Below are 55,111 nucleotides of genomic sequence, written 5' to 3'. Positions count from 1 at the left end.
GTTCAAGATCAGCAATCTTAGTGTTGGCCAAGGAGAGTGTGTTTCTTGAGGTGTTCAAGGTCATTCTCTTGGTTGTTGTGTAAGTGATCAAGTGGTGATTGCTTAGTGGATATCCTCAGGGTTTCTGAGAAGACTGGATGTAGCTCTGGTTTGGAGTGAACCAGTATAAACAACTGTGTACAATCTCTCTATCTCTAACTCTTTAAAATTCAGTTTATTTGTTGTTTGCTGGTATAAACAACCGATTGTTTCTACGAAACAACCGATTGCTTTTCTGGTACTACAACTTTTGCTTGCTGTTTTGGCTAACTAAGTTGCTGAATCATTTGGTTTCTAAGATAAATTCATTCTAGCTTTGAAAAGTTTGCGAAAACTCTTTTAAACAATTCACCCCCCCTTTAGTTTAAAGCCATCTTTTCTAACAAAAACAACATGTTGTTTTTCACTTAGTTGGAAAAACACTTAATTTCAAAAAGGTTTTAATTCAGATTAGTTTTAGATTCAACAAGGGAGTAGATCACATTTTATTTTACCCAGATCTCACCCAAACACAGCAGTAACACCAACCTTTCATCAAACATCTTGGATTTGGATTCTTCAAAGCACTTGATCACTCTTGATCAACATAAAGGCACGGTGTAGAAGTGGGAAGATGGAGTTTAGCCATTAGAGACTTGATCCAAACAATATCTGCAAGAGCAGCTGCAACACTTTTGTATTCGACCTCAGTGCTACTGCGGGAGACAACCTTCTGTTTCTTCGAGGACTAGGAAATAAGGTTGCGGCCAACATAGATGCAATACCCTGAGACAGATTTGCGGTCATCAAGATCAGTGGCCCAATCCGAGTCACTAAATGCTTCAACCGAGTAGCTTGGAGAAGGACACAGACGTAGACCTTGAGTTGTAGTGCTTGCAAGATACCGAAGAATACGTTTAACCGCAGTCCAGTGTGGGAGTTGTGGATTGTGCATGAATTGGCAAACTCTGTTGACAAAGAAGGAGAATCCAGGGCGAGTGAGTGTAATATATTGAAGAGCGCCAACAACCGAGCGGTAGAGAGTAGGATTTGCAACCACGACAGAAGCATCAGCAACGAGACAAAGGGAGGAGACCATGGGTGCGGGTTGAGGTTTGGAGTCGAGCATGTGGACACATCGAAGAAGATCGTGAATATATTACTGCTGCAAAAGATGAAGAGTGTTATCAGGGAGCCATGTAACTTCAATTCCGAGAAAGTAATGGAGTGGACCAAGGTCCTTTAACCCAAAAGTAGTGTTGAGGTTGTGGATGAAATCCTGCACTAGAGGTTTGGAACTACCAGTGATGAGAATATCATCAACATAGACCAATAAAAAAATTGTGTCAGTAGGTGTGAAGCGGGTAAATAGAGAGATATCACTTTTGGAGGATGAAAAACCCATGCGGACAAGTGTGGTGGAGAGTTTTTGAAACCAAGATCGAGGAGCTTGCTTGAGACCATAGATGGATTTATTGAGACGATAGACAAGAGATGAATCAGTGCTGGAAAATCCTGGAGGTTGGTGCATGTAGACAGGAAAATCAAGGTCACCATGAAGAAAAGCGTTGTTGATATCAATCTGGTGGATTGGCCAAGAGGAAGATAACGCAATGGTGACAACTAAGCGAATAGTAGTGGGTTTAATAACAAGACTAAACGTATCTGTAAAATCATGGCCTTCGCATTGATGAAAACCTTTTGCTACCAAGCGTGCCTTGTATCATTGTAGAGAGCCATCAACATTATACTTCTTTTTGAACACCCATTTGCACCCAATAACATTAGAAGTTGGAGGAAGAGTAGTCAGGGTCCAGGTATTGTTTTGGATAAGAACATCATATTCAGCTTTCATCGCGTGAAGCCAATGAGGTTGAGTCAATGCTTGTTTGTACGTTGAGGGTTAAGGCAAATCAACAGAAAGAAAGAGGATTAGAGAGCTTTGGGCTTGAAAATACCATTTTTAGCACGAGTAATCATCGGGTGAACATTAAGATAGACAAAGAAGTAGTGGAGATCGGAGGTGAAGGTGCAGAAGACAACGAAGATGGAACTCAGGAGAGAGAGAGAGAGAGAGAGAGAGAGAGAGAGAGAGAGAGAGAGAGAGAGAGAGAGAGAGAGAGAGAGAGAGAGAGAGAGAGAGAGAGAGAGAGAGAGAGAGAGAGAGAGAGAGAGAGAGAGAGAGAGAGAGAGGTGATGTTGTAGGAGGAGCAGAAATAACCGTAAGAACAGGTGAAAAAGTAGGAGAATCAGTGTTGATATTGGTAGAACCCGTGGACTAACTACTAGGCATAGAATAAGGAAAAATGAATTCATTAAAGAGCACATTGTGTGAATAAATAAATTTACTAAATGGTGTTAAGCATATATATCCTTTACGGTTAGAAGAAACAAGCATAAAGACGAACGGAAATCAAATTTGTGTTGATTATATGGATGAAGCAAAGGATAACAGGCACATCCAAAAACTTTCAGAATGGTATCAACAAGAGGTAGAGGTAGAGAGAGGCAACAACAAGAAGAGCTAAGCCGGTATCAACTGTGTGACAATGTTTACGTTCAACCGAACCGTTCGGCTGATGGGTGTGAGGACATGTGAGTCTATGAGTGATGCCATATGTGTTTAAGAGTTTGATTAGCGATATAAATTCCTTAGCATTGTCGGTTTGAAGAGTTTTTAAAGAAAAACCAATTTGGTTTTTAGCAAGAGCTTTAAATTTTAGAAAAATAGAAGTAGCTTGAGATTTGTGTGAAATAAGATAAAGCCATGTGTATTTAGAAAAAAGCATCAACAAATGCAACATAGTATAGAGAACCATTAGTGGAAGCAACATGAGGGGCACCAAATATCAGCAAACACAAGTTGTAAATGAGCAGTATAAGTAGTATGAGACGAAATAAAAGGAAGTTGATGAGCTTTGGCTCGTGCACAAGAGTCACAAAAAGAAGCATCAATATTACATGAAATATTGTTGGAACACATAACAAGTTTTACTGTTTTAGATGAAGCATGAGCAAGGCGTTTATGCCAAAGATCATAACTATGCACAGTAAAATTATAGGAAGTAGCATTAACAGAGGAACATAAAGGTTTGTGTAAAGTGGGAAACATGTAAAGACCCTCATGAATTCTTCCTTGAAGAATAATCTGCTTGGTAACCTGATTTTTAACACAACAATGATTAGGAAAAAAAATTCAAAAAAGACTTCATTATCACGTGCAAATTAAGAAACACTGAGAAGGTTTTTGTTAATATATGGTACATGTAGAAGATTATGAAGAGTAAAGAGATGATTAGAAGAAGAATTACGTAGAGAAGCAGAGCTAACACTATGAATAGATCTGTTTCTTACCAAGTTGAACATTCTCATAACCATTATAGATCTGTTTCTTGTTGAAAACAGCAGGATCATTGGTGATATGATGAGTAGCTCCTGTATCTTGGTACTAGAGAGGATCACTCACTATGGAAGGAGTACCCATAATAGATGGTTCAGGATCATGAAGAGGTTGCTGAAAAGAAGATGTATTAGCAATTATGGGTGAAGAAGAAACAACGTCAGATCGGGTCTAGCATGTTAAAGCTGTGTGGCCAAACTTGAAACATAGCTGACACTGAACCCGTGGTTGAGAAGATGAAGAAGGAGCAACAGATCTCCAAGAATTAGGGTGAGGGAGACGAGAGTAATTCTGACGTTTTTGGTGAAACGACGCACGAGAGGAAGAATGACCTCCTCGCGAAGAAGATTTAGAGACGACGAGGGTACCCAACCAGTGGAAGAGAAATGCACTTGAGCAAGAGATGAATCAAGAAATTTGTGTTTATCAAAGCGATCTTCTTGAGCCAAAAGCAAAGATTCAATATCTTGAACCGTGTAAGGATCAAGCCGTGAGGTGATAGACGTGACGAAGTTGTCATATTCTTCAGGGAGATCATCAAGAATTGCATCTATATGGTCTTGGCAGAGATTGGAGAGCCAATAACAACAAGAGAATCAACCACACGCTTAAGAGCAAGGAGATACGTGGAAACAGTACATTCACGTTTCTCAATTTTAAGTTGAAGTTTCAGTTGACGAACCTTGCCACGTGTATGCGAAGCATAATAGACAGTGAGTTTATCCCAAATAAGATGCGCATTGCAGAGACCAACCATCGAAGTTAACATGGAGGTGGACATAGACGCAAGCAGTCAGGCAACAAGGAGATGGTCTTGCTGTTTGTGCAAAAGATAGGTAGGATTAACAAAACCTGAATCAGGGGTGAGATGCTTGGGCGGTGTAGAAGAGGAAGTCAAGAAATGGAGAATATCAAGCCCTTCAACCTGAGCAAGAATCTGTTGGCGCCAAACAAGAAAATTTTCATCATTAAGTTTTAGTGTGAGAGGAGTGGAGAAGGTGTGAAGCAATGGGGAGGAATGGAAAGATGAAGAAGAAGAGGAAGACGTGGCTGAGACAGAGGAAGGGGACGTTGCCATGATGAAAAAAAAATTCACCAGCTCTTAATACCATGTAAAGGTAATGAGAGAAGGGAGAGAAAAAGGTAAGGTGCAGAGATAAAAGGTAGAACAATATATTTCTTATTATTGAGTGCATGGATACATTGGTGTATTTATAGAATGAAAAGTCAGAATGCTCTAGACTAAGACAAAGAGAGTTACGTAATTAGTTACGTAATTGGTTCGTTAACATGTTCTAACACGATCGATCGTTTATCGATACTGACCAATACAATACTTTAATGTGTTTATAGAGAATATGAGAGACTAATATACTATACTCCTAATATTGGAATCCAAATTTAGCATATATTACCTTATAACCCATTTGTAACGTGTGGACTAGACTTCATAGGCAATTTTGCAATCCAAAAAAGAGTGTTGGAAAGTTTCCTCTGTTTCATTACAGAATGAGCAAACTCTGAAAGAAAAACAATACCTCCTCTCCTTACTAAATTCGTCCTTATTGGAACTCTACCATCCTCCAAGCTAAAGTTAATGCATTAGAAAATGCTTTGACTGAACAAAGAGTGTCTATAATAGGACTATTATCATTACTAATGGATTCTTGTAAAACAACATCTGCAAGAAGTTGGTGGAATAATATACATGGATCACCTCATATAATTCGAGTCACCTTTATTATTTATAAATATATAAAAAATATGTATTTGGTAATTGTTACCAGTCTACACATTTTTTCTATCTTTTCTATCCTTATAAACATAACTAATGAAGATTATGCTCTGTAACAGTTCTTCTGTGCTTATATTATTCTACTGAATTTATCCTCATAATAAAATAATTAATTTTATTAGTTATTATAATGAAAAATTAATAAAATATAACTAGTTTATGTATAGGCTTTTTATTTTAATAATTAATTTCTTAAGTATAAATTATTTTTTAATAGAAAAACACGTGCGTGTTCCCTAATTTTATATAATGTTCTAACACTAAATATATTATTATTTTATATTAAATTATTATTTATATTTAGTGTTATTACGTAAATATAATTTTTTATTATTAAAAGGAGCTGTTAGATAGTTGTTTGGAAAAAAAAAAAGCTAGTTGTCAAAGTATATTTTTCTTTTTATATACCGAAGAGATAAAAGAAAAGTCAAGGCCAAAAACTTGTCAAGATGTCATTTTAATTGGTGAGAATATAGAATGTATGCCGTTACCATCATAGATTAACAAGTTTCAACTTGTTTGGTGTTTAACTAATGAAAAATCTCAAATTGAAAATATACAATTATATTAAATGTAATAAAAGAGTTTTATTATTCAAAATCATCTTATCTAATTTAAATATTATTTTTTATTATTTTAATATGCTAGTTCGTAACAAAGAAACTCATATTTACACTAAAAACTTTGATTATCATAATCATATACCTAATACATATATATTTTAGTTAAAATCACTATCTAGTTTTATGTTACAAAAATACAAGTGATAGAAGAAGATTGGTAAGACTTTGTTTGGTTTTGTTTATGGAAACCCTAGTTTTATTCAACTGATTATGTCGTAGTATGTGTGTACATTGACCACCAACCCAAGCCAATAACTTTTTACCTTCCTTGCAAGACTATATATATATATATATATATATATATATATATATATATATATATATATAAACATCCAAAAATCAACTAGGACCAAAGCACTAAAACCATGTTCAAACTCTGCTACGCCCTTGGAAAGTTCTACCACCACAATAATCAAATCCTCTTATGTAATTGAACAAACATGGTACAACTTTCAAAGAAGAGATTTGACAAAATAGAGATTTTACGTAATTTTCATTTCAAAAGTCTCTTAGTTTCGACAATCCTCTGAATAATCAAGATATCCTGCCAAACTTGGCCTTCTGCCATGAAATTAATATATACGTGACGCCAAAAATACCACCAAAAGTGCTTTGACACGAAGGGAGAAAAATTCACAGCGATCTGAGAAACGTGTTATACTGAGATATATTAAATTGATAAAGAGGAAATTGATTAATGCTACCAAAAAGAAAAGAATGAGAAGATATTTTTCTGATGTTTTGTCTTATAGTGTTTGTCTTGTCGTAAAACAAAGTGACCATGCGATGTGATCGTTATGGTTTCATATATTATCATGGTACTGTAAATTTCTTGTGCAATGGTGACGTGCTTCTGAACATAGCCAGAACCTTCATCACCACACCCGGTAGTTGAGTTGAAAGTCTCATTTGACATGAGATGCATTTTGTTGACCAACTACTCATTTATTTTTTACATAATATATATGCATATCTTAGTGCTAAATGTAGGTTTGGGACCATTTCTATTACTATATTGAAGAAAGTAACAACTTGCATCCATTTTAACGATCCATTCTAAAATTGTATGTGCTGGAACAAGATTACCATAATTTGATTGTGCACAAAATTTAGAATAATTATTTTGTATAATACAGAAACTGCTATGGACGTAAGAAGGCAAGAATCTCTGTTGCAAAGATAAGTAATTGTACCCAAGATTTTGGGTAGGCAAGATAAAGAAAGAGAAAGAAAGGAAAATAAGTTTATTGTGTAAAGAAAAGAAGAAGAAAAATTACTCTTAAAAAGAAAATAGTTGTTTTTATAAAAGAAAAATCGAAAAGCAAAAGAAAGTAAAATATAACAAGTCCAAAGAAAAATGAGTCCTCTAATAAGTACACAAATAAATATTTATAAGACAATATCATTATAAAAGTATTTATATGTTTTGATGATAACAACATACTTATAAAAATAACCATGTATGTTCTGTATTATAGCGGTTAAGTAAAGTAGTTGTAAAATCATTTACAATAGGGTTTTACAGATAGTTATTTATGTATTACAAAGTTTATAGTTATATGAAGAAACATTGATTATTGTGTCCATTACAGCCGCTAATTATATTATATTATATTATATTATGTGATAGTATTTTACAAGTAGGACAGATTGGCAGCCATTTTTGTTGGTCAAACTCGCCCTTGAAAATAAACAGGGTTGAGTTCACCACCAACTTGCTGCTTAAACAATGCTGATAAATATTGCCGTCAAAAATACAATACAGAAAATTCTTGGCCAACCTAGGGTGGCTACTTTAACATTTAAGAAGGTCACACAAAAGTCTCCAAAATAATGGTGCACTGATATTATTCCACCCACGTTTCTACATGGTTAATTTGAGCCATAATTGGCATGCTAATTAGATTGACCATATATGTTTTGAAAGTGATTCATGTCCCTCATTTCATTATTAAATTAAAATCCTAGCCAAAGGTTTGTTTTATATACATGCACAATGAGTGTGCTAATGAAAATATTATATGTTGAAATTGGTCAATAAAGTAATGTTGAATTATTATGATGCCCCGTCCTTCATTTTGTATTGTTCCACACCACTATATATACATCCAAATGTTTGAGAGAAAATGCAGCACACACAAGGTGGAGGAGAGAACACAACATAACACAAACCAAGTTCAAAACAGACACTAAGGACTAGGTTGCTTGGTCTGTAAAAATGGCTGAAGCTAAGGAAATATGGTCAGCACCAATAACCCCTAGAACAACTTCAGTTGTGGGAACACCTGTTGTGGCATCTCCACCTGTGTCATGTCCACCCTCTCAGCTTCACTCACCATCTCTAACTAGGTCACCCCTTCTTCAATCAGAGAATGGAGATGCACCACATCCTAAAAGTAAGACTCCTAAGACACCAAGAACCCCACTTAGGATCTCAAATTTAACTCCAAGGTTTATCACCCCTTTGGGAAGCCCTGTGAGAAAAGCTCTTAGATTCACCAAGCTTGATCCTCAGGATGCTTGGCTTCCAATCACTGAGTCTAGAAATGGTAACCAGTACTATGCTGCTTTTCATACCCTTTGTTCTGGGATTGGAATTCAGGCTCTTGTTCTCCCTGTTGCCTTAACTGTTCTTGGTTGGTAAGTCCCCAATATAATATTAATTCTTTGATCCCTGTGGTTTCTCCCCCTCAATCTTTTATTCACTTTCCTTGTTGGTGTTAGTAATTTTTTCTGTCTGTTGCTTCTTGATTAACGTGTGTTTGTTTTCAGAATGAAAAATACCAGTCATTTTTGTCTGCAAAAACTCAATTCTTTGACTGAAAAGTTTCTTTGTGTTGAATAGAAAAGTTACATTAAATCTTTTTCTAGGTAAAAACATCTGAACATAAATCGTTTCACTTCATCAAAAATAATTTTGTAAACGTTCATTTAAACCGATACATAGAGATATTTCAATTTCAAGTAGAAGAACTAAAAAATATCTGTAATCCCAAAATAATAAACTTTTTCCTTCTTCATTTCATATGTTAAAATATATAATATGTCAAATTACAGTTAGGATACTTGGTAGGTAAAAGTATAGCTGGAATTATTATGAAAAGATAATCATAATAACAACTTGTCAACTTGTACGATATAAAATGACAACATTCTATTATAATAGTAAACGATGCACGTTCCATGTAGTCTTCTTGGATGTTTCTCTTCTTCTTCTTGTGTCATTATTCAATGTTTCTTTATGTGCTCAATTATTTGATTTCAAATAAAATACATAACTAATTTGTTTTATGGTCACCTTCATTTTACATAACGTTTACTATAGATAAAAACATTTTATAATATATATACAAAATTTAATTAGTTTATAATCTAGTTTTGTAAACTTGAGTTAGAGTTAATAACAATTGTATTATTTTAAACTAACATTTTTTTTTTGTGTTTGAAGGACGTGGGGAATCATAAGTTTGACTCTGGCTTTCATATGGCAACTTTACACCTTATGGCTTCTAGTCAATCTTCACGAGTCAGTGGAACATGGTGTACGCTACTGTCGATACCTTCAACTTTGTGGTGCTACCTTTGGTACGAATACTATATGTTTCATCATATTATTATTCTAACTTGAATAACTTTTTAACTGATAAATTAACTAAACGAACTTCTGTGAAAGCTAAATGAGATTTTTGTTATATTAATCTCTTTTAATATTAGGCTTCAGTTAGGAAGTGTGTACATATAAAGAAAAAATTGAAGTGATAGTTTCAGCTTCTTAATGTGTGGAATGATGTGTTGTTGCAGGAGAGAAAGTTGGGAAATTGCTTGCTCTGTTCCCAATACTGTACCTATCAGCTGGAACATGCACCACACTAATCATCATAGGAGGATCCACTGCAAGGACATTTTATGAAGTGGTGTGTGGTGATTCATGCACTGCCAAACCCATGACCACTGTGGAATGGTACTTGGTGTTTACCTGTGCAGCTGTGGTGCTATCTCAGTTGCCAAACTTGAATTCCATTGCTGGGATATCACTCATTGGAGCTGTCACTGCTGTAGGGTACTGTACCTCCATTTGGATTACCTCTGTAGCAGAGGGTGCCCTAGATGGTGTGAACTATGATCCTATAAGGGGTGAAAACAGTGTTGAAAATGCCTTTGGTGTGCTTAATGCCTTAGGTATAATTGCCTTTGCTTTCCGGGGCCACAATCTCATCCTTGAAATTCAGGTAAGGGAACATCACATGTTGAATTTTGTACATTTTTATATTCCTCTCACATAGTTGAATTTTATGAAACTGGTGAATGATGAACTATAAGAACAAAGATCAAAGAACAGAATAAGGTGCACTTGTCACTAGTCATAGAGTTACATAAGCAGAAAGCATTTGAAGTTTATTTACCTTTTATCTTTTGACTGGGTAGAATGAAATATGTACATTTCTTAGTTGACATTAGAGCTGCTTTCAAAGTAAAGATCAAAATTGTTGAAAAAATTGTGTAGAACGGGTCAAGCATACATTATTGAACTTAGCTGAAGACTTTGTTTTCTATACTAATTAATAATTAGTCTACAATGATGTTCCAACGTGGAAGAAAGACATGAAATCAAGATAAGTATTGAGTATAATCAATCTCATTAAAATAGAAAAAGATAACAGTTAGTTGAGTTGGTGACTTCATTGTTTATTGATTCGAAAGTGGCTTTCGTTGCCACTACCATCCAAATCTCAATTATTATTTCATTGAATTGAGCTAAAGGTTAAGAAAGTCATCATCACTGCAGTTAGATAAGTGGATTTTTTTTTATCTGTGTTGGAAACATTAACTAATCAAATAAAAAATCATTTCTTGTTAAACCATCGATGTAGAAAGATTACCACTTTACAACTGTGGTGCTAACAGTTTAATCTTAAAATTATTTCATCTTTTTTGGAGTTTTGTATTTTAGTCAAAATTTATTTCCCCTTCTATTTGTAACATGGTGTAGGGTTATAAAAAAATTTAACATCATCTTAATTATTAAAAGTAAAAAAAAAAAATGTTACTTTCAGAACTAAATATTGAAAGACATAAATTTATTACGTTTGGACTAATGCAATTTTAAAACTATTCTATTTGTAATCTAATGTATAGTTTTCAATATATGAGCACTCTTACAATTATTTTATTTTCCTTGCAGTCCACAATGCCTTCAAGTGAGAAGCACCCATCACATGTGCCAATGTGGAAAGGGGTGAAGGTTTCTTACACACTCATTGCAGCATGCTTGTTTCCCTTAACCATTGGTGGCTATTGGGCTTATGGGCAATTGGTAAGCATTTATCATATCTTGTTACTTTATATAAACTAAAATAAATGAATGAACATTTTATGGAATACTACCAGACAGTATAATATATTCTAACATATTAAATGTGATAAAAACTTACAGATTCCATCAAATGGAGGAATGCTGACAGCCCTATACCAATTCCACTCCCATGATGTGTCAAGATTTGTGCTGGGATTGACAAGTTTCTTTGTGGTGGTGAATGCTCTGTGCTCGTTTCAAATCTATGGCATGCCAGCATTTGATGACATGGAGTCACAATACACTACAAGGATGAAGAAGCCATGCCCATGGTGGCTGCGTGCATTGATTCGTCTGTTCTTTGGGTTTATGTGCTTCTTCATAGGAGTGGCTGTTCCATTCTTGTCTCAATTGGCAGGGTTAATTGGAGGAGTGGCATTGCCAGTGACATTCGCATACCCTTGTTTTATGTGGCTAAAGACAAAGAAGCCAAAGAAGTATAGTGCGATGTGGGGTTTGAATTGGTTCTTGGGGACATTAGGTGTGTGTTTGAGTGTGGTGTTGATTGCAGCTAGTTTATATGTTATCATTGATACTGGTGTTAATGTTAGCTTTTTCAATCCTCAGTAGTGAAAACATAAAGGGGGAAAGAAAAAGTACTAGAGAAATTATGTAAGAGAATTATGTCTTTCTTTCATTTTGTTTTCTTTTTTATATATAAATTCAAATTTGTACCCCACTTTGTAGTTATGGGCTGATTTGTCCTAATAATGATATTTATCATTAACTGCATAAGGGGAGGTGAAGGTAAATCAAGGTTGTATAAATTTCTTGTTTGGAAATTGAAAAATACTTAAAGAGAGGCTGAAAGATTGCAGGTTTTTTTTTTCACTTTTAGAAATTAATGTGCTCAAAGGATTTTTTTTAGCCTAAACATTGACAGTATAAAAATTAATTATATTCTATCATCAAGGATCGAATATGCCTATGTACGAACCGAATAGTATAAGTTTGATTGTATTAATTAAAATGTATATTAACAATAATTAAATCATAAAAAATTAGGTTATGTGAATCCTAATCACCTTAATCAAGATTTAATAATAAATATGTTCATATACTATAAATAAATACATTAAGATAAATGTACTTCATTGTCACAATATTTATTACATTTAAATACTAATATTTATTTGAATATCGAACAACTTGCAAGTGTTCTGAGAATCTAAATTCAAAAGATAAAAACACAAAAATAAAACGATTGAATAAAGAAATTTAATTATTCAACCAGTTTCTCATCCCTCCCACAATAACAATATTTTTTTGAATATTATTACCATGCTTCTGTTACATTAAATGAAAAGACTATGCATTACTTATTATAAAAAGTGTATTATTATTTGTTGATGAAATATATATTGAATATAATAATTTTTTTTATAATAAAAACAGGTAATGAAAATATAATATACTCATTCGATACTGTTATGCTATACTATTTTTTTTTTTAAAAAGCCCCGTAAAGCATAAAAGAAGAAAATTTAACCACTATATGCATTATTATATTTAATAGAAAAAACAAAATTGCATACATAAGAATTTTGATATAAAAAAGTTAGGATCTAAATCAAATCCGGATGGTAACGCGCAAATGCAGATATCAGTTATCCACTATTCGTCTCGTTATCAATCTTGTTACGTCTTCAAAAAATATTTATAAACTATATTATATTTATGGGTATTTACAAAGATATTTATTTTAATTTTAAAGTAGGTTATTTAAATATTATTATTTTTAAATAAAAAATATTTTAAAATATAATTTAAATACTAACATACAAATTCAATAGTAAAAAGTGTACAAATTTAAATAAAACAATTATTTTAAATTTGATTCTGAAATAATGTAATCTATGTTTGGATGATTTTATTATAAAAATTAGTATAAATGTTTTTACTCTATATAGTTGGTAATTTTACATTAAGATGGGATTGTAGTCAATTATTTAGTCCACCAAAATTATATTATTATATTATCTTATTCTATTTTATCATATTTTTATCATATATAAATAAGATAAAATAGTTTATTACATTATACATTCTCACTACCTTAATTACATCAACTACAATTAATATATCACTTTAATTATATCAATATCATAGCTATATAAACGCTACTTTCATTATATTTATTACGAGTACAACCTTTACCTATTAATATTGAATACTTATCATTAAATACAAGCATACAATAAAAGCATATTTTATTCCTATGTTATCATAATTCTATCCACTCATAACTGGTATATCATATTGTTATCAAACTAGTCCTTACCAAATTCAATGAGAAACAAAACTTGTATGAACACGTATCTGATACCACTGGCCGCCATCATCGCTTTAGAAGTTAGAAGGTGGACCAACTGTGACGTTGGCCCTTTGAAGTAACCTCTTTTCTTTGAAATGAAGTACCCTATTTTTCTAAATTTCCTAATGAACCGTTCGTCGCCTTTGACACTGTCACTGGCTGCTTCACATGACATAAGGTTGTATACCACTTCATATTCAGCCCCTCTACTACGACTCAGAGAATCAGAACCAATACTATATGATTTATATTGTATTTTTAGCTTGAAAATTATAAGTTTATTAATTTATCAAACTTTTTTTTTTCTAAGAAAGCAATAAATGAGTTATTCAGACCTTGGAGAGTGTTTAGTATCAAGAGTTTTTTATGTGTGTCAATTAAATTAAACCCACCACCACATATCTATTTCAGCTTCTGTGTACAATCAGAAAGAAAAGTCATGAAAAGTAGATTTCACAATAGAAAAAGAGAGAGTAAAATATTGTTATCATATAACTGACAATATTTAACAAAGTCTTGTCTGTATTATGAATATAATAAAATATAAATAAAATTAAAAAAAAAATATTTTCATTAAGCGAAACTTTAGTTATCGTGTAACTATGTTTACTTAGGTAAATAGACCAAAGACAATAAACACAATAAGGCCTGGTAACTATTTTCTCTACTTGACCTTTTCAATTTTCTTTTCAAGACAATATTAACATATTATAAACTATGTTCTAGGCCAGAAAAATCTAAACTGAATTAAACTATCATTGTAGTGAGTCGTACACATTATTATCAACATTTCTCAAATAGGGTTGTTAAAAAAACTAAATCAAACATAACTTGTTTCTATATAAAAAAAAAATTAACTAAACTGTTTAACAACCAATATGAACCAAACTATAAAATATGAGGGGTAAAAAGATTCTCTTCCTTCCAATATTAATGTAAAAAATATTGATTGAATTCAGAATAGTGTAACTCAGCTCAAGACACAGTTCAGTTTGACTTTGACAAAACAATTCATGAAACTAATAAATAGTTTAATTTAAAACTTTTTAAATCAATTTGTTTTATAATTTAGTTCTCAAACAATTCAGTTCAATTTAATTTGGAAATGGAAATGGTAAGCCGATATATTTCAAGACATTCTCCTCAAGAGTGTTAAAGACTTTGTTTTGGCATAGGCCATGAGAATCTGATGAGTATTTTGTAGCTTCTAATATAATGAAAGCAATTGTGCAACATGCTGCGACTTCTAGCAACATGGGCGAGGCTAGATAAGGTCGAAACTAAGTATTTGGGGGTAAAAATAAGAGAACTCAGAAGTGTATTAAACATGTGTTGAGGTGGAGAGAAGCAAACGCCCATCATGAGATCAAGGATGCCGCACCCCTAAGCATGCAATAAGATGAATACTGTATATTCTCTGGTGTTCCACGGCAACAGCAATAGTGAGTTTGATAATAGCTAGGTATCAGGTCTACAAACTAACAAGTAAAGGCAAAACAGCACACTACCACTGCAACTGTACATCAAACTTGGAACTCTACCTCCAAAAATTAGGCAAAGAATGAATATCATAAACCAAACTGCCTAAAGATAACACATCCGTCTAAGCACCGGCGCACACCGACATACTTCTGAGTTTTCACAATTAAACTGTTGGACGAAAAGACTTTTACTTATACAAAAACCATCAGCAACATCGACATGTTAAAGCATCCGAGCATGTGTACGACCTTGCTCTTTCCTCTATCTCTTGAGGGGTAGGCAAGGGTTCGAATCTGTATACGGCGCTCCTTGCACAGCAGAAGTAGTATAAATTTCTTCGAACTCCTCTACTGAATGGATGCACTCTTTCCGGAATTCCCCTGACGATTAATTGGATGTGTTTATCATAGATATCCCCAAAACATGGTTGGCAAGTGAAAAAAATTCCCAAAATAAGAGAAACCATTTAACACCAACATATATATATGTTGCTGATAAATTGAACCCAACAAAAGAATCACATTCTTGCAAAATGTTTTATTTATTGATTTAAGGTAAAAATATGAAATCATACAAAAACATCAGAAAACTAACTTATCTAACCTTAGATAGTGAATCCGTCTTCTCCTTACAAGTTCAAAGGTAGTCTGATTTGTTAAAATAAGATAACTGCAGAAAAGACAAAACAGCTGTCATTCTGAAACAGAATACTCGACTATACATTTAACATAATGGAGAGAAAGGGCCAGAGTGTAAAAGAGGAAGAACAAGTTCCAGATTTCATTTTACATATAGTTATATTAGATTATATGCAAAATGAAAATAGTAGCAAACCACTAAGAAATTCCATTATGCATACTTTATTAAAGTAAACATAAAAAATTGGATTCTGAGATCAGGAGTATTAGATTTAAGTTTAAGTTCTCCTTGAAGCAAATGTTTTGTCATAATGACATCTCTATAGTTGGTCTTTGTCTGACAAAAGATATGGTTTCTCAACTCCTACTTTTTGTAGCATCAATGTGGAATGAAAAGATTCAAGGATATAAAACTAAAATGTATTTAATGACAAGAACAAAGAATAGTATTTGATGTTTCAGATACATAAAAATAAATTAGTAAAGCTAGTATTCTGACATTGAACAACCCCCCCTCCCCCCAATTTTCTCAACCAAAAGAACTTACAGCAAGGAACCGAAGAAAGACCTATATAAAAAGAAATCTTATGCTAGATACAAAGGTCAGCACACAACCACGAAAGTTACCTATGAAATAGCAGTAGGAGGAGAAGAAAGATGAGACAAACTGACAGAGTGATCAAGAGTAGTATCAAGATTGCATCCTGCCACCTGAAAGCATAAAAAAGTAACGATCTAATGTCAGAGTACAGAAATAAAGAAATAAAGAGCATTGGATTCTTTCCCTTTTGTTTATGGAAGACCTCAAGATAAGTTTAAAATGTAAAATTGAACAATTAGCCTTACCTTTATGTCAAGAATCACCTAATCCTAGAGAGGGTGACCTTTGGCATAAAAGTATAATTATTGGCATACACAAGGTAGTAAACCCCCCACCCCCACCCAAATATTCATGTGCATAACTTTCTCCAAGGGAGGATTTTTCAAATGAAGAAGATTTTACAAATCTGGTAGTTTCAATAATCAAGATATCATACCAAACCCTTGTAATGTGAGCCTTCAGGTATGAAATATACAAGACACCAGTCCAAAGGCACAAAGCTGTATCTTCAAAAAGGTACCACCTAAGTGTAATTAGACAGGAAGGAAGAAAAAATAACAGTGAGAGAAATATATTTAGACTAAGATATATACAAATTTTAAAAAATAAGTAACTTCCTTGTACAATGCTGACATATTGATTACAAGGTAAACATAGCAAAATCTTCACAAGGATGTATACATCTCATTTACAAATTTCACATGACAAGTCTCCAAGCATAGTAAACCACCGTGCTTACACTAACATATATATAGAGGAAGCATGTCAAGTGAGAATTGTTCTCATTTGAAAAACGAATCATGATGAGTGTGAGAAAAAAAAGAGTATAAAACTATCAATAATTTACTTAAAGCTTAGTAGGACATATAACTAAATGTGAAAATAGAAGTAGATATGCAGAAAAAAAAGTATAAAACTATCAATAATTTAATTAAAGCTTAGTAGGACATATAACTAAATGTGAAAATAGAAGTAGATATGCAGAGAAAGTAAAATATATAACGCAAGGATAACAAATTAATTAAGTTTCTAAATACGTTTCTGGCTTTATCCACTCATCTCCTGCCCTTTAAATAATATTGAAAAAAGAAGACTGAGCGCACATTGAAACTAAAAGTCTTGTACAATGTCATCATAATGAAACAAACAAAAGACATTCGACTGTTAATTAGCAGTGATTGAATTTCCAGGCCACTGATCCTTCATCTGAATATCAAGACTATTACAAATGAAATAATAATATTACGAAGCAAAAAAAAATCCAATATTGGTCAAGGTGGAATTTTATAGCTTAGATAAAGTCTCAATAGAAAATCTTGACAAATGTAAATTATGAATTTCACATCCAATATAATAACTCACCAAAATTTACAGTGATTACCCTGTCCAATGCAGTTGCCAAGCCAAACACAATGATGATCAAATTGAAGAACACACTTGTCACAATCATGACAATGCTTCGCTCGTGGAGGCTGCATAATGGTCACCAATAGAATAATCAATCATCAAAATCTAGATGTCAAACTATTAGAGCCTGAAAGTCATTGTGCATAGAAGGAACTCCTAATGTTAAAATATTTCATTATCCGTGGAAATATTGCTTTCCCATGCTTCTAATACAGGCAACCAAGCCAGAGAGAAAAATATATTCCATCATTTTTATTGAGTATGAATTACTTTTTTGTCTTGAACAAATAACAAAAAAAAAAAGCATTCACATCATGCTGACTTCTTTCTGTCAAAAGGCAGGCGAAATTCAGATCACAAATGACAAAACCAAAAACCCAAAAAACGCTTTCACAGATACAAGATTGAGAGTAGCATCTGGGAAAGGCTAACAATATTATTAAAATTGTACTTAATTATTCAATAAAGATGCTTCAAGACATGGAAGCGTCAACACTTGGTTTCTTACATCCTTACAGTGAATTATCATGATGCTGTACAAAATGAATGTGGACAACTAAAACCATCAAATGAATGCAAAACCATCACCCAAAGATGAATTGAAGAAGCAATACAATATGAAATTAGCATACACAATAACATAACGCAGAATTATAGAATATTAGAATGTCATTTGAAATACCTGCTCCACATTGCAGTAGGTGCATGTCCATGTTCTGCAATGAGAAATAAGCCATAAATAACAGTTTATGAAAATTTAACCAGTGGTGACAGTCCTATCTACCTGATTGGTGATCCCAAAGGATACAAGTCTGCCACTAACTTTGACCAAGATGTTGTACTGCTTCCTGAAAGACTTCTTCCCAATTGATTACCCTCCATGGAAACAACGAAACTCCCATTTCTGCTCGAAGCTGATTGACTTTGCTTAATCAATATAAAATTGGAAATAAATAGTTAGGCGAGACCAGAAACATAACTTTACTTCACATGTTATTACATCCCTTTTCCTAATAATAAATTTTATACAGGAAAAGCAGGGTTACCTACCTGGATGTGTCTGATGCCTTTTTGTATGCCACATTTGTATTATCGTTAACAGTCATCATGGCATCAAGAACGTAGCTGCACACAGAAAATTAGCAAAGGAAAATAAATCCATCAGGTAGACATACAAGCGAAAATACTGCAATTCCTGATCACACTCATTATTCAGTTCATCACAAGTAAGCAATTGTTTTATTACCCTGGAGAAGAAAGAGAGGTAGCAAAGTATTGAATTAAAGTAACAACGAACAGCAGCAAGTATAAAGCAGTGTACCTGACAGAAAAAGCAAGTAAAAAACAGAAAATCAGAAAAACTACAGCAATAATCAAAACTGCCAGGAAATACTAACTTGTATTATACATTAGTCGTGCATTGTGCATAATACACAACGCAGAAAATGCTACTTCAATCTATATCACAAAAGACAAAACAAGAGTAGGAAGCAGTCACCACGGTTCCTTCTTAGTGTTTTCTATCAAATCCCCGTCAAACAAGAAGAGCACGCCAGCATAAATGAGGTGAATCGTCACTAAGGCCAACTTCAAGCACAACGAAGACCTTCGACCTGAAATTCAGCAACAGACATCAACAATGAGGAAAAAAATTAAGCTACCACAAAAACATTTCCAGAAAAAGGAAAATAAATTCCGATAATAGAAACATTAAAGTTCAAAATCAACATAAAACAAAATTCAGTGTTGCTTTCTCGGGAACCAAACAGTGTTACCAGGATCGGCGAGACATGGAAAAATTCGGAAGCAACGATCCATCGGTTGATCCCACGGCGAACGCGTAGGCGAGCACATACTAGCTATCGTCATGAATTAAAGCGAAACCGCGGAAGCAATCGAGCAAACGATCCACATCGGAGATTCGCGAGTCTGTTTCCGGGAAAATCAATTTTCTCACTGACTCGAGCTTTCCCCAGAAAACGACCCGCGAAAGTGAGAGTGAGAGAAGGCGAAAGGTGTTGGAAGTGATGATGATCGGAATTTATAAGAAGCCGTATTCTAGTTTAACTAGCCAACTCTGACGAAGAAGAGACGATAGAGGGAGGGTGCGCACCGCGCATCCTTGGTGTAACTTAGCGCTCTCTAGGGCCAAAAGTTAAATCTGGTGAGACTGTTAGTTGTAATCATTATTACCTAACCAAAATATTCTTATCAAACTGTTTTGTTATTAATTGAAGGAATTTATCCAACCCAGTTTATCTGGATCACAACAATTCTTCACCGTCTGAACACTGAAGACAAATGTTAGAGAAGAAAGTAATTCTGTTGCATTTCACAATAAAACATAAAAATTAATAGCAAAACTATTTTTTCTCCCTCCAATTTATTTTATCTTACCAGCAAATAGATTCTTTTTTTACTAAAATCTATTTATACTCTTCTTCTAAATAATTAGATATTAATTTCTTCTCTTATCTAATTAGTTTGTAAAGGCATTATTGATGGTTAAGCAATAGTTTCTCCCTCACGTGTTTAGTTTATGACTAATGAAAGAATTTAAATTAGTATTTAATTAGAGTAATATTAAAAAAATTCAGAAATTTAAAAATTTATCAAAAATTTAAATCATAAATGAAAGGAGTAATATCAAACTATTTTATATACTATAATTAAATATTATTATGTATTTTAATGATTTGTTTATACTAAACTTTTGGAACGTGTTTCAGAATGACAAAATTACTTACTTAAAGAAAATGTAATTATTATTTTATTATTATTTTTGTAAGTATGGAAGTTTTGTTTTAAAATTATTATTCTTATCAAAGGTCGAAAAAATTTCGATTCTTTCTCAGATTTTTAGATTTTTTTTTCAAGTTTTCTAAATTAGTATTGATTGATTGATGATGCTATGTTATCTTTAATTTTTTATCGACGTAGGTGATGTAGTTATAAAAAAAATGTATTTGAGGTGATTAATAATATTTTAAGAGTAATGTAAGAAAAATTAGTGGTCCAAAAGCTCAATTTGTAATATCGGACAATGAATGATGTTCTTCTTATATGCACACACATTCAACTTTATTTTATCAATTTTTAAGGAGAACTCTGTGAACTTCAAAAAAGTATAAGCATGTATCTAAGGTGGAAAGATCACTTGTTTAAAGAGAATGTAATTATCATTTATGTAAATATGGAAATTGTGTTTCAAAATTTTTGTTCTTTCAAAAGTTTAAAAATTTCTAGATTCTTTCTTAAATTTCTCAATTTTTTCTCAAGTTTTCTAAATTATTGTTGATCCGATTTTGTGTTATCTTTAATTTTTTATCGATGTAGTTATAAAAATTTTGTATTTGAGGTGATTAATAATATTTGAAGAGTAATGTAAAAGAATTAGTGACCCATAAACTTTATTTATAAAATCCAAATAAATACCACTCCCTAATTTTGAGTAATGGATGATGTCCTGGTTATATGACGCATTCAACTTTCTTTTATCATTGTTTTTAAGAGGAGAACTTGGTTCTAAACATATTAGTATGAAAGAATTTGGTTCTAAACATATTAGTAAGAGGAGAACTTGGTAATAACCCTTGTTTTTCTCCTTTCTCTTATATCTTCAATATTTAATTCTTGTATATTGAGTTAGAAAAATCTAATAAACAACATGAAGTTTCTTAGCTAGCATATATATATATATATAAGGGATGAAAGAATTGACCCTTGTTTTTCTCCTTTCTCTTATATCTTCAGTCTTTAATTCTTGTATATTGAGTTAGAAAAATCTAATAAACAACATGAAGTTCCTTAGCTAGCATATATATATATAAGGGAGGAAAGAATTGACCCTTGTTTTTCTCCTTTCTCTTTCTTATATTTTCAGTGTAGGTTGTTTTCTTTAATTTGTTTGTTGGTTTTAAAATTCCAAAAAAAGTTGTATGGATAGACTAAATTATTTTTATTTGAATTCATCTTCTAAATAATATTATAACTTATATTTATAAAATCAAATTTATAAAATTAGAGTGTGCCTTATATATTATAAATTAATTTCATTTTTAATTGATATGAAATTTGTAATAATATTTTAAAATATATATTGAAACAAACCAAATAGAGTTAACGGTCAAAAGAAAATAATTTTCCGACAGAAGCGTGCTTAGTAGATTTTGTAAATATGATATTTTCTTTTTAACACAGTTTTTTTTATCGGCAATAATAAATAAATAAATATGAACCACTTTAGGGGTGATTCAACCCTTATACATAATAACAATTTTAATCACACCCAGTAGACATACACCTAAGTATGGCTTTACAAGACACTCCTAACTTAATTCAGAGAAAGACACCTGACATATTAAGTAAACATCTCATAAGATCATCCTAATACAAACCATCGGATCTAAGCACCAATCAAAAAAGGAAAAAAACACAGATTGTGACTTGGATGAAACCCAATACCAAGTCTTTAGTTGGACCAACGTGAAAGCCTCTAGTACATCTACTCCTCCTCCTTTAAAGATAACCCTATTCCTATGCCTCCAGACCTCATTAACTACTACAATCCAAATCCCTTCCCAAACCTCATCCATCAAAGTCGGTGCACTACTCATCCTAAACTGAGAAAAATTTAACAATGGGACATTATGAAACACACCCTGCACACCCAGCCATACACAACAATGGTTCCACAATAACCAAGCAAATCTGCACTCGAAGAACAAGAGGGAACTAGTCTCCTCCTCCACCCTGCACAGGTTGCAAATAGAACTTGCAACCGTAATCCCGCGCCTAACCATGTTAGTCTTAGTGGCCAACTTGTTTTCCTACACCCTCCAAGCTGTAACTAGTGCAATAGGTACAACTTTACTCACCCGGAACTTTTTATACACCGTCCCATTCTCTCCAACTTTGCCCCCCTTAGACGGGAGGTAAGCCGATTTAACCATATACCCGAGCTTCTCCCCTTCCTTCCACTCCCACCTATCCTCCTTATCCAAGTCAAAACTTGCACCTTGGACTGCCTGAGAAAATAGAACCACTATTTGCTTCTCCCATTCAAATAGATTCCTTCTCCAAACAAAATTCCAATCCCACTTTCCATAATTCCATCCCCTGAAAGTTGTCACTGCAGAATCTTTTGACAAACTCAGGGAAAACAACCTCGAGAAGACATTCTTCAAAGTTCCGCTCCCCACCCAATTATCTTCCCAAAACAAAACTTTCTTTCCATACCCCACCTTCCAATTAATGGAATCTTCAAAATTCCGACCCCAACCCTTTGAATTCCAAACCTTCCTCAAATATTTCCACCATATAGATTCCTTATTGTCTTTCCCTTCCTCTCTCAGACTTCTCCAACCCCCCGTACTTGGAAACAATAATCTCCTTCCACAAACCACCTTTGTCTGACCCCAAGTGCCATACCCATTTACCGAGAAGCGCCAAATTAAAAGTCCTTAAATTGATAATCCTGAGACCCCCGTCCTCACGAGCTTCGCACACCTTTTTTCAGGAGGCCCAAACTACTTTTATTCCCTCGGAACCCCACCCCCAAAGGAAATTCCTTTGGATTTTCACAAGCTCGTTTGTCACCGCCTCCGACATTTTGAATAAAGATAAATAAAACAATGGAATAAATGACAATACTAACTTTATCATGCAAATCATTCCTGCTAGAGACAAAAATCAACCTTTCCACCTACTTAAACTTTTCTTCATTCGACCAACCACTCCATCCCAAAACGCCTTCCTCTTATGACACCCTCCTACCGACATCCCCAAATATACTAAAGAAGTCTCCATCACTTCACAATTGAGAATCGCCGCGAAGCACTGGATCATTATCTGCTCCACCCCCAAGCCACCTAACTTACTCTTCAAGAAGTTCACCTTGAGCCGGAAAGAGAGTTCGAAGCAATACAAAGTCGCCTTTATATTGAAAACACTTTTGACATTTGCTTCGCAAAAGAATAAAGTATCATCAGCGTACTGCAACATGTTTACCTTCACTTTCTCCCTGCCAATCTCCAAACTATCAATCAGGTTCTTCTCAACTGCCATCCTAGACACTCCCACCAGACCTTTTGCCGCAATGAGAAACAATAATGGAGCTAGTGGGTCGTCTTGTCGAAGACCTCTCTTTGGTAAAAACTCCTTAGTCGGACTACCGTTCACAAGAACTGACACAGAAAAAGACTCCAAACATCTTTTAATCCAACGAATCCATTTGCCGCAAAATCCAACCCTTTCTAACATATAATAAATAAACTCCTATCTTACTGAATCATACGTCTTCTCAAAATCAACTTTGAAGAAAACACCATTTTTCTTCCTTCTTTTCATCTCATCCAAAACTTCATTAGCAACTAACACGCTATCCAGCAAACCCCTCCCCTCGAGGAAAGCAGATTTCCTGACATCAATCACTTTGCTAATCACCATTTTCATACGCAAAGATAACGCCTTCGAAATAATTTTTTACAGACATCCGACCAACAAAATAGGTCTAAACTCCCCAAGCTATTGCAGATTGTCATTTTTTGGGATCAAACATAAAAACGACACATTTGAGCCCCGATGCCATTTTCCACTTAACTCAAAATCCTTCACCGTTGCCATAATATCCACTCTAATGAACTCCCAACAGAACTTTATGAAACCTATATTAAAACCATTTGGACCAGGACTCTTCGAACTTTCACAACTCCACACTGCTTCCTTAATTTCCTCTTCTGAAAAAGCTTCGACCAACATCTGATTATCCTCCTCAGAAATAGTATTAAAGCAGACATTATCTAACTTTACCAACAACTCTTCGTTATCGACAAATCTGGCTTCAAAAAAATCTTTGACCTTATCTTTAATTTCTTCCTTATTCTCACACCACTGACCGTTCTCAAGCACCCCATGTATCTCATTCTTAGCCCTCCTCCATTTAACTGACGAATGGAAGAACTTCGTATTTAGATCTCCTTGCTTCAGTCAATTTTGCCTTGCTTTTTGCTTTACAACCGCTTCTTGCTTAAGCAAATTATTATTAAGCTCTGCTACTAATGACCTTCTTTCCTCCCTCTCCTGCTCATTCAAATCAAAATCATCATCTTTTGCATCCAACTCCCTAATCCTTCTTAATAATCCTTCGCCTACCTGATTCACATCCCCAAAAACCTCCTTATTCCATACTTTTAGGTCGACTTTGAGCTTCTTCAGCTTTTTTTTGAAAATAAATATTCCTCCACCTTGCACTTCATAATTGAGCCATTTTTCTTTCAGGAACACCTTACATTTGTTGTCGCTCTGCCAAACATCTAGACTCCTAAACGGCTTCGGGCCCCAATCGACGTACTTGTTCCTTATAACGATTGCGCAATGGTTGGAGACCGATCTACTTAAAACGAACTGTTTACAATGTGGCCACGCATCAACTCATTCTTTTGACACAAGAACCCTGTCAATCCTGCTCTTCACTAGACCATTTGGTTTATACCACGTAAACTTTCTACCAGTCAATGGGATATCTACCAGTTCTGTTTCTTCGATAAAAGCATTGAACCCATCTATTTCTCTATGATAGTCAGACACAAACATCAAACTCTTCATCTCTTCCCGACTTCTGATAGAGTTAAAGTCACCCACTACACACCAAGCCTTAGACAACTGTAACGACCTATATTTGCTAATCTCCTCCCACACCACCTTCCTGTCCCCTAACGAACCGGGACAATAAACATTCACTATGGTAACAAAGACCTCAATCCCATTCTTCCATAACCCTTCAATGATAGTAAAATTTCTACCATTAAGAAACCTGGACATCTGAAAACAATTTTTCCTCCATATTGTAATAAGCCCCCCGACATTATTGCTTGCTCCATTCTCAACCCACTCTATTTCATTAGAATCCCACAACAGAAAAACACTTTCCTTATTAAACACTGAACATTTTGTCTCTTGTATACACATCATATTCGCCTGCTCTTCTCTGATCAATGATCTTAGATAGTTCCTTTTAATGGAACCTCCTATCCCCCTTATATTCATACTAATTATCTTCATCAACGTTCACCTTGATCTCCCCCTTGTTCTTCCTTAAATTACGGCCATCTCGATCTTCCAGAGACTGTAGCCTACTGATTACTATGTCTTCCTAACTAGATCGCGAGAAACCCATTTCCTTACTAGACTTCCAAACTCTTACTACCTCGTACTCTTCGTTGTTCAACTTATAGATTCTGTTGCAGTTCTCAATGGCGCTTCCTGACAAGAACACTCAGACTGACCTTAACTCCAACTGCTGATTCAGGTAGTCTGCCTAAACCACCCTCACATCAACCAGATTTTTCTCTTCAAACGAAGTAGACACCGTGCCCACACCTACAACCTCCTCTTGTTCCTCTCCTTTGTGTTGACAACATAGATAAGAACCGTCATGTCCCAACTGAGACCACACCCCTTCATCTACTTTCATTATCGCGACGTCCGTCAACCCTCTCTCCGATACTAAGACATGTACTTCGGAAGAAGAAACTTCTAATATCGTTACACTTAGGCATTTTTGCCCATCACCAACTATTGGCCAAGCTGTCCCACCTTCTCCCACCACACCCCCTCCAGATTGCTCCACCTCTACAATTGTTGGGCCTGGCCCAATAGAAGCTCCCACCTCATTCTCTCCTGGAATCCCCACACGTCAGTCATCCACGCACCCCACGCTGACTTTACTTGCAATTTCTTCCGCACGTCGCTCTCCATTAACGTTCACGATGCTTTCATTAAAGCCTTTTAGGTGAGCTGCATGCACTTTTGTGCGCTCCGCATTAAGAGTATTAGCCTCAATCTCTCCTTCACCCACTTTAATACACTCCACACCGTGCCCATCTTTGGAATGCACTGCCCCATTATTAGCATCAATCTCTCTCCTACTTGTATTCAAGTTTGGATACTCCACATAATTAGCATTAAATTTATTCTCACCTCCAACTACTTCTTGACACGCTACCCCTTGCTCCTCGTAATCCTTTACTACACCAACCTTAATTTCAAATTGGCTAACTACTTCTTGGCATGCCACCTCGTGCTTTTTATGTGTTGAACCAAGTGGTGTTCAATGTTTTGAAGAATCCAAATCCTTTGAAGGATGATGAAGCATCTGCTTTGCTTGATGCTGCTGTGCTGGTTTTAGCCTTGTTCTGGGGTAGTTCAATGTTGTAATCAACACTTAGATTAAATCTCAAAGCAATTAGCATCTCAATTTTATCAAAGCAAAATGATTTTCAAACTAAGTTGAAACAATCGATTGTTTTGTCGAAACAACCGATTGTTTACACTTAGGTGTTTTGAGAAAGTTTGAAAACTGTTTTTGAATGGTGTTTTTGTTAAGTAACAAAACAACCGATTGATTCGAGGAAACAATCGATTGTTTGTTTTAAAACCATAACAGAAAAACTGTTTTCTTTGACTGAGCTTTAAATGCTTTAACTGAATACGCTCCAATCATTAAATGCTTTGACCAATCTATTTTAAATGCAAATAAGAGTTTGTTAAGATTTGATAACAAACTATATTCTTAGATATATTCTGAAAAACAGTTTTGATATATTAAGAATCTTGAAACATAGTTTTGATAAAAAAAAAAAGAGAAGAAGAGTTTTTCAAAGTATTCTGAGATTGCTAAAGAGTTGAGAGATTGATCAAGGTGCTGAATAGGGATTTTACTTGTATTGATTTCAGATTTCCATCTGTAACAAGTGTAATCTTTGTAAACTACTGAACAATTCGTTTGTGTGTGTTGCTGAGATTGGCTGTGTGTTCTTGAGGTGTTCAAGATCAGCAATCTTAGTGTTGGCCAAGGAGAGTGTGTTTCTTGAGGTGTTTAAGGTCATTCTCTTGGTTGTGGTGTAAGTGATCAAGGTGTGGTTGCTTAGTGGATATCCTCAGGGTTTCTGAGAAGACTGGATGTAGCTCTAGTTTTGAGTGAACCAGTATAAACAACTGTGTACAATCTCTCTATCCTTAACTCTTTAATTTCAGTTTGTTTGTTGTTTGCTGGTATAAACAACCGATTGTTTTGAAGAAACAACCGATTGTTTTTCCTGGTATTACAGTTTTGCTTGCTGTTTTGGCTAACTGAATTGCTGAATCAATTGGTTTCTGAAATAAGTTCATTCTAGCTTTGAAAAGTTTGCGAAAACCCCTTTAAACAATTCAGCGCCCCTCTAGTTTAAAGCCATCTTTTCTAACATTATGGACCTTCACTATGCCATCCTTAAGTGTGTGTTTGGATTGAGGAGTGGATGTGTGAGGATTTGAGGGAGTGGATGTGTGATGATGTGAAAAGAAAGTGTAAATAAAGTGATGTTGTTTGGATTGGGGTATGTTAGAGAGATGTGTGAGGAAAGTTTATGAGAGTTTGTGAGTGATAATGATGGAGATCAAGCCCAAGAGAACATAGAGGCCACTCATCAAGCTCAAGAAGAGGTGGAGGCACAAATGGAGGACGCCCTTGGAGGTCAAAGTCCACCTCAAAGGATTACAAGAAGCATGTTCAAAGCCTTGGGAGCAAGAGGACATTTATTTTCTCTTTTTGTAGTGTCTTTAGTTGAAGGTGCTTAGAGGGAAACCTTAGAAACCTCTTTTGTTATAGCATCTTTTAGGCTTTAGTTAGGAGCTTTAGGGGGGTGTATTAGTAGATAGGTGTAGGAGTAGAATAGGGGGTGCCAAAGTGAAGGAAAGGATCACACCTTCCTTGCTTTGCAAATAGGCGCCGGTTCTAGTTTGAATTGGAGGGAATTTTGAATTGTTTTAGCTTTCATTTTTCAGCACCTTAGGCTATAAATAGAGGTGCCTTCCTTGTAAAATTCAGATTTGAATTCATCTAAAGAAACTATACTCAAAATTGGAGTGAGCATTTGGAGAGCTTTTGAGCTTCTACTCTAGTCTTATCTTGAAGGACCATGGTTTCCTCAAGTGGCGGCTTGCACACTCATCTAGGAGCATCCATACTTCTAGTGGCGTGATCATCCAACCTTTCTTCCATCTTCATGAGCATTCTCTTCTCCTTCCTTTCTTCTTCTTCATTTGTTCATGTTGCCTTGTGTTTTGAGTTGTTTTTAGTTTCGGTTCTTACAATTTCCAGCACCTATATTCTGTTTTGTTTCTTAAATTCTGTTCGGTACAATTGATTGAGGTTTAATTCTGTTCGGTCTTCTCTTTTTAAATTCCTTTGTTGATTCAATTTGACAATATTTGGTTCATCCAAATGAGTTTGGGATTTGGTACTTGTTATTGGTGAGTTCTTGACTTAGAACCATGATCCAACTTCTAAGAAAGTGCCTCTATATTTTCCAGCTCAAGGTGATTCCTCAAAGTGTCAAGAATCTTGTTCTATGTGGCTATTGGAATCACATCATGTGGTATCATGAGTCTTAGGTTCATTCTTGTTTAATTGTTGAGTTGTGTGCACTTTATTTCAAGAGCTCTTTTTAATTTCTTGCAATTTAAGTTTCTGTTTTAGAATTTTAATTGAGTATTCTTGCTGTTTTTTCTTTTGCTCCAAGTGTTTGTGGAAAGGTTTATGGCACTCATAATTCTTATGAGTATGGTTGCTCTTTTGGAATGGCATTATCCTTCCTAGAGTTTACCTTAAGCTTCCTTTCACTTGTTACAATTTGTGTTGTGTCTTTTAATTTTTGAATCATGTCAAGTTTTGTCTTAGTCATGTTATTCCATATATGTCATTACTTCTAGTAGTACTTTTATTGTTTTGATTGTTTCTTGCTTTGGTGTCATATAATTTTCTGATTTGATGTTGATCCTTTGTGCATTTTCTTTTTAGAATTGAGTTCATACTTGTATTTTAGACCTATACAAGTTCCAATACATCATTTTCTATTATGTCTTTGCTAAGTTCATCATCCTGTTTTTTATTCCTATTAGGACTCCTCTGTTTCTGAAAAAAAGTGCTTACTGTTTTTTCCTTATTGCAACTGATTTACGTACTGTAAAATTCTGAAATTATGGATTTGAGATATTCAAAGTGTTAGAAAAGAATAGAAAAAAGAATCATTCAAAAATATGAAGTACACAAAAAATGATAAATAAAATAAAAAAAGTGTACATTCCTGCCGAAAAAAATACGGTAATCTGGCAGCGATTTTAAAAAAATTATTTCTCTCAATTGGCTTACTGTTTTTAATTGATTCCAGTGCCATTATTGAGTTAACATCTTGAAGTTTCTGTGGTATAAATTTCATAATCCAGTTCGCTCTACAACGTTCCAGTTAAATCAGTGAATATCAAGCACAGTTTGCATAAAATTTTTTTTTTTCCAGTAGCTAATATTTTTTGTTTTCTTCATCTACTCTAGTGCTTTTCCTTAGGTATTCTTTTGTGTGCCTACTTTTCTCATTGAGTTCTTTATTTTCTTGATTGTCTTTCATTCTTACTCTTTGAGTTTGTCTTACATATAGTATTCCTTTTGCAATTACCTTTCTTTGCTTCTACCTTTTCTTGTTTGTCTTTATTGTTTCTTTGGTTTTGTGGTGGTTTGCTCTTAAGATTGGTGTGCTTGCTTTGACATATTTCATTTGAGGATTCCAAGGCCTCAAGATCAGATTGGAGCAAGAACATTATTTCTTTGAGAGTGATATCTTTTTCAGCCTTAAGTTCACTTCGGCAGTTTCATTATAGCTCACTGTTTTTGCTAATTTTTAACTTGTTTGCTGTTTTTGTGTGTTTGCTGTTTTTAATTACAAATGGCTGGATTTTCAAGTGATGCATCCTACAAGCAGAATTCTCCTTCCAAAGCTTCAATTATTGGTGAATTACATGAAGCTCAAAGAACAATTAGACGGTTGGAGGAGAAATTGCAAAAGATGGAGGTCCAACAAACTAGACCATCTCCTTCTATCCATGATGGACATCATTCTCATAGACCATCTTCAAGAGCTTCTTCAAATGATGTTGGCCGTGAAGATGAGCATAGGAGAAGGAGACCTCCACCCCAAGTCCATGGACAAAGACATCATCACCAAGGGGAAAGAATTCACTACGGCAATGGCTTCTACCATGATGCAAAGTCCAAGCTTCCTTCGGTCAAACTACCTTGTTTTAATGGTTCTAGTGATCCAAATGTGTATTTAGATTGGGAGGCTAAGTGTGAACAAATATTTGAGATCCATGAGATCCAAGATGAGCATAAGCTTAAGCTAGCCACCCTAGAGTTTAGTGATTATGCCATGAAATGGTGGCATGGAATTGTAAAGGACATTATCTATCACAAGGGTCCTCCCGTGGACTCTTGGAACTCTTTAAAGGATCATATGCGCGCTAGGTTTGTGCCCCCACATTTTAGGAAAGACCTCATGTTGAGACTCCAACGATTTCAACAAGGCACGCTAAATGTGGATGAATATTATAAGGAGCTTGAGACGCTTGTGCTTAAAATTGAATTAGAAGAAAGTGAAGAAGCCATGGTTGCTAGGTCTGTGAGTGGTCTTAGGAAGGATTCCAAGACATTGTTGAGTTACAAGAGTATTCATCATTGGGCTCTTTAGTTCATCTTGCAATGAAGGTGGAAGCCCAACTTGCTAAGAAAAATTCTTTTAAAAATGCTTCCAATGATGGATACTACTCCAAGTCTTGGAGAAACAAAACTTCTTTTTCTAAACATCCTTCCAAAGATTCTTCTTTCAAACCCAAGGAATCTAAGCCATCAACTTCTAGACCTAAGTCTCCCACTAGAACATCTAACACTAAATGCTTTAAATGTATGGGTTATGGTCATATTGCTGCAAATTGTCCTTCCAAACGAAGTATGTACATGCATGAGGGCATTGTAGTTAGTGAGCATGATTCGGATTCTCCAAAGCATTCATTGCATTCTCATGCATCTAGTGAGGAAGAGAGCGAATGTCCACTTGAAGGGGACTTGTTAGTTGTGAGAAGACTTCTTGGACAAGTTTCACAACCTTTTGATGAAAGTCAAAGGGAAAATATTTTCCATACAAGATGTCTTATTCAAAACAACATTTGTTCCTTGATAGTGGATGGGGGTAGTTGTGCAAATGTGGCTAGTACAAGAGTAGTAGATAAGCTTGGATTGCCTACTATCTCTCATACAAAGCCCTACAAGTTACAATGGCTTAGTGAAGTAGGAGAAATAATTGTTAATAAACAAGTCCTCATCCATTTCTCCATTGGAAAATACAAAGATGAGGTATTATGTGATGTTGTGCCCATGGAAGCCACTCATGTTCTTTTGGGAAGGCCTTGGCAATTTGATAGAAAAGTTTTACATGATGGCTTTACCAATAAACTATCTTTTGAATTCCATGGTCACAAGGTTACTTTAAAATCTCTCTCTCCAAGAGAAGTCCATGAGGACCAAGTTATCATGAAGAAAAAGAGGGAGAGTGAAAAAGATCAAAAAAATAAAAAAGATAAGAGTTCTAAGCCTACACTCCTTGTGTCTAGGCGTGACATTGAAAGGGAAATAGTGGCTCATCATCCTCTTTTTTTAGCCATCCCTAGAACTCTTAGAGTAGAATCACTTGTTGATAGTCCTCATTGCTTGGAAAATTTGGTAGAAGAGTTCAAAGATGTGTTTCAAGATCCTCCAAAAGGACTTCCACCTTTGAGAGGGATTGAGCACCAAATTGATTTGATACCGGGCTCTTCTTTACCAAATCGTCCAGCATATAGGACCAATCCAAGTGAAACCAAGGAAATTCGCCAACAAGTTGAGGCTTTGATTGAGAAAGGGTGGGTGCAAGATAGCATGAGTCCTTGTGCTATGCCTATCATCTTAGTGCCAAAAAAGGATGGCACATGGCGAATGTGTTCGGATTGTAGGGCCATAAATAACATAACCATTAAGAAGTATAGGCATCCCATACCTAGACTAGATGATTTGTTGGATGAATTACATGGTTCTAAAATCTTTTCAAAGATTGATCTTAAAAGCGGCCACAATCAAATCCGTATCAAACCGGGTGATGAATGGAAGACGGCTTTTAAGACCAACTTTGGTTTATATGAGTGGTTAGTTATGCCTTTTGGTTTAACTAATGCACCAAGTACCTTCATGCGCCTCATGCATCATGTTCTTAGACCTTTCATTGGTAAGTTTGTTGTGGTTTACTTTGATGACATTCTCATTTATAGCTTATCTTTGAATGATCATAGGTTGCATGTTAGGCAAGTTTTGGAAACCCTTAGGAAGGAACATTTGTATGCTAACCTTGCTAAATGTATGTTTGCTCTTGATCATATAGAATTCCTAGGGTTTGTTGTGAGTTGTAAAGGGGTCCATGTGGACAAAACAAAGGTGGTGGCCATTCAAAATTGGCCTACACCGAAATCTTTGAATGAGGTCCGAAGTTTTCATGGGCTTGCTTCTTTCTATAGAAGATTTGTCCCAAACTTTGGTACCATTGCCGCACCACTCAATGACATAGTGAAAAAGGATGTGGTCTTTCATTGGGGAGAAGCACAACAAAATGCTTTTGATACTTTGAAAGAAAAATTGACTAATGCTCCCATCTTGGCCCTTCCTAATTTCACTAAGACATTTGAGATTGAGTGTGATGCTTCAAGCATAGGTATTGGGGCTGTTCTCCTTCAAGAGGGCCACCCCATAGCCTATTTTAGTGAGAAATTGAAGGGAAGTCATCTCAACTATTCCACCTATGATAAGGAATTATATGCTCTTGTTAGGGCTTTGTTTACTTGGCAACACTATCTTTTTCCCAAAGAGTTTGTGATACATAGTGATCATGAATCTCTTAAATATTTGAAAAGCCAAAACAAACTTAACAAGAGGCATGCTAAGTGGGTGGAATTCATTGAGCAATTTCCTTATGTGATCAAACACAAGCAAGGCAAAATAAATATTGTGGCGGATGCTCTTTCTAGACGATACACCTTGCTAAATCTTTTAACCTCTCAATATCTTGGTTTTGATCACATTAAGGAACTTTATCATGATGACCTTGATTTTTCTCTCCTCTATCAAGAGTGTCTTAAGGGAGGACACAAAGATTTTTTTATTCAAGATGGCTTTCTTTTTAAGGGAAAACGTCTTTGTGTTCCCCAATGCTCTATTAGATTATCTCTTGTTAGAGAAGCTCATGAGGGGGGCTTAATGGGACATTTTGGGGTTGCTAAAACTTTGGATGTGTTGCATGAACATTTCTTTTGGCCTCATATGCATAAGCATGTTCATAGTTTGTGTGATAAATGCATAGCTTGCCGCAAAGCTAAATCTAAAATGCATCCCCATGGTCTTTATACTCCTCTTCCTATCCCTTCAATGCCTTGGATAGATATATCTATGGATTTCATCTTAGGCTTACCCAAGACATCAAAGGGAAAGGACTCCATTTTTGTGGTAGTGGATCGTTTTTCAAAGATGGCTCACTTTATTCCTTGCCACAAAGTGGATGATGCATGCCACATTGCAAACCTCTTCTTCCAAGAAGTGGTTCGCTTGCATGGGATTCCTAGGTCTATAGTGTCCGATAGAGATCCTAAATTCTTGAGTCACTTTTGGAAGACCTTGTGGGGCAAGCTTGGAACTAAGCTTTTATTTTCTACCACTTGCCACCCACAAACTGATGGTCAAACCGAGGTGGTGAATAGAACTTTGGGACAACTATTGAGATGCTTTATTTCGGGGAATCCTAGAGTGTGGGAGAATTTACTACCCCATGTTGAGTTTGCATATAACCGAGTAGTAAATTCTACCACCTCCCATTCTCCTTTTGAGGTGGTCTATGGGTTTAATCCCCTAACACCTCTTGATCTTCTTCCTATTCCCCTTCTTGACGATGTCTTGTGCAAAGATGGGGATGAAAAGGCTTCTTTTGTGAAAACTTTGCATAAAGACATCAAGAAGAGAATTGAGAAGAAGGTTGGCAAGTATGCTGAACTTGCCAATAAAAGGAGAAAAGCATTGTTGTTTGATGAGGGCGATTGGGTTTGGCTTCACTTGAGGAAGGATCGTTTTCCTACTCAAAGGAAGTCCAAACTAATGCCTCGAGGGGATGGACCTTTCCAAGTCCTCAAGAGGATTAATGACAATGCTTATGAGTTAGATATGCTTGATACATTCTTAGGGAGTCATACTTTTAATGTCAGCGATCTAACTCCTTTTTCTGTAGGTCTCCAGAATTCGTGGTCGAATTCTCTCCAACTCGGGGAGTATGATGGAGATCAAGCCCAAGAGAACATAGAGGCCACTCATCAAGCTCAAGAAGAGGTGGAGGCACAAATGGAGGACGCCCTTGGAGGTCAAAGTCCACCTCAAAGGATTACAAGAAGCATGTTCAAAGCCTTGGGAGCAAGAGGACATTTATTTTCTCTTTTTGTAGTGTCTTTAGTTGAAGGTGCTTAGAGGGAAACCTTAGAAACCTCTTTTGTTATAGCATCTTTTAGGCTTTAGTTAGGAGCTTTAGGGGGGTGTATTAGTAGATAGGTGTAGGAGTAGAATAGGGGGTGCCAAAGTGAAGGAAAGGATCACACCTTCCTTGCTTTGCAAATAGGCGCCGGTTCTAGTTTGAATTGGAGGGAATTTTGAATTGTTTTAGCTTTCATTTTTCAGCACCTTAGGCTATAAATAGAGGTGCCTTCCTTGTAAAATTCAGATTTGAATTCATCTAAAGAAACTATACTCAAAATTGGAGTGAGCATTTGGAGAGCTTTTGAGCTTCTACTCTAGTCTTATCTTGAAGGACCATGGTTTCCTCAAGTGGCGGCTTGCACACTCATCTAGGAGCATCCATACTTCTAGTGGCGTGATCATCCAACCTTTCTTCCATCTTCATGAGCATTCTCTTCTCCTTCCTTTCTTCTTCTTCATTTGTTCATGTTGCCTTGTGTTTTGAGTTGTTTTTAGTTTCGGTTCTTACAATTTCCAGCACCTATATTCTGTTTTGTTTCTTAAATTCTGTTCGGTACAATTGATTGAGGTTTAATTCTGTTCGGTCTTCTCTTTTTAAATTCCTTTGTTGATTCAATTTGACAATATTTGGTTCATCCAAATGAGTTTGGGATTTGGTACTTGTTATTGGTGAGTTCTTGACTTAGAACCATGATCCAACTTCTAAGAAAGTGCCTCTATATTTTTCAGCTCAAGGTGATTCCTCAAAGTGTCAAGAATCTTGTTCTATGTGGCTATTGGAATCACATCAGATAAGATGGTTGTGAGGGAGTTTTATTTTTTTTTAAAATTGTTAAATGTTACTTTACAAATTTATCCTTGTCTATTAAAATTGTTTAATAATGAAATGAGTTATTTTTGTTTAAAAATAAACAACTTTCACATATTTCGTAGATTTAAAAATTAAAATTAAAAATTAAATATATATTAAATATAAATAGATATAATTTAAAAATTATAATTAGAAAAAAATGTATTCAACAAATTAAATAAAAATAAAACTTCAAATAATTTCTTAAAATATTAAACATGCATTATAAAATTAGAAAATAAATAAGATCTTACATAAATAAAAGATAATATTTTTTATTATTAAAAACCCTATAGTAATAAAAAATAAAAAAATACTAAAAAAATATAACTTAATTAGCAATAGAAAATAATTTCATAAAAACTATTATCAAATAAATTACAAACTCATAAACATAATAATTATAAAAAAAATATATATTAATGTACCGACCCATCATCGGGCGTTAACCAAAGTCAACACTTGGTGGGACCCATCAGGGGCACAGTGAGATGAGAAGGGAGTCGGCCTCGGGTGTCGCCAGGCCTTGGGTGTCGACTGGGTCCGAACCAAGGGGTACTTGCATCCGATGGGCGCCACCTCCCGATACCCACGGGTAGGAACGACCATGGAGGAGGCGACACCATAGGAAACGGCACCATAGGAAGTGGCACCATAGGAGGCGGCACGGTAGGGGCGTGGAGGCCTCGGGCCTCGATACCTCATAAGAGCAATAATAGAAGAGAAAGGTGGCTTTCGAGCCACATCCCCAGTATTAGCAGAGAGGGATCCACCTCACGTCGTATCCATGCATGAGGTGTGGGCACGCGGAGGTACGCGCCACCGTTAGAGAGCCACTGGGACAGAAACGACCCAGAAGGAGGGCCACGTCCCAGGGGGTGATCTGCATGCATGGCACGTGAGGGGGGGCGGAGATACTCTCAGGGCGAGTGACTAAGAGGCGTGGGCGCATGAGTTAGCGTTCACGTGGTCACCCCTCGCGCCAGTTGCACTTTGAGAAGGGAGACTTATACGCTGGGATTTCCCTAAGTTAGGGGACAGCGCTGTAAGGCCTTCCATGCTAAGTTACGCTTAAGTCATGAGGAGACACGTGGCAGAAGCACTGAAACTAAAGGTATATAAGCTTTTCTGAAAGGCTTAGAGAGGTACGTTTTTACAGATTCTAAGTCATTTACGCTTACGCACGATACGCATGAGTGACTTGAGAACAAGAGAGAATACAGTTAGAATTCAGTTACGCACCTTCAGAACATTTCACTTGCGGTGTTCCGATACAGAGGTGCACGGTGTTTTCTGCCTTTACTGACTTGAGCGTCGGAGTGCAAACGGCCGCGAAGGTGCCCTTTGTTCTATCTGTTTCAGGTATTCACGGCCGCGAAGGGTGAAGGTTTGGAACGAGGAAGAAGGAGTCCTTGAAACGCAGGTCTTAGCTACGTACGAAGAACAATCTGGTCAGCCGGCAGGAATAATTAATATAAATGCAACAACAAATTAAATAAAAAGAGAACTTCAAATAATTCCTTAAAATATTAAATATATACTATAAAATTAGAAAATAAATCACATTATATAAATAAATAAAAATTGTTTTTTAATATTAAAAACCCTTGCAGATGAATGAGGGTAAATTCGAAAATAGCACATGCTAATGTGACTTTCCCTCTACATCTCTTCATTTTGAGGGGAGATGATATTTACTGTTCACAGGTATATCCTCTCCTCCTCTTCCCTGCAAAATCCTGAATCCAAACCATTGATATCCTCTCACTTCTTTCCTTGTGAACAGTACATCCATGGAAGCAAACAGAGCCTAAAACCATAATGGCTAGATACATGCTTATCATTGCTGCCTGGGCACATAAGCAAATGCTTTACATTTAATTCATTAATCTTTCTCTCTCTTCCAACCACCTCGTGATGTGCCACACCATTCTCCCCATTAACGTTATCCATGTCTTTTATAAGAGGAATGATACATGGACAACTTGCTCCACTATACAACTCTTAATTGATGATATAAAAAATGGTATTTTTTTCATTTCATTCAAAAAAATTGAAATTTTAGACAAAGAAAGAGGGTTGTATACTAAGATTGTCAATGTATATTTTTCCTTTTTTAATGCCATAAATGCAATTTGCATTCATCACACTAGTACTTTTATTCACACCCCCAACCATCTTTGAAGAATCCGCATAAACTTTACCATCCATAGATCCCTCCCATGAACCCAAGGTGACATCTAATACGGAATTAAAGGACCTTTAATGTTGGTCCACACCTACCCGCGCTGCTATGCACTGAACCGTCTGCTCCTCACCTACCCTTCTACCATCTTTGTCGTTGGAATACGAACCCACAGAGACCAAGCGTTCTCTTCGACCGTCATCTTCCAAACTGACATCGGACTCCGGGGCCGACACATCACCCCACTTGCTGAAGAAACTTCTTAACTTATAATCCGACATATATGTCTCTTCTTCGAAAGATACCACACAAGAGAGGCCGTTTATACTCACCTTCTTCACACGTAACAAAACACCTACCGGAATACAAACTCGTACACGAACATACTCTAGCACTTCCCTAGCCACGGTCGCCTGATCCACCTCCACTACCTTCCCCACTAGTTCCCCAACGCTTTCAAAATAGTGCCTGCTCCAAAGATGCAAAGGTATACCTCTACACCTTACCCAAACAAACCTCTCGTTTACAATAAAGGATTCGTCCCAAGGCACTACCAAGCAAATGAACCAGCGAACCAGACTTTGTTTTCTTCTATGAGTTTTTTGATAAGCCCCTCCTCATCGCAAGACAACAACACAAACTTTTCTCCCAGATACTTTAAGCGTACCACACCAAAACCGCCCAACACGAAACTTTCTTTAACCAACTGCATGTTTGGTGCCTCTAAAAGACGCTCGACGTAGCAGTTGGTTAACCAAGAAGAGGAATCTACCTCAACTCTGAGCTGAGTCGCTATCCCCTCCGAACTAGACCTACTCACATTCTCTCGCGATACCACCTCCGCGAAAGTTTGCTCCTGCACACCCTTCCTCCCACCATTTCCAGTTTGCGTAAACCTCTGTTGCACCCTTACCCTCCCATTATGACGGGGAAGCTCGCCTCGCTTCTTAACCACCCTCTTGGACCTGTTGTATTTTGGTAGATTCACCTGTAATTTCCACGTACCGATCCATATAGCGTCCAACTTCTTTTCCAACGGGTACACATCTTCCACTCCTTGAAATCTAACAAAACCAAACATCCGATTTCTAGAATTAAGCTTTCTAGAAATGAACACATCCAGAATACACCCCACCTCTGAAAGACTTTCCACAGATCCCGTTCAAAGAAATGATCTAAAAAGTTTGTGAAGAAAAACGAACAATCTGCCATAGCAGCTAGCCTACCCTTAGCCGGAAACGCAAACTTCTTTCTAACACAATGATATATATTATAGAACAAAGATTTTTTAGGGGTGTTTACAGTGGATATGAGAACTGCAAACTCACATAATTATCAAATTGAAGTAATTATATGAAAATAATATTACTCTAAGATGCCTATTTCAAGTTATACTTACCGAGATTCCAAATTTTTTGCAGATTTTATATTTTTCGTTTTCAAATATAATTGTATACATATTTTTTTTTTTCAGTTTTGAATATATTTTGAAAATTTAGTTTCTTTGTAAATCGTACTTTTATTATTTAACAACTTTTTATATTAAATGACTACTCCGAAAAATATTATTAATTTTATTATAAAGTCAAGAGAAAGTGTATACAGAACATTCAATAATAAAAATAAAATAAAAATAGTTATATATATATATATATAATACACATAAATCTATATAACAAATTATGTTCAACAAGAAATATTTATTAATATATTCTGAAATTTATTAATGAGGTTATACTAACTTTTTTTTCATATAAGGATATATAAAGTTTAAAACATAAAATTTAAAATTCATGGTGTGTCATCTAAACAATAAACTCTCCGACAAGTCAAATTTTTTAATACTAATATACAAATTCAAATAACAAATCACATGTTATATTGATGATAATATACTCAACATGTGTATAATATTGATGATAATATACAAATTTAAAATATGAATTGAGTTTAAAGTTTATGAAATATGGATACACGTGTACATACATTACTAAATAATTTACATATATAATTCATAATTATATTCTCTATACCATATAAGGTATAATTTACTTAACAATAAATCAATTAATTATATTATTTGATATTTTTTATACATTAATATAACATTCGTACTACTCATTTCAATTAAAGAAATATATTATTAAAACCAAAAATTCTCTTTTATTCTCTTTAGCAAAAATAAACTCAAGAGCAAGTTGATTTTCTGTTATATTTTTGTTTGAGAAAAAAATTATTACTAAAGCAAATATTTTATTGTTGGAGGAAAAAATTAACCAAAGACAAGCTTAAACTCTTAATTTTAATTTCACTTGTTAAAAATGTTAAAAATATCAAGTGATCCATCATCTTAAATCCTAAACCATAAATCCATCATCTTAAACAACAACAATCTTACTTAAAAATCAACCCTTAAAGTAATTCAACTCTTAGTTTTAAATTTGTTTGGACGATAGTAGTTTTGCTTGAAAAAAACATCACTTTATGAGAAAAAAAAACTAAAACAGTTACAAAAATCACTTTCATTCTAACATGTACAATGTTTTAAATAAGCTTAAAATAATCAAATATGAAAAAAAAAATTGTTGAAACATTATACTTTATTACATAAGTCGATTTTGACAACATAATTTCCTTAATTTTAACGGCATTGTTTTGAAATGTGTCATATATAATTATAAATCAATGATGAGTTTTTATAAAGTTGAACATATAAGTTATCATACTTATTATTCTAAGCAACTTTAAATACAATTACAAAACAAACTATTTAAATTTCCAATTATAGAAACACAAGACGAGGGAAAACTCAAGACAAGTGTCAATTCAATAACTTGGATAAGTTTCATGTAATGTAATTTATTTAAATTTCGATAAGTTAATAATTATGTAATGCTATTTCTTACAAACCACAATCAATAAATATAATTTATTTAACTTTGTTATAGACACGAATAAACTTGAGGAAACCAAGTTGGATATGCTTATAAATTAAGTGAAAAATAATATACTAAGTATCAAGATATGTTAGTTATCTGAATTGAAGGTTTACTCTTGTACAATACATAAAGAGGGCTGTTTAGCTATTTTTTCTAAAATAAATCTATTTAAAAAATATTATTCAAATAAATTTATTCTCACTTTATCTGATTTTTTAACTTTTTTAAAAATGGAAAAAAGAAAAAAAATTGAGTGTTACTATTGAAAATTCAACTCCCTGTAGATCATGTTCTCAACATGTAAGTAGTGAATGAATTTATTTGGGTAATTTTTTTAAATAAATATATTTTGATAAAAAATTTCTTGGCACACGATATTTTTAATTAGGATAAAGTGATATTTTTTAATTAGGATAAAGTGATAGTGGAGAGATTCTGATAAGATTGAGAAATGAATGGGAGAATGTGAAAGAGCAAAGAACATGGGAAGAATCAGTGGGTGGAATTCTTTTTAATATCAGGGAACTGAATCCCCCAACCAAAACTTAAAATGCTATTGGATAAGTATTACCACATTAGCAAAACCTAATAATGGCACCTTTTTTTTTTTTCTGCACAATATCAACATCCACATAGCTATGGGCCCATTTAACTAACAGCTAGGCCCAGTCTAACTAACGCAGGAAACAAGGGGCCAAAGGGTTACTGAATCCCCTGGAGAGAATCCTATGAGATGCACCTCATGGAATACGTGGTCACAGGTGAATCCATAGTGGGAGCACCACCGTACACTCTGGCGTGATCACTCTCTAACCCGTAATCCATCATCGGACGGTATTCCAAATCCTCGTCATGATCAAACACAAACTCCGGAATCTCCACCTCGTTCCTTCTCATGTTCTCCCACAGATAATCAACCCTGCTAATGTACTTCAACTTTCCATACAACCTACCACACGCAATCAAATCCCACATTCACATGTTAATCAGACTCACAACCAATTACTAAGAGCCGCCACAATGACAATTGATTGAAACTCATCTTCCCCATTGCATAATTAAACACTTAATTTCATATAAATAATCATATTTGTACTATAGTTAAAACTTTAAATTTAATAGTGTAAATCCTTTTTAAATATTTAAATTCTTTTAAAATGTTGAATTTAATTCATTGAAAAAATAAAAAATAACACAGAAAAAAAGATAGAATCAATAATCCAAGAGATTTTCCTGAGATTTGACAGGTAGCCAGTGAAAAATTCATATTTAAAGAAAAAAAAATTCCATTTAATAATGAAGAGACTGACAAATTCTTTTCAGATTTACATCTTATTTTGAGAAATAATGTTCTCGTAATAATAATAATGATAAAAAAAAACATGTTTTCATCATCATATAAGAAAAAATCAACATAAAAGAGTTTGATTTTTTTTTTTAATAAAAAACTTGCAGTTGCATGGTACCAAATTTTTTGACTGAGAGAAATGGAAAAACTAGGGAATAAATAAAAATATTGTGAGGGATGCATGAAGCATGTGTGAAGTATTTATGAATGATGAAAATGGATCTATATATAATTTGAATAATAATAATAATAATAAAATTAATAACGAATTATTAATTAAATAATTAATGAAGGAAGATGGCGTAACATACCCAGCGTTGAAGAGGAAGCGGCCAACGGTAGCTAGGAAAAGGCGGGCCTGTAAGCCCGGATGAATAAAATAAAAGGCTTCCAGATTCTCCTTCACGTTGGCCGGAATCGCGTCGTAGATCGATCGGAGACCGGATATTCCGGGTAAATTCTCGCTTCTCTGCACGCCGGTGTGCACGTAGAGCACTGCGAATTTCCTCTTCCCCAGCTTCGGGAAAACCCTCTCCTCCAGGTACTTCTTCAGCACCTCAATACTGATCAACCGCGCTGATAAAGAATTGGTGAAATCGGAAAAACAAATCAGAATACGGTCACAATTAAAATCCATAAAATAAAAATTAGGAATTAAATTGACCTGGGAAGAATTTTGCAATAATGCGAAGGATCTTGCGGCCATGCTTGTCGCGGCCTTTGATCTTGAAGACCTCTAGCTTTTCCAGCAGCTCTTCCTGTTCGAGTTCGGATATGGGCGCGCACATGTTGTTGTGTGAGTTTGTTTAAAGAGAAAGAGAGAGAAAAAGGGAGTGGAAGAGAAAAGAATGGAGTAGATAAGGAAAATTGATTGTGATGGTGGAGAACGAGGGCAGGCTTATAAGGGACAAAGAGAACTAAATAATAAGGAGAATTAGGAAGGAGGAGGGATGGGATTGCAAAATTACAAATTATAAATAAAAATTGAAAGCAACAAAAGCATGTTGCAGTTATGCGGCCACTAAGAATATTCCAAGGCATCTTCCTTTTTCAGAGTACCCATGGGCCCACACTCCGCTCACGCAATCACAGCCGTAGGTTCTCCCTTCATCATGAATCAGGATTCTTCCCTGATTATCGTTGCTTGATTTACTTATTATTGATAAGATTCAAATGGGAAAGTGTTCAACATCTTACATATCTGGTCAAATATCTTAAATTAGGGGAAATGTTTTTTTTTTTAAAAGTAAAGATAAAATTGTATAAAAAATTATGCCAAAATTAATTATAAGACTGGAATCATTTATGTATTAGTGTATATAATTAATTAAGATTTAATAATGTCTTCTGCTTATTAAATATATCCATTTGTGTTTTAATACATTTTAGTGGAATTAATCAAAACGTACCTTATAGTTTACGTTATGGATAATTGGATAGATTTGTATAGAATCATAAGTATATATTACTTTTAAGAAAGTGCTAATTTTATCACTGTTCAGTTAGCTACAATATAAAAAAAATGTCCAGTCAATTTCTTGTCTTTTTTTCTTTTTCACCCAAAACAATGGACTGTTGGGGTGTCTGATTGCATCAATTTATATTATTATTACTTATTTTCAGTCAATTTACTATGAATTTTTCCTAATAATCCAGATTGAACACATAATCCTAAAATCATAAGAAACTTCCTCATCTAAAGTTCATCTATTAAATTTTTACAAAGATAAATAATAATCTATTGAAAATTAAGAGAAGTTAATTTTATATGTATAATTCTTTTAAACTACATAATCAATTTTTTTTTCAAATAAAATAAAATAATGAATAATTAAAAATTAAGAAACTAAATTATATAAAACAGAGACCAAGATTACATATTCAATATATATTTAAATTTCTTCATTTCTTATCTTATCTGATTTAAACTATAGCTCTGCTCGTGAAGATAAATAATCCTGATCTTCTTTCTCAAGATAATGATTACGCATTTTTCACACGTGAAAAAACAAAAATATTGTTTATCTATATATCCTTATCCTCAAAAGGTCTCAATAGGCAGCGTGAGGATTCATTCAATATCTAATAAACAAAGTAGTAATTTTGTTTGGCATTATAATTTATGTAATATTTAAATGTTTTATATGGTGTCCGCAGTCACTATGAATGCGGGTCAATTTTAGAAAGTTAGAAACTCTAAATTCTACTAGGAGACCAAATGAAGATTATATAAAATGCAAAGTTTTTTTATGATTATTTCTTCAGAATGTTATTTTTTTCATTTTCAAAGTCTGAAATTGAAATACTGTTTAAGCTATATGAATGGAACAAATAGATAAATGTGATAAATAATTAGAATTACAGCTTTTTTTTTTGGAGTGGGAAGTGCAGTGTATAGTCCTTTGTTTTGGAGTATTTTTTTTTTCTCCCTTCACCGTATCATTTAAGACGCATAGTATTATTTAAGACATGCATTTAATACAAAACTTAACATTGTTATTATAAAATAGAACAAAATAAATAAAAAAGTAAAAGGAAGACAAATGATATGAGAATGAATATCTCTAATCTTATTCTGTAGAGATCAAAATAAATAGTTTGAATATATACAAGCAGTACACTCATTCTAAGTCTAGCTAAAGATAAAAAGAGAAATAATCAATCAAATAAATACCAGAATCATAATAGACTAAACAAAATAAATCTTATTCACCTTTATAAAGAGAAACCAATTGATGAAACCCAGCTTGGAACAAATACTCTTAAAAGATTGGGGACTTAAAGCTTTGGTATAAATGTAAACCAATTGTTATGTGGTGGAAATGAGAAGCAAATGGATGAGACCCTTCTTTAATTTTTCTCTAACAACGTGACAATCTATTTCTATATGTTTTGTACGCTCGTGAAACACTGGATTTGCTACAATGTATCTTGCCGAGTCATAGTCACATTATAAAGGAGATGGTTGCTCAAAAGGAACTTTGAAATCTTGAAAAAGATAAGTTAGCCATTGAATTTCACATGTAACAGTGGTCATTGCCCTGTATTCAGCTTCACAGGAACTCTATGATATCGTGCTTTGCTTCTTTGATTTCCAAGATATGAGAGAATTCCCAAGATACACACTAAAACCAGTCACTGATTGTTTTGAATCACTGCAAGTGCCCCAATCACTGTCACAAAAGGCTTTTAGAGGAGTAGAAGTGTTGGAAGAGAAAAATAAACCAAGACTTGGAGCTCCTTTAATATATTTGAGAATTCTAATCGCAATTCTAGGCTTAGCAAGAAACTGAGAAAGTTGTTGCACAAAAAATGTTATGTCAGGTCAGGTATTAGTGAGATACATAAGCCTTCCAATCAATCTTTTGTAGGCTTGAATATCTGTGAAAGGAATACCTCTAGTAGAAGAAAATTTTTCATGTTATCAATAGGAGTGGGTGCAGGTTTGCAGGCTAAAAGACATGTATCTGTTAATAATTCCAATGCATATTTTCTTTGATTCACCATTATTCCTTCTTTACTTCTTGCTACTTCTAGACCAAGAAAATATCTTAAATTCCCAAGATCCTTAATCTTGAATATCTGATTCAAGGCTTGTTTAATTCGAGCAATCTCTTCTTTATCATTTCATGCCAATATTATATCATCCACATGCACTAGTAATGTTGTAAAAGATCCTTTAGAAGAATTAATGAACATGGAATGATCATTCATAGATTAAGTATATCCCATAGAAAGCAAAAAGGATGACAGTTTGGCAAACCACTCTCTGTTCGCTTGCTTAAGGCCATATAAAGCCTTTTTTAGTTTACAAACTTTTCCGGGTGGAATAGAAGTCAATCCAGGAGGAGCACCATGTATACATCTTCTTTCAAGTCTCCATGTAAAAAGGAATTATTTATGTCTAATTGTTTCAATTCCCAATTATATATATAAGCTAGAGAAATAAGCAACCTTATGGTGGTCATCTTTGCTACTGGAGAGAAAGTATCAAGGTAGTAAATGCCTTTTGTTTGTGTGTATCCTTTTGCCACTAACCTTGCTTTATACCTTTCAACTGTCCCATAAGCCTTATATTTTATTTTGAATACCCATTTGCAACCTATGACAACTTTGTCCTTAGGCAGAAGAGTAGTCTCCCAAGTTTGATTTGACTCTAAAGTAGATATCTCACATTGTATAGCTTTTCTCCAACAGACATGTTTCACAACTTCAGAATAAGTGTTTGGCTCAACATGTGAAGAAAGAGACATAACAAAAGACTTGTAAGAAGGTGATAATTTGTTATAAGACAAAATTGTTGAACCAAGTGTGTTCAAGCTTTGAAGAATCCAAACCCTTTGAAGGTTGATGAAAGGCTGGATGTGCTTGCTGTTGCTGAGCTGTCTTTAGATAGGATCTGGGGTAGATTAATTGTATATATCCACTCTTGATTGAATCCAAAGCATAAGCATTATCAAACATTTTAATTGAAAAGTGTTTTTCAAACTAAGTGAAAAACAACCTGTTGTTTTGTCGAAACAACCGATTGTTTGTTTTGGGACCATAACAGAAAACTGTTTTGTGCTTTGACTGAACATTAAATGATTTTCTAACTGTTTATGCTCCAGGTTTTAATGCTCTGACCAATCCTTAAATGCAATGAATAGTTTGTTAAGATTATGTAACAAACAACTTTGTTTTAATACAGAAAAACAGATTTGAGTTTTTCACAAATTGAGATTTTGAAAAGTTGAGAATTGCTTAGAGATTGCATTGATCAAAGAGTGTGAGATAGGATTTTCATCTTGTATTGATTTCAGATTTGTTCTGTAACAAGTGTAATCCTTTGTACTTTGAAAGAAACTCTGTGTGTATAGCTGAGAAGTGTTGTGTGTTCTTGAGGGAATCAAGATCAGCATTCTTAGTGGTGTTGTGCTGGACCAAAGGAAGTGTGTGTCTTTAGGGGATCAATGTCACTTCTTTGGTTGTGTTGTAAGTGATCTAGGGTTGATTGCTTATTGGATTCCCTAGTGGTTTCTGAGAAGACTGGATGTAGCTCTGGGTTAAGAGTGAACTAGTATAAATCTTATTGTGCATTCTCTCCATCCTTAATCTCTTCAAATTTAGTTTTTATATTTGTGAACTGGTATAAACAACCGATTGTTTCTGCGAAACAACCGATTGTTTTTCTGATGTTGTGTTTTTTGCTTTGTGTTTTGACAAACTGAATTCTGATTCAAGTGTTTCTCGAAGTGTTTTCATTCTAGACTTAAAAGTTTGCGAAAACCCTCTTTAAACCATTCACCCCCCTCTAGTTTAAAGCCATACATTCTAACAAAAACATAATTCAAAGGATATTTAACTCTTGAAGATGTATTGGAAACATTAAGATTACAAAGATAATCCTTTAAATACTCAGGTGGTCTTTTTATTCTTGTACTCATTCGAACATATGGATCTGATTTATAATTTTGTTATATTTCATGATCTTCGTTGAGGTTTTAGTCTATATGGGAACAAACGTCTTCTGAAACCTCAATGTGTGACTTACAGTTATTACCTCAAGGTGCATTATCACAAGGTGCAAGAATGGCTTGTGATGACTGACTCAAGACAGGTTGATCTTCAACAAACAAAATTTGATCATAAATGTCAGGACTGTTAGTTTCATTGCTAGTATCTTGAACCCTTTGATATGGAAAAACATGTTCATAAAAGGCAACGTTCCTAGACACAAAAATTTCTCTTGATTGAATATTCAATAAAATATATCCATGTGTATCTCGAATAATCATCAACTATGGTCAAGAAATATTTATGACCATGAATTGATGGTATTGAGTATGGTCCCCAAATATCTACATGAATCAAATCAAAACATTTTTTTTGATTTAAATGTACTAATAGGAAATGAAAGCCTTTTTTGCTTTGCAAAATGACAAACATCACAAACAAAAGATTTGTTATATTTAACGAAAGAAAGTTTATTCTTGATAACATCAATACATTTATTTGAAATATGACCTAATCGAAAATTCCAAAGGGTTTATAGATCACTAGCACTGACATTAACAATATTGATGGTGTGTGTAGATTCGATGGGTTTTGTTCCTGCTAGGGAGATGAGACCTAAAAAGAACTATTGAAGTCTTTGTCTTCCTCCTTCCTTCGCTAGGGCTTCCCTGGGATCGTTCTCGCCTTCGTGCTACTCCTTCGGCTCTCTGTCTCGGGCGAATGCCAAATGAGGGAGGTACCTGCAGAATGCACTCCAACGCTCAAGTCCGTAAAGAGGGTGTTCGACACTCGAGTAGGTGTACGGTAATAATGACGTACCTTATTCCTTGGAATGTGTGCTATTTATATTATTTTAATGGGCTTACCTTATTGGGCTTGATTAGAGGAATTGATCACACTTATGGTTGCATTACCTAATTCTTAATGGTAGTTTAGCTTTACTGACCTTGGTTTGAGCATTAATGGTTATATGTGTCGGTCGGTCAGGTCGTCCGTGGGTGTCTCAGTCAGCTCGGTCAGGGAGACCGAGCCACGTCAGCGTGTTGGTCGGCCATACCTGTACACTTTCCCCCCAGGCTCGAAGATGGATACATCCGATGAGTCTTTAATGATGGGTGTCGGTCGGTTCCTTTTGGGTGTATGGCTGTTGGAGTTCTCGAGGTGTGATGTGACCTTAGGTGACGTGACGTGACCTGCATTAATGAGGGGTTTTTTGGGCGTGAGACATTGTGGACCGTTGGATCTGGGAGATCTAACGGTTGAGATCATTTTGACGTTTCGCATTCTGAGGTCCTTGGGCCCTATAAATAGTGGTCCCAACAGTGTCGAGATACTGTGCTTTCTCTTTGTGAGTTGTTTGATAACCGAGCGATCTCTCGCCCTAGTTCTGATAGCCGAGTGACATATCGCGCTCCCGCTTTTCCTTAGTCTTCAGCTTAACATAGGTTAGTTATGTCAACCTTATCTCGACCTACATTTTCTTCTGATCGCCCTTCTTCTCCTCTTGGTCATTCTTCTTCTTATTCCTTCTCTTCTTCTTCTTCTTCTTCTTATTCTTCTTCTTCTTCTTCTTCTTCTTCTTCTTCTTCTTCTTCTTCTTCTTCTTCTTCTTCTTCTTCTTCTTCTTCTTCTTCTTCTTCTTCTTCTTCTTCTTCTTCTTCTTCTTCTTATTCTTCTTTTTCTTCTACCACCGAATCTTTGTCGGTCGAGGTGGCCGAGGTGCCACCTCAGGTAGAGGTAGTCAGGGGGGATGATCCGACCAATGCTGTTGATCGGTCGGACTCCCCCCCCTCCCCCGATGGGCGTTCCTTTGGTGGACTTTAGTTGGGTGGACTCTAAGGTGGTTGGGATCTCGTCCAACTTTAAGACCGAGGTTTCTATGTCCAAGTTTTGGGCAAGTATTCGATTTTAAAGGCGGACAGGCATTCACACTTTTTTAGTGTTGTGCCTTGCGAGTCCACCGAGAGCGTCTGCTTGGGGAGGTCAGGTACCGGTCCCCATTTCTTCTACATGTATACTTGTCTCTTTGTAGACTTACATGTGTCTCTCCCCTTTGATAGGTTCACAATGGGCGTCCTTCGGGTGCTCAACGTGGCCCCTACTCAAATTCACCCAAACACCTGTGCGTCCATCCAGGCATTTTGCGTGCTGTGTGACGTCTTACGCCTTCATCCCACTCCCTCTTCCTTTCTTTGTTATTATACCTCTCACCCCGCCCAACTATGTCTTGGCACTCCTTGATCGGCCAGTCAGGGAGTGTCCTCTTCAATTCCTTCGCTGTCTCTTACAAGAGATTCAAAGAGAGGTTTGTGAAGGTTATCATTCGGCCAGAGGCGACGACCTATTTTTTTGACGAGGCTGGTCGGTCTCGGTTTCCCCTTTACTAGACTAGCCAACCTCGTGACTTTAAAGAGTGATCGAGGCCGACGGGAGGTGCTGATGAGCTAGAGATTCTCTCGCTTTTTGATGCGCTCCCGAGGAAGCTTCCCACCAGGATGCTGATCGGTGCCTATGCCGAGTCGGCGCGATGGGCGACCGTTAAGGGTATGAGTCTTGCCTTCTGTTATCGGTCAGTCATATTTCTCGTCTTTTAACACTTGTGATTTTTTTGCAGAAATCATGGTTCAAGAGTCGCCAGCTAGTGCCGACGTCCTCGACACCTACAGGAAACGAGAGGCCAAGTGAAAGGGGCGTCGAAGCATCAACGCTCTGCCCATCACAAAGGACTCGGATGCCCGAGCTGACAAGGGCTCGACCGGCCCTTCCCATAAGTCTAAGAAGAGGGCAAAAAAGGGTGGGATAATTGCCACCACTACTCGCTCCCCTAAGTCCTTTCTGACACCGCCACCTCGTCGGAACACGATTGAGGTGGACTCGCCCTTGCCCAGACGTGTAGAAGAGGTAGCTGGGCCTCCCGAGACCGACCGCGTGATGGAGGTCTCGATGTCACCCCTCGCCCTTTTGGGGGTGACCTGTAGTTTACACGAAGGGTGCACGTGGCACTTCCCGAGAACACTCGGAAGGTGATCCGAGGAATTCCTTCCTCAGAGTTGCTGAGGGGCGGCCTGGAGATGTTGTGTCGCTCGATCGTGATGATCCAGCTGGGGATCCAGGAGAGAGAGCGTCATGCCAAGGAGATATCTTGGTTGGATCATTAGCTGGCCGATGCGACCGACAACTGCAACAATCTTTGGTTGCCAACTTTGACCTCTCGAAGAGGTTGAACTCAGAGGTGGCCGAGAAGGAGAAGGCTCGGCGGGAGATTGCTGAGGCTGAGCGCCTTTTGGGGTAGGTGAAGGCTGAGATGGCTAGGGTGACGGTCGAGGAGAGGGATGAGAAACTCTCATCCTCGGCCACTGAGTTGGTGATGAGAATCAAAAAGATGTTATCAATAGAAGAAATGGACAAGGGACAAATCATTTAAAGTTCTTCTTATTAGTCTTTGCAAAAGATGAGGCCCAAGCCCAAAGCCCAAGAAGGCCCAAGCCCAAGAAGCCCAAGTCCAAACCATGAGGGGCAAGGCCAAGCATTAAATAAAAGAGCATCATTTGAATGACTCTTGTAGGAGGTGTGGATATTAAATAAATAGGTGTGAATGTATTAGAGAGAGTCACTTTGTCCATGTGACTTAGTAGGGGGGTGTAGGTGTAGTTTTTAGGAGGTGTCATAGTAGAAAAAGGTCACACCTCCCATGTGACTTGTTTTTTGTGGGAATTTCAAATGAGTTTTATTTGAAATTTCCCACCTATTTTTCAGCACCTCTAGGCTATAAATAAAGGTGCTTAGCTTGTACAATTCAGATTGGAATTTTATAGTAGAGAGACTATACTCAATTTTGGAAAGAATTTGTGAGTTTTGAGTCTTCCTCTTCTTTGCCTTATCTTGTGAGCTATGGTGAGCTTCAAGTGGTGGCACTCCATCACTTATCTTGGTTCAAGGTTCCAAGTGGCGTGAATGGCTTTTTCCAATTCTCAAAATCCAGCAAGCATCTTATTCTATAAGTGTTCTTCTTCCCTTTTCTTCAATTTTCCATTCGGTAGTTTTGATTCCTAGAGTTTACTTCTTTTTCTACCATTTATTTTTGTGTTTCCAGCATTGTGTTCTTAATTCTGTTTTGGTTCAGTAGCTATCATTTAAATTCTGTCCAGTTTTAATTCTAGTTCTTCTTTCCTTTTGTTTTGATTCAATTTGACAATACATGGACTTCAATATGAGTCTTGGTTGGTGCTTAGTTTTGGTGAGTTCTTGAATTTAGAACATTGATCCAATTCTAAAGTAAAGTGCCTTTCAAATCCAGCTCAAGTTGTTCCTAAGAATGTCAAGAATCATGTGTTCTTGTAGTTACATTCACATCATGTGGTATCAGGAGTCTAGGCTTGTTTCTTGCTTTAATTTTGAGTTGTATTGCACTTTACATTTCAAGAGCTCTTAAATTTAAGTTGTTTACCATTCTGTTTTAGGATTTATTTTGAGTTTTCTTGCTGTTTTCTTTTGTTACACCATGTGTTTGTGAAAAGGTTTCTAGCACTCATTGTTCATATGAGTATGGCTGCTCTTTTGGAATGGCATTCTCCTTCCTAGAGCTGACCTTAAGCTTCCTTTCACTTGTGGTTATATCTTGTTATATGTCTTTTAATTTTGTAATCATGTCAAGTTTTGTCTTAGTCATGTTATTCCATAATTGTCATTACTTCTAGTAGTACTTTTATTGCTTTCATTGTTTCTTGCTTTGGTTTACTTTCTGTTTTTTTTGAGTTTATTGCTTGATCCTTTGTGCATTTTCATTTTTAGATTTGAGTTCATGCTTGTATTTTCATTCTATACAAGTTCCTTTACACAATTTCCATTATGTCTTTGTTAGTCATCATACTGTTTTTCATTCCTAAATAGGCTCCTCTGTTTTCTTACAAACGTGCTACTGTTTTCAATTTCCTGCAATTAATTGGCTGATAGGAAATTTGTGAAAATTTGGATTTACATACTTCAAAGTGTTACAAAAGCATAGAAAAAAGAATCACTCAAAAATTCCAAGTACACAAAAAATGATAAATAAAATAGGAAAAGTGTACAATACTGCCGAAAAGAATACGGTAATTGGGCAGCAATTTTGAAAAATTTATTTCTCTCAATTGGCTTACTGTTTTTACCTCATTCCAGTGCCATTTTTGAGTTAAGACATTGAAGTTTCTGTGGTTAATTTTTCACATTCCAGTTCGCTTTCAATCGGTACAGTTAAATCTGTAAACATAGCACAGTTTGCTTTAAAAAAAAAAACAAAATTCCAGTAGCTGTTTTCTGTTTTCTTTAATCTACTCTAGCACTTTTCTTTAGGACTCTTTTTGTGTGCCTTCTTTATTCATTGAGTTCCTTATTTTTCTTGATTGTCTTTCATTCATATTCTTTCTAGTTTGTCATACATTACTCTCTGTTTTTGGTTTAGCTTTTATTGTTTACACCTTTTTCTTGCTTGTCTTTTTGTTCTTCTTAAAAGTTGTGTGGAGACTTGTTCTTAAGTAAGTTGGTTTGCTGTGACCTATTTCACTTGAAGCTACTCCATTCCACAAGCAAGGCTTGGTTGAGGACAGAATACTTTCTTGGAGTGGTTTGAGTGCTTTCTTGGGCATTTTCCAGCAACCTATATCTCACTGTTTTTAATTGTTTAACAAGTTTCTTTAACTGTTTTGTTTGCTGTTTTTGTGTATTTTCTGCTCATGGCTCATTTCTCTAGTGGAGAGTCCTCCAAACCGTGCTCACCACAAAAGGCAGCCCTTTATGAAGACTTAAAGAATGCCAAGCAATCCAATGCTCACTATCTTGAGGTGATAAGGAAGATGGAAGCACGGCTCCAAAGTTTGGAGTTAAACCGAGAAGAAATGCATCAAAACCGTGAGAGAAGAACTCCTCCTCCTAGTCGGCATTCTTCAAGGCACTCCCATGGTTATTATGAAGACAATCCAAGGCCAAGACATCATCACCATGAAGCGAGGCGCCAACATGTGGCTGACCCTTGTTCTCCTAATGTAAAACTTCCTAGTTTTAGTGGTGAAAGTGATCCCAATGTATACTTAGGATGGGAGGCTAAGGTTGACCAAATTTTTGATGTAAATGGGGTTAGGGATGAGCATAGGGCTAAGTTAGCTTCTTTAGAATTTTTGGACTATGCCATGCAATGGTGGCATCGATATCTCATGGACATTGAACTACACAAGAGGCCGCCCGTGGTCTCTTGGAACGATTTGAAAGCTTGTTTACGCGCTAGATTCGTACCCCCACACTTTAGGAAAGACCTATTGTTGAAACTCCAACGGTTTCATCAAGGCGCGCTAAGTGTGGATGATTACTTTAAACAATTAGACACGCTTTTAATTCGAGTTAATATGGATGAGAGTGAGGAAGCTAAGATAGCTAGGTTTGTGAGTGGCCTTCGAAGGGACATTCAAGACGTGGTAGAGTTACAAGAATATTCTTCTTTGGAAAATGTGGTGCACCTTGCTAGTAAAATTGAAAATCAACTTGCAAGCAAAAATGCTTTCAAAAATTCTTCTAAGGATAACTACTACCACTCTTCTTGGAAAAATAAAAATAACTCTTTTTCAAATATCCCTTCTAAGGACTCTACTTTCAACCCTAGAGAGTCTAAGCCTTCCACTTCCAATTCTAGGCCTAAATCACCACCTAAATCGTCTAGTAAGAAGTGTTTTAAATGTTTAAGCTATGGACATATTGCTTCTAATTACCCTACTAAACGAACTATGTATATGCATGATGGGGTAGATAGTAGTGAGCATGAGTCTGAATCTTCTAGACATTCCTCACCTTCTAGATCCCCAAGTGAGAGTGAGAGTGAAAACCCACATGAGGGTGACCTATTAGTAATAAGACGCATGCTTGGTCAAGTTTTAAAACCTTTTGATGAAACTCAAAGAGAAAATATTTTTCATTCAAGGTGTCTTATTAATGATAGAGTATGCTCTTTGATTGTGGATGGGGGGAGTTGTGCAAATGTGGTAAGCACAAGAGTGGTAGACAAACTTGGATTACCTACCATCTCTCATGCCAAGCCCTACAAATTACAATGGTTAAGTGAGGTAGGTGAGATTGTTGTTAACAAGCAAGTCCTCATTACATTTTCTATTGGTAAATATAAAGATGAGGTCTTGTGTGATGTTGTCCCAATGGAAGCCACACATATTCTTTTAGGTAGGCCATGGCAATTTGATAGAAAAGTTTTTCATGATGGCTTTACCAACAAAATGTC

At 35.4% G+C, this 55,111-nt stretch overlaps 5 protein-coding genes across 8 annotated transcripts; 1 reads left to right on the top strand and 4 right to left on the bottom strand.

The window, feature by feature from the left end:
* The first annotated feature begins 7,819 nt into the window (after positions 1-7,819).
* LOC137811009 (lysine histidine transporter-like 8) lies at positions 7,820-11,999 on the top strand. Its single transcript, XM_068612551.1, has 5 exons — positions 7,820-8,476; positions 9,285-9,421; positions 9,638-10,065; positions 11,019-11,150; positions 11,271-11,999. The coding sequence occupies exons 1-5, from the start codon at positions 8,055-8,057 to the stop codon at positions 11,757-11,759; spliced, it is 1,608 nt and encodes a 535-aa protein (XP_068468652.1). The 5' UTR covers positions 7,820-8,054; the 3' UTR covers positions 11,760-11,999.
* A 2,865-nt stretch (positions 12,000-14,864) lies between these two features.
* Positions 14,865-19,939, bottom strand: LOC137811008 (DHHC-type zinc finger family protein). Of its 4 annotated transcripts, none has more exons than XM_068612548.1 (11): positions 19,407-19,939; positions 19,130-19,244; positions 18,878-18,952; positions 18,682-18,756; positions 18,416-18,553; positions 18,314-18,347; positions 17,587-17,696; positions 16,661-16,747; positions 16,251-16,334; positions 15,589-15,654; positions 14,865-15,365 (listed from the first exon to the last, which is right to left on the bottom strand). In XM_068612548.1, exons 1-11 carry the CDS (start codon positions 19,498-19,500, stop codon positions 15,191-15,193), a joined length of 1,053 nt encoding a protein of 350 aa, XP_068468649.1. In that variant the 5' UTR covers positions 19,501-19,939; the 3' UTR covers positions 14,865-15,190. The 4 variants fall into 4 exon arrangements, with proteins under 4 accessions (XP_068468649.1, XP_068468650.1, XP_090154521.1 ...); XM_068612549.2 differs by having other exon boundaries at positions 19,133-19,244; positions 19,407-19,806; XM_090298395.1 differs by having other exon boundaries at positions 18,416-18,558; positions 19,407-19,781.
* Positions 19,940-21,964: 2,025 nt separating this feature from the next.
* Positions 21,965-24,078, bottom strand: LOC137809236 (uncharacterized). Its single transcript, XM_068610370.1, has 5 exons — positions 23,927-24,078; positions 23,365-23,800; positions 22,509-23,042; positions 22,096-22,292; positions 21,965-21,983 (listed from the first exon to the last, which is right to left on the bottom strand). Exons 1-5 carry the CDS (start codon positions 24,076-24,078, stop codon positions 21,965-21,967), a joined length of 1,338 nt encoding a protein of 445 aa, XP_068466471.1.
* Positions 24,079-24,156: 78 nt separating this feature from the next.
* Positions 24,157-25,599, bottom strand: LOC137809235 (uncharacterized). The gene is made up of 3 exons (XM_068610369.1): positions 25,084-25,599; positions 24,695-24,783; positions 24,157-24,565 (listed from the first exon to the last, which is right to left on the bottom strand). The coding sequence occupies exons 1-3, from the start codon at positions 25,597-25,599 to the stop codon at positions 24,157-24,159; spliced, it is 1,014 nt and encodes a 337-aa protein (XP_068466470.1).
* Positions 25,600-41,492: 15,893 nt separating this feature from the next.
* On the bottom strand, positions 41,493-43,409 carry LOC137811004 (SEC14 cytosolic factor family protein / phosphoglyceride transfer family protein). Its single transcript, XM_068612543.2, has 3 exons — positions 43,022-43,409; positions 42,669-42,933; positions 41,493-41,958 (listed from the first exon to the last, which is right to left on the bottom strand). The coding sequence occupies exons 1-3, from the start codon at positions 43,143-43,145 to the stop codon at positions 41,736-41,738; spliced, it is 612 nt and encodes a 203-aa protein (XP_068468644.1). The 5' UTR covers positions 43,146-43,409; the 3' UTR covers positions 41,493-41,735.
* Between the last annotated feature and the right edge of the window lie 11,702 nt (positions 43,410-55,111).

Source organism: Phaseolus vulgaris, chromosome 2 (assembly GCF_051622355.1).
Source record: "Phaseolus vulgaris cultivar YP4 chromosome 2, ASM5162235v1, whole genome shotgun sequence".
In the NCBI taxonomy this organism is placed as follows: domain Eukaryota; kingdom Viridiplantae; phylum Streptophyta; class Magnoliopsida; order Fabales; family Fabaceae; genus Phaseolus; species Phaseolus vulgaris.
The sequence above is the reverse complement of the archived record's forward strand: the minus strand, read 5'-3'. Positions and strand labels throughout refer to the sequence as shown.

What these genes read in the sequence shown, in the direction of transcription:
- LOC137811009 (XM_068612551.1), top strand. Translation starts at nt 8,055, where the DNA reads ATGGCTGAAGCTAAGGAAATATGGTCAGCACCAATAACCCCTAGAACA. An exon ending in ACTTTGTGGTGCTACCTTTG is followed by an intron (nt 9,422 to 9,637) that starts GTACGAATACTA and finishes GTGTTGTTGCAG; the next exon opens with GAGAGAAAGTTGGGAAATTG. An exon ending in ATTGGGCTTATGGGCAATTG is followed by an intron (nt 11,151 to 11,270) that starts GTAAGCATTTAT and finishes AAAAACTTACAG; the next exon opens with ATTCCATCAAATGGAGGAAT.
- LOC137811008 (XM_068612548.1), bottom strand. Translation starts at nt 19,500, where the DNA reads ATGACGATAGCTAGTATGTGCTCGCCTACGCGTTCGCCGTGGGATCAA. An exon ending in GCTCACATTACAAGGGTTTG is followed by an intron (nt 16,335 to 16,660) that starts GTATGATATCTT and finishes TTATGCTTTCAG; the next exon opens with GTGGCAGGATGCAATCTTGA. An exon ending in AGACGGATTCACTATCTAAG is followed by an intron (nt 15,366 to 15,588) that starts GTTAGATAAGTT and finishes ATTAATCGTCAG; the next exon opens with GGGAATTCCGGAAAGAGTGC.
- LOC137809236 (XM_068610370.1), bottom strand. Translation starts at nt 24,078, where the DNA reads ATGGTGATTAGCAAAGTGATTGATGTCAGGAAATCTGCTTTCCTCGAG. An exon ending in AAAGTTGATTTTGAGAAGAC is followed by an intron (nt 23,801 to 23,926) that starts GTATGATTCAGT and finishes TGTGAACGGTAG; the next exon opens with TCCGACTAAGGAGTTTTTAC. An exon ending in AGGCGTTTTGGGATGGAGTG is followed by an intron (nt 23,043 to 23,364) that starts GTTGGTCGAATG and finishes ACTTGGGGTCAG; the next exon opens with ACAAAGGTGGTTTGTGGAAG.
- LOC137809235 (XM_068610369.1), bottom strand. Translation starts at nt 25,599, where the DNA reads ATGTGTATACAAGAGACAAAATGTTCAGTGTTTAATAAGGAAAGTGTT. An exon ending in TGAAGAGCAGGATTGACAGG is followed by an intron (nt 24,784 to 25,083) that starts GTTCTTGTGTCA and finishes GATGTGAATCAG; the next exon opens with GTAGGCGAAGGATTATTAAG. An exon ending in CAGGAGAGGGAGGAAAGAAG is followed by an intron (nt 24,566 to 24,694) that starts GTCATTAGTAGC and finishes AGTTAAATGGAG; the next exon opens with GAGGGCTAAGAATGAGATAC.
- LOC137811004 (XM_068612543.2), bottom strand. Translation starts at nt 43,145, where the DNA reads ATGTGCGCGCCCATATCCGAACTCGAACAGGAAGAGCTGCTGGAAAAG. An exon ending in TATTGCAAAATTCTTCCCAG is followed by an intron (nt 42,934 to 43,021) that starts GTCAATTTAATT and finishes ATTCTTTATCAG; the next exon opens with CGCGGTTGATCAGTATTGAG. An exon ending in CGCTTCCTCTTCAACGCTGG is followed by an intron (nt 41,959 to 42,668) that starts GTATGTTACGCC and finishes TGCGTGTGGTAG; the next exon opens with GTTGTATGGAAAGTTGAAGT.